We start from the raw sequence: 72,089 nt of genomic DNA, 5'->3' as shown, positions 1-72,089 counted from the left end.
CTAAAAAATCCATCGGAAAAGGTAGTTTTAATGCTGAAAAACCCTTTGATTGATCATCTCGACATCGAGATGTATGACTATGAAAAATAAAAAGATTTTAAGTTTCAGAAATAGTGCATTTTACAACATATTATCTATACCGTCTATTTTCAAGATTTTCATATATTTATAGATCTACTTGATTTTAACCATTTTTAAAATTTAAAATTTTATAAGTAGATATAAAAATAGATTTTAAGATAATCCTAATAACAATTTACATCAAAATTATATACCATGATAGAATTTGGAGGGCCCCGTACCTCTACACCAATGGAGGCGTCCGTATGTCAACTGCACCCTTTTTCAAGATGCATGTTTAATTTCTTTCCTGGAAGCTTTGGAGAACTAAAACCACACATGTATAGTAGTGTTTCAAACAAGGCACTGGGATTTCCCCTTTGGCCGAGGCGAGTTACTTAGGAGAGTCCGAGTAACTCACCCAGCTACAGTCTGATTTTAAAATGAAAGCAAAATACAAAAAGGCTATTTAACAAGATGTGAGGTAGCCATGGCCTGTATAATAGCCAAAAAGCTGCTGAGGAGCTGCACGAATGAGCTAACGAATAATAACATGTATAGAATATCGGAACAGGGCACTCGGACTTGCCCATGGGCCGAGGCCGCGTAACTCTGCCAAGTCCGAGTCCAAAAACGCTGGTTATATTTACTTGGCATACCCATTTCTTAGACAGTGTAGCCGTTTTACACAAGGAGCAGTGATCGAACCACCCTTAGCATTGTTTTTGAACCCCATGAATAAGATATATGTTGGCAACATTGAAAGGGTGACTTGGGTAGACCGAATGGTTGAATGATCGTATCACAGCAGGTACATTATTTTTTAACCTATTAAATATAGGAAAGTGGTTTGACAGGGCTGCAGCCCTATAAAAATAAGTAAAACCTCCCCTCATAACTCATAAAAAATTGCAATTCAAGTTTTGAAAAACACTGAAATTGATCATCTCAGCTTGAACATTATGGTTGTGCAAAAAAATTAAGATTTCAAAATTTAAAAATTTGCATAAATTGCAACAAATCATTTAGACCATCCATTTTACTGTCAATGTTGGAAATTAATTTTAGAGCCATCATGAAAATTTCCAACACCGAAAGTGATTTGAGGTGACGCTTTATTTTGTTTTCATAAACCCTATTCTTTATAGAAATCTCGTCCTTAAAGATATATGTGTGTTTTATCTTTTTTTGATAGGGCGTCTTGGTTAGATGGTGTGCGCCTTTACACAAGGTCGAGGGATCGATTCACCATAGGCATATTACTTTTAGGGTGTTCGAACCTCTGGTGAAACTCGCCACCCGACAAGGGCGAGGGCAAGTAACTTGCCCGAGTCATTTAACACTCGTTTCAACACTCGGTCTGGCCCAATAACTTGAGTCACCAGCCTAAAACTGGTTTCAAGACTCGGTCGGGCCTAATGACTCCAGTCACCAGCCCACAATCTGGATGGGTTAACCAGATCACAATAGATCCATTCTCAAACCACTAAAGAAATAAAAAATTGAACATGTAGAAATTGGGAAGAAGGAATCCCCCATATACATATACATGCAGATAGAAAAAGGTACTACAGCAAATTTATTCGATTAAAATGTAAGAAACCTCAATAAGACTGCGGCCCAAAAGCAAATACAAATATGAGATTCCCGGTTCCAATCAATAAAGTACAAGCACTTTCCAACTGCACCCTTGTTTTTGTTGTACACGCCTATGTGCATGAATGAATTTCATGATGAGCACTGATTTTTCATATTTCCTCGCATGACTCAGGTGGATGATAAACCTGAATCATGGGTAAAAAAATAGTGTGGAAAAAATATGTCTACATTAACAGCCAAACGAATACACGTTTACAAGTAAAAGAATTCATGTTTTTAGTGATTATAGAGAATATTGAAAATATTGGTGTAGGGTGAAACGGGAGCTGGAATTTATAGTAATAAAGGAATGAAAGAAATAAATAGAACAAGGACATTCTTGTATACAATCACAGTATGTGCTATCTCATTACTATAATTTTCTCCCTTACTATAGAATAACAGCGTGCAAAAGGATAACCCGGGCAATACATGTCATAAATCAGATCGGTAAGTGCATGTAGAATATGACCCTTGCAAATGTAATATTAGAAGATTTGTTCCTATATAAACACACATGATTTGACTAAACCGTGTGTAGTAGTTGTAACGTCTATCTTTTATAACTTCTTTCTCTCCACAAATCCCACAAATATTGGTATATTGCACAATCTCATAAATTGGAGGATGTTGCTCTTGTAACTTATAAAAATTACGTAAAGCAATAGAAGAAATCACGTCTTCTTCTCTTTATATTTTTCTGTAACATGGTATCGCTCTTTCTCTTTCTAAAAGTCTCACATATGCCATCTCTCTCAGACCATTGGGCAGTGGCTCTCTCTCTCAAACAAAACTACTCTGCAGCAGCCAATCACATATTTGCTATTGTACCTGTTGCAAAAATTCCGTAATGCTACTGTTATCATCAAAGGTGTTGCTGCCCGTAACGCTACTGTTATCATCAAAGGTGTTGCTACCACTGTGACCCGCTATGCCATGTTTCTCTTACTAAAACTGTTGCACCACTAAGGCTTCCAAAGCTGCTGCGTGCTCTCATTGGAAACGTGATGTTCAAACTTCTCTCATGGCATCCGACGACTCTAGCAACAATGATTGCCTAAGATTCCATTCTAATGCAGCCAATGTCCACCATGTCAATAATAATTCAGACTATCTGCTACCCTTTGCCAAGTCTTCTGCCACTGCTCAACTTTCAATCGAGCGTACCAACATCTTCTCAATGTGATTACATCAGGTTCATCTGCTTCAATGGCCAACTTAGCAAGTAACATTCACAGTTTTTCAATTTCCACCTCACCTACAAGTTTCTTAGTTTCCACCTCACCTACATCATTGATACCGATGCTAGCCATCACACGTCTTATTCTATCTCGCTAATTGATAATGTCATCAATGCTTCTTCTTTGCAACATGTTATCTTATCTAATGGTCCAATTGTCCCTATAACCCACACAGTTAATATGTTGTGTATTCCTTCCTTTAAGCAAAATTTGTTATCCGTCAGTCAGTTAACCTAATCTTTAAATTTCTCAGTAACTTTTTTTTCCAACTTTTGCCTTTTTCAGGACCTAACAACGCGGAGGACGATTGGAGTAGGTAGAGAGTAGCACAGACTCTATTTCCTTGACACCAGGCTCAAAGATACAAAGTCAAATTGTTCTCATTCGCCACCCTCTTCTCATTCAGCATCCCTTGATTTGTTTTCTAAGACTTTTCCTTTTATTTTTTGTTTAAATAATTGCATTTGTATTGTCTTTCCCATGGCAAAACAAACAAGACTACCGTTTAATTTTAACTCTATTTATACCTCATATGATTTTAGTATGATACAATGTGATATTTGGGGTGGATACCAGACTCCATCCCTCTCTGATGCTCACTATTTTCTCACTATTGTTGAAGATTTTAGTCAATGCACCTGGGTATTCTTGATGAAATTCAAATCTAAAGCTAAACAATGCCTTTAAAAAAAATTTGCTATGGTACTTACATAGTTTCATTGTCAGATTAAGACTATTGGAACTGACAATGGAACTGAATTTTTTTCTCATGAAATGCAAAAGTTTTTTAAATCCAAGGGTGTTATTCATCAACATAGTTGTGTCTCTATACCCCAATAGAATAGATAGCTAAACGTAAACACCAGCACTTTCTTGAGGTGGCTCGTACCTAATGATTTCAAGCTAATCTCCCTCTCCTGTTCTTGGGGGATTGTGTTCTTACCACAACATTTTTAATCAATAGAATGCTAACACCCTTATTCTCTGGCAAAAGACCATATGAAGTTTTTCTTAATACCAAATCTGATTGTAATCAATTGTGTATCTTTGAATGTTTGTGCTATGCTCATAATCCCTACTATTGAACACAACTTTGACACCCAGTTCCATCCAGGCATTTTCATTGGATATCCTTTTGATCAAAAGGGATATCGAGTGTTTGACTTAATTTGAAAAATGATTTTTGTTAGTCGGGATGCCATATTTTATGAGACTATGTTTTCGTATCACAACAAGCAACTCCATTCATCTTCCAATACCCATGTGTTCCCATTACCAGTGTTTGAAATTAACAACATCCCATCCTCTCCCATCATCTCCCTACCTAGCCAAAGGAGTGATCATTCATCTATAGCTGTTACTATCCCACCAACTCTTATGCAACCACCAACCTCTTCACCACCACCTCCTTCACCTCCACCACCACCTCCACAATCTCTTCGTAGATCCTCTAAACCTACCCATCTACCACCACATCTATAACAATATCATTGTTCCACAGCTGCTGCTCTAACAACTATACAACAACATCCTTCTATTTTATCAGGTATTGTTCTTCTACTCACTAGTTTTTTATCTTATGATCAATTGTCTCCATCTCACCGTGCTTATGTTATAGCTTTATCTTCAACCATTACACCTACATCTTTTAAAAATATTGTGAAATCACTGAATGGAGAGATACAATGGCCACTGCGATACGGGCACTCGAAGAAAATAATACTTGAACTATAACCAAGCTGCCTCCTGACAAGAAACCCATTGGCTGCAAATGGGTTTATAAGATTAAGTACCGCCCTGATGGCTCTATTGAACGTTACAAAGCAAGGTTATACTCAGACTGAAGGTCTGGATTATCATGAAACATTCACACATGTGTCTAAATTAGTCACCATGAGATTAGCTATACCTGCCATCCAACACTGCTCTTGACACCAGTTGGACGTGAACAATGCCTTCCTTCATGGGGATTTGGAGGAAGAAGTTTATATGCAAATTCCTCTTGGATTTGTTAAACAGGGGGAGGACAGAGTCTGTAAGTTGCAAAAGTCCTTATATGGACTCAAACAAGCATTAAGAAACTGGTTCTCCAAGCTATTTCAGGTATGAGTTTTCGTCAGTCCAAAGTTGGCTACTCTTTGTTTAGCAAACGATATGGTGGCAAATGTATTCATGTTCTCATATATGTTGATGATATACTTATTATTGGGAACAATCTCACTGCAATTGCCATTCTCAAAGGCTTTCTCCAATCTCGATTTCATATCAATGACTTAGGTCTACTCAAATATTTTCTTGGTATAGAAGTGGCCAAGTCCAGTAAAGCCTTTTCCTATACCAACATAAGTATACATTAGAAATACTCCAAGACATGGGCATGCTTAAAGCAAGGCCTTCAGAGTTTCCCATGGAACAAAACCTAAAGGTAAATTCTACTAATGGCAACCTTCTTAAAGACCCTTCTACTTATAGGCAGCTCATTGGCAGACTGATATATTTGACTATTACTCTCTTGAACATTTTTTTCAGTATCCATATTCTTAGTCAGTTTATGCAACCCTCGAAAACCTCATCTTGATGTAGCCTTACGATTACTTCGGTATCTCAAGTCTACCCCAGGACATGGCATTCTATTATCCTCCTTCGGTAACCTTCAGACCGGATATTGTGATTCTGATAGTGCTAGTTGCCTGATGACTCAACGATCTACCAATGGTTATTATACTATGCTCTGTGATAGCCCAATTTCTTGGAAAACCAAGAAACGAAAGACAGTTTCTATGTCTTCTGCTGAAGCAAAATGTCTCTCTATGGTACTTCTAAGTTGTGAGTTAACTTGGCTAAAATATCTGCGGAACGATCTTGGTATTCCTCACTCACGGCCCATTACGATTTTTGCGATCACAAGGCTGCTCCATTGTCGCTACTCTAGTTTTTCATGAAAGAACAAAGCATATCGAACTTGGTTGTCATCTTGTTTGTGAAAAGGTCACCTCTTGACTACTTCGGACTTCCTATCTTCACACTTTCAATCAATTGGCAAATATTTTTACGAAAGCCCTCGGGCGAGAATGATTAAACTATCTTACTGGTAAGTTGGGCATCATCTCCATTCATGCTCCAACTTGAGGGGGAATATTAGAAGATTTGTTCACATCTAAACACACACGGTTTGACTAAACCGTGAGTAGTAGTTGTAATGCCTATCTTTTGTAACTTCTTAACATCTTTCTCTCTACAAATCCCACAAATAGGGATGATGTTGTTGTAACTTATAAAAACTGTGTAAAGCAATAGAAGAATGCATGTCTTCTTTTCTTTTTATTTTTTTAACATGTAATCTTCCTCCATCCATTTTTGTTGATATTTGGATAATTAGGGGTCCTCCTCTTCAAGTGGTGATGGCAACTCCGACATATTTTCAGTAATCACGTAAGCCACCTTAAGGGTCTATTTGACAAAGCAGAGTTTAAATATACAAAGTTTTAAATTTTTGGATAATTGCATTGCCAACTTTTCATATATCTTAATTAAATACTAACTTTATATATATATATATATATATATATATATATATATATATATAGATTTGCACATGTTTGACTTCTACTTGTATTTTAGATTATTTTTTTTCCCACCATTTCCTTTAGCCATAATGGTGGAGCTTAGCCTACGATTGATCTTGTCAAACATGATCCACTAACTTCTACAATTAGAATTACATTCGATTCTCTAATATTCAGAAACATCATGATATTAGTGTGTTATGAAACAGACCCTCAGTGTGGTCGACAAAAACAACTTTTTGAAATTTGTCCCATCGAACCTATCTTGCAAAGTCTTGATTCATAACTTTTAAGGAACTCTTACTTTCTTTCATTGTTTCACTCAAACTACAGTCTTGAATTGTTGGAAAATTGGTATAGGGTGAAACAGGTGCTGGAATTTGTAGTAATAAAGGAACGAAAGAAATAAATAGAAGAAGGATTTTCCTATTTATAGCGACGCCATATGCTCTCTCAAGACTGTAATTTATCCCCTTACTGTAGAAAACATCGTAAAAAAAACTAACTCGGGTAAATCAATCCTCGGGATGTTTGTAAACAAAAGATCGATGATGATACATGCATAATTTTGCATTGTATAGCATGTCTATTTAGCACCAGAGTTGTCTAAGTTTAAAGAGAGAAAGTGGTTCATTTTTTTGTGATTTCAGAGAGATAAAAACAATAAGAAAATATTGAGTGAGAAGGAGAATTTGAAATGGTAAAAGGTAGTTCAAAAAGATGAGTGAAAATCCCTTTTAAAGAGTGAATAGTGATTGCTAATGTGAGTTTTTACATGACAAGTGAATGTTGGATTTCCAATAGCCATCATCCAATAGTGTTATTAACCACTGGATCAATGAATTGTTGAAAAATTGGTGCAGGGTCAAACGGGTGCTAGAATTTGTAGTAATAAAGGAATGAAAGAAATAAATAGACGGAATTTCATGTTTATATTATGTTATGCGCTCTGTCACTACTGTCATTTAAACCCCTCACTATAGAATAACAGTGTGCAAAAAGGTAACTCAGACAAGTTAGTCTTCAGGATATCTATAAACAGAAGGTTGATAATGATACACGCCTAATTTTGTACAATATAAGCAAGTCTACGTAGCATTGAAGTTGCCTGAATTTAGAGAGAGAAAGTGGCTTGTTTTTTGTATTTTCATAACAAAATATTGAGAGAGAATTTGAAATAGTAAAAAGGTGAAAGAGTGAATAGTAGTTGTGAATATGCATGTTCACAAGACAAGTGCTTGTTGGGTTTCCAACTATCATCATACAACATTTATTAACTGTTGGATCATTGAACAGTCATGAGGCCTCTCAAAATCAATGTCTAGGATACTAGATGTTAGAGCTCACACCGCTTCATGCACATGTGCAAGTATGAGTCGTATTGCATAAAATTGGATCGAGCCCGAGCCCAACCCATACATGTACAATGGGTGCCTTGCGTCAATGCAAGCGTGCGAAGTGCAAATTGCACCATCAAGCACCCTCACCCTCGCCCTCGCCCTCGCCCTCACGAACGCATGCATGTGAGTGTGCACGTCGCACTCTTTGCGTGCTTCGCATAAGTGTCCACACTCTCTCCTTTGTTCCATGGCTACTCTTTTCACACTCCACTCTTCAATATGAGACTAAGACCCATAATGTTTTCTCTCTATTTATTTAAAACTTAGGAAAACAAAATATATAAGTATATTATTTTGAAAGAACTTATAATATTTTACTTATATTAAAATACTAACATTTCCTCTCCTATTTCAAAATAATATAAAAAATAATAGACAACCATATAATATTTGTGTGCCATGAAGGTATCTTTTCATTTGAACCCTCACTTAGAGTATATACTACAAAGTCTATCAAAGTTCCATGGTAGCTTATAGCATTGAACCACGGTAGTATAACTCACAACTATACAAGGTGTTAAGAACAAAGAAAATACCAGACAAAGAACATGTGGTACCTATTTATAAAAATAAATGAGACATATAGAATTGTGCAAACTATTGAGTGATCAAACTTATGAGCCACACTATGGAGCTCTGGGAGAAAGTGATTGAGCAACGACTAAGGTGTGAAATGAGTGTATCAAAAAACCAATTCGGTTTTATGCTAAAAAGTTCAACAACAAAGGTTATTTTCCTATTTAAACAACTGATTGAGAAGTTTAGGGAGAAGGGAAAAGACCTCTATATGGCCTTTATTGATCTAGAGAAAGCTTATGATAGAGTACATCAATATTTGATTTGGTCGGTGTTGGAAAAGAAAAGAGTCTCCCAACACTATATCGACTTGGTGAGAGATATGCACGATGCAACTGACATTTATGTGATTGCCGTATACCAATGAAGCTAAAGGACAAGTTCTATATAGCAGATGTGAGACCAACTTTGTTCTATAGAGAGGAATGTTGGGCTATCAAAAATGATATACCTATAGAATGAGTACAGTGGAGATGAGGATGTTCAGATGGATGAGGGGAAAGAAAAGAAGGGATAAAATTCGAAATAAATACATTCTGAAAAATTTAAGTATGGCATCAATAGGAGATAAGATGAGAGAGACTAGACTTAGGTGGCTGGCCATACATGGCACAAACCCAGTACACCACCGGTTAGGAAGTGCGAGTCAATTTAAGTGGAAGGTTAAAAAAAGACAAGGGCTAGGCCCAAAATAACATGGTTGAAAAGAGTGAGAAAAAATATGGGGACTTATGGCCTTACTAATGGTATGGTATTTAATAGAGTAAAATAACAGCCTAAGATTCGCATAGCTAATCCCAATTTATTTAGAAAAAGCTTTGACAATAGTGATGATTGTTTTCTTCTTTCTTAATATTAGATATTGATCTTGGGCTGGTTTGCTTCATTGAAAATCTCTCCAAAGAGGGAGTTTTGTAAAAGATCGGCTTTGTACCTTGCAAGGTACAAAGAAGCTTTCTTATAAAATGGCACTTGGCTTTACTGCTTGCAAAATATGCAGCAGAGTTCTAATAAAATGGCACTATTTTGCAAAATGTTGTGAATAGTTTAGATGTCATGGTGACTGCTTTTTCATAAATCAAACATGAGATGGCTACCCACGAGCCAAACAAGTCTGATATGCAACTCAAGTATCCATTGAAATATGTTGTGTTAAGTTTAAAAACCTATTTTCACAAGGGCACCTTTTGTCTTTGTGCATGCACTTAAACACTAGGAGGGCTCAATCAGACTGCAAACTGGTCAGGGTTAACCCCACATTACGCTTGACCCAAGAACAACTCTGCAAGAAATCGGGTCAGTTTTTTCTTGACCTGAAAGGACCATCTGGCCAAGATTTCATGGCCTAGTGACAACCAGAGTCAACTTGGCGGGATGACCCTACGTGCTCACCCAACCTAATGGGAATCCCTCCATATCAGTCGGTCCCAAAGTTTTAGATCCGGTTGATGAATAGGCTTGTTTATTTGTGCAAATAGACCCTATCTATGCTCCTTGGAGTGTGTTTTTTATTTTCTCAATTTTTATTTTCTCAATACCCCCTTCATTATAATGAAATAATAACAGGGGTGGCAACAAGTTGTGGCAGGTCGGGGTTTCCATAGGGACCTAGAGATCCGAGTGACTTGGACCAAGTGCCAAGTCGAGTCCAAGTCATTTTGACATGGACCTAGGTCTTTATATGTTATTTAGTATATATTTTACATATTTTCTATACTTTACTGGAACCAATATAATAGGGATCCATGCTAGACCCAAACCTTTGACCCCTCCCCCCGGGTCTAGAACCTAGACCTGGACCCAACCCAAACCCAGGACTAGACCTGGTTGAAGTCAAACCAACGGGTCGGCAAGTGACCTATTGCCACCCCTAAATAAAAATGAAAAAAATGGATGAACCGTGACTAATGTTTCACCTAGCTATTTGGTGGTGCCTTTTAAGATCTTTCAAACCAACTACCATGCAAGATTACCTGGTGCACGTTTAGTTAGCTCAATGAATGACAGCCGTCTCATCCCATGTCAAATCCTCACCGCGTCAGCACACTCATGTCAGTCCAGGCCATTGATGCAATGGGGTTCCCTACAGCCCCATTTCATAGACAAAGGCCACAGATTCGGAGATCATTCTCTTTGTATTTTTTTTATATTTGTTTTTGGCAAGAGTACTTATTTTATTTGTAAGGGAAAAGAAACAATATATCGGTAAAAATAAATCAGACGAAATTACTAAAAAATCCAAATTTATCCTTTTTTATTGCCAAACCACTTGCAATCTCATTTGCCTTCCTATACAGATGGTAGAAAGAAACCACCACTAAAGATAAAGAATCCATCACGTGCAACCAAATGGATCTAAGACGCAAGGAGGTTTTGAAACATCAGAACACCAGTTAATAATAATAAGGGTGAAAGTTAAATGCCTGCAGCTTTATGTTCAAAAAAAAAAATATTACCTTTGTGAAAAAACAGTCATACAATTATCCACAACCGTCAGATGTGAAATCTGGAGGCAGGATGTGTCCTATTGATAGCTCTTAAAGCCCGAGAAAACTTTTAATCAAGATCCATTCGGAAACCTGGCACACCCGCAGCTGTTTGATTTATTTGAAGGTGGCTGATGACGTTTTGGTTTATTTGAAGGTGGCTGATGACGATTTTGTACAAGGGGTAAATGAGGTTATGGTATGCAATCTCTATTTTAAATGTCATAAAGCATTGTGCACGTTATTATATTTTGGGAAGGAAAAAGGTTATATAAGGTTGCAACCTTAAAATGTACAATTACAAGTGCACCTCAAAATTCTATCGAAAAATGTTATTTTAATGTTGATAAACCCTCTAATTCATCATCTCAACATCAAGATCCATGAATATATATATATATATATATATATATATATATATATATATATATATATATATATATATATATATATATATATATATATATATTAAAGTCTCATAAATAGTGCATCATGCAATACATCATCTAGATCGTCCATTTTCAATATTTTCATATGTTTGTCGATCTACTTGATTTTAATCATTTTTGGAGTTTAAAATTATATAATTAGATATAAAAATAGATTTTTAGGTAATCCTAAAAACAAATTACATCAAAATTACATGTTAAGAAACAATTTGGAGGTGCACCTTAATTGAATTGTTTAAGGTTGCAACCTTACAGAAACCACACCCTGACCCACCTAGATGTGAATCATATGTACTCCCTGCTCTCAACCTTTCAATCTGACTAGGGTTGGCTCTTGAGTTTCAAACTTTGATCCTATGGCTTTAAGTATTTTATTGTTAATTTTTATTCTATAAATCATTTTATAACGAAATTTGTACCATACATATATCTAACAATGATGCACATGATTCAAAAAAAAATCATAGCATTAAATTACGAAAATAACCCCGAAACATGGAGGGGCTTTTTTATCATTTGTTTTTATTGAAAATATTTCTTTTATTTTTGCTTGGTGTGGCCCAATAACTTAAGGGGACGCCCCAAATTTCATACAAAAATACTTTGTGGAAAAATAATACTAAAAGTAAAATAATATTTTGGTGTGATATCATGACATAAGAGGTCCTAAATATTTATTCATATCGGATGGCTGAGAAATGGAGTCACACATACTTGGAAGAGCTTTCTATGTTCCCCCTACAACATAGAAGTGCTATGATCTCCCTACTATCCAGCCGTCCATTTTTTATCAAGAGAGCCACTCACTGTTTGATCTTAGATCCGACGTCTCAAAGTATTTTATTTTTATTTTTTTTAATACAATTGTTTTTAATATGAAATTTGGTACGTGCCATCTTCTCATTGGGGCGCACCTATAGAAAATATTAACAATAATTTTTCGATAAAATATAATGACCAAAATATCCCTTGAAACTTTTAGGGGTATTTTGGTTATTTTATTTTATTGAAAATATTTTTTTATATATATTTTTCGTTAGTGCGAATTGAATATAAGAATAGACGTCCAAAATTTGGTATCAAAACAGTTTATAGAAAAAAAATTAAAAATAAAACAGTGTAGAGACGTGACATTGTGATTGGTGCAATCTTAGCCCTCCATTTAAAAATAGACGGTTGGATAAGGGGAACATAGAACTCTTATATTGTAGGGGGAATATAGAAAGCTTTCCCCATATACTTTACATAAATGTAGGGTCACATACAAAACTTTCCCTTATATTTTTGCTTATGAATAAGCTGACTATTGTCCATCAAACGCAAACTACTAAGCATAAATAATTTTTTGCATGTAAAATTCTCCTGTAGAGTGAGAACCAACATTGAAATTACAGTAATGAACATTGACAATTCCCTTATAAATACATAAAAGGGGATACTCATGAAAAAAAAATGCTAATACAAACTTATTTAGCCAAAACCCAAACGCTAATACAAACTCAATTCATCATCTTTCCTTTTTTTGACAAGGTTGGTTGCACAGGAATGGTGCTTGCGACGTGGTGCTATGAAAACACAGCCTCTACTATCTTGACCCAAGCCCGATTCTTAATTCATCATTAATTTACCAGTGCAAGCCCGATTCCTAATTCATCAATAATTTACCAGTGCGTCAAGGATGGGCACTCAGGCAATCTGTTGGGGTACCTTTGGAGATCTTGGCAGTAGTCATAAACCATATAATTTTCTCTCACAAACTTCAAAGACTCCCTAAATTGCTTGTTGGGCTTTGGTGGGATGAGAGAGTCAAGGGCATGAGAGCATCTCTTCTTTTGGCATCCACGAAGCTTGAAGTTAGTGTAAGTGGCATAGAAGGGCTCATAAGTATAATTTGCTTTGTATTTGCCCCCATCTGTGGCCCAATCTGAAGCATCCCATATGGTGGCATACACGGACATGGGCTTGGATGGGTACTTGGGCCCAAGAGCCCGAACCCTTGGAAAACGCCGTATTGGGATGTCATCCACCAAAAACCTTCATGTTCACAAAATGCTTAGAGAGAGAGAGAGTTACTTTACTTCGTACATGTTGGAGATATGGGGGCTAGAGAACACATTGCTAATGGAAAGATAAATTCACTTTACTTTACTAGATATATGTTGGACATGAGGGGAGAGGGAATCACCACATTTATATGGAAAAAGTTTTATATAAGGTTGCCACCTTATAATGTAGAATCAAGGTACACTTCTAAAATCCTTGGAGAAAAATTTTTTTGGTGTTGGAAAAACTTGTAGTTGATCATCTCGGCATTGAGATGTATGAGTATAAATAAAAAAACAAGATTTCAAGTCTCAAAAACTATACATCTTGCAATACATTATCTAGATCGTTCATTTTCAAGATTTTTATGCATTTATAGATCTACTTGATTTGAATTATTTTTGGAGTTTATAAAAATTAAGTGATGCAAACAGATTCCCACACTATATATTCTAAGAAGTTTTGACATGAAAATCGCATTTTATGATAAAGCATGGAAGCGTCTTATTTTGATTGATTAAGGTTGCAACCTTATACAAACCACATGCTACTCATCTATTACCGAAAAGTTTATATAATGTTGTAACTTTATTTTATTGAAGATGTGGCCAAGGCTACGAAATAGACGCACAAAGTGTGAGGAGCTAGGGCTGGCAACACCCCGGGCCTAGGCTGGCCCAGCCCCAGCCCTATTCCCCTAAGGGCCAGCCCTTGCCTGAATCGCGTTGAGGAGGCTCTGGCCCTATTAAGCTCAGACGGGGTCAAGACCAGGTTAGTAAAATTAAAAGAAAAAAAACAAAGAAAATAAAGGCCGGGCTGAACCGAAGCAGGACAGCCGCGTTTTGGCCCAGGCCCGCCTGAAGCCCTGGTGGCCCGGCCATTGGGCCACATTTTGTAGCCCAGCCCCAAATTTTCAGGGCCAGGATGGGGCCATTGCCACCCTTATGTGGAGCCCACCATGAAAGGTGAGGCCAAGTAGTGCACCATCTCGCTCGACTTCATGATTGACCTCGGCACTGCGGCTCAGAGGAGTTCGCGTTATGGCAACCACCACCGTTGCCAAAAACAAAGCAACACTCCATGAACAACCCAAATACAGAAGAGTATGGACGGTGTGCACCAGGCGGCGTGCCTCGCCACAGGCCCAACGTGAAGCTCGAGGTGACATTTCCTGCCCCAGGATCATCTCGTCTCCATCTCCTTCCCATGAAGCAACAACTTATACAAAACCTTTGGAGATCAGGGAGTATGATACCATCACCATTATACACCACCGTGGCCCCTGGGCCACTGAGGGTACCCTCATAGGCGACATATATTCATTTTGGGGGTTCCTTTTTATTATGCATTTATTTATTGTTTGGTGTACGATCTTTCCATTGATCATGTATGCACCCCTGAGTAATCAAAGCCGTACATGCAATGAGTGCCACTTGATTTCATGTTTTCCTTTCTTCTTTTAATCTGATGCGTTAATGGTTGGAGTGGAGGGTAGGATGCTATATCGACTCTATCCCTCTTATGTTAGTTTAATGGTTGGATCTCACATGTGATGGCTAAAGATAACTCTATCCCTTTGATATGGACACGGCTTTTATGCGCCCAGCCCGCATAATGTAGAAATATGGGTTTGGAAATAAATATATTTTTAAATATGATTTAATCTTAATTTTTAGAAATAAGTAATCTTTAACATGGAGATCGTGAACATGAAATAAAAAAAAATTTGAAAACTACAAATAATAATTATATTAAGAAAAAATTTGGACCGTTATTTACACTTGTTGTTAGATGGACCACCGATTTGCATCCATCTTTAATATGGATGCTTTATACCCCTGGACTGCATATTGTAGAAATATGGTTTAGCCCTCATGCAACATTTTCCCCCTTATATTGTATAAGAGGAATACATTCTATTATATATTTTGTTACGGATAATTATAGGTTTCTTTTAGGGAAGTTTACATATAAATGCTTTTTTATTTTTATATTTAAACTAATCTCATGAATTTTATATTTTACTATCAAGTCCTATTTCTAAAAATATAAAGTTCTAAGTCAAATTTGGTATATACATACTTTTTATCATTATACATTTATAAAAAATATTAAAAATGATTTAAATTACCAAATTACCCCTAAATAGTACATAGTTAATTTGACATTTTATTTATTTTAAATCATTTTTATTAGTGTATGATGGTAAAAATTGTGAACATACAAATATGAACATAATCTGACACATGTAAAAAGAAAAAATTAAAATACTATTTCTGTTCTTAAAAAAAGAGATTTGATGATAAAATATATAATATATAGGACTATTTTAGACTACCAAAAATAAAAATTGATGTATAAGTAAATTTCCCCATCTATGATAATAGAGATGAGGGTTTTTGCATGTGCGCATGTATGCAGGTGAAGAGAGAGAGAGAGTAATAAATTTACAGTATCTGATGAGGGCTCCACAATATGCTGTAATTATGGAAGGTAGCAGTTGGGTCGAACCAAAGGTGGAAATGCTGCTCCCTTCCCTGCATCCCGGTCCCATCTCCGGTGCCGTTGCCATACACATTGGTCTGGAGCTTGATGGGCTCACCAGTGATTGTGCCCAAGAACTCCATGTCCACCTCATCATGCCACCCTTCGTACACCTGGTTATTCGACAACTGCAAAAGCAACTCATAAATTCTCTCTCTATCTTTGATAGAAATGATATTTTATTTGCTTCTCTCTCGGGAGCATAGTTTATTTCTATTACTTCAATTAGAAGATAGGCTTGGGAAGATTTTATCAATTTAAAATTTTGAGAACCCACTTAAGAATTACTAGATCATTACTTTCAAAAAAAAAAATTAAAATTCAAGTTTTCTAACACTTAGATCCCACCATCTAAACATAGGATGGTTTCTATTCAATCTCGGGACATTATTGTTTTCGAGTGCATAAAACGTACAATAAGAAAATCATTTTTTAAGGGGATTGTATACTATGAGATAATTTATCTTTTTTATAATGAGGTTACAATTATTCTTACCTATTAGATGTTAAAATATATGTCTTTAGGTGTGTCATAAAATTTGAAAAAAAATAAAAAAATAAAAAAATAAATTGAACTTTCATACTAGTCAATGACAGTTTATAATCATTCAAGTTGAACTTTCATTAGAGTCAATAATACTTTATAATCATTCAATTTGAAATTTAATGGACAAATGTGATTGTGATATTTTTATACAGAAAATAAATGATCTATTTGTAATAAATAAATAAATAAACTATTAAAGTCAACCAATGGGTTGAAAAGGTTGCACTCCCAAAATTTGGTGTCCTAATATTAATTCCTAGTGGGCCGGGGTTTTACTGGGGGGAAGTAAATGGACATTCCACTCCTATGGGAGTAGAATATCTTTCCCAAAAAAGGCCAAAAAAATCCTAAGTGACTCTTGCACCCAAGGGAGCAAAGTGTTGTAGTGGAAGAGCACATACACATGCTCTAACAAATGGTTTTACAAAGAAAAAGTAAAAATAAAACCCATGATCCGAATCGTCCATAAACAATCTAGAGTTAGAACTTAGAAGGGAACAATCTGAACATGAGCCAAAGTCCTCTCTCCGCAACACTATCCATCCATGGATTGGATGGTGATAAGACACAATAGGACCATAGAACTTCTATAGCGTATGAGACAATAGTACATCTCACCTAAAAACAAGAATATATAACTCACGTAGAAAGAAGTTATGATCCCGGCCGTGTATCCACTCTGAAGTTTGATGGCAGCGTTGAAGAAGCCGTACATGTAACTCTTCTTTGATTTGAACCCGCTTCCTACATGTGGAAAAATGGATATTAAACATATGCAACAATGCTTCTTTGCGGGTGTGGTTTCTATAAACCTCCATGCTTTATCATACCATGTAATTTTGGTGTAAGTAGTTCTTAAGATTATCTGAAAATCTATTTTCATTTTTAATTATAAAATTTTGACTCTAAAAATGGTTAAAATCAAATAGATCTATAAACATATGAAAATCTTGAAAATGGATGGTCTAGATAATGGGTTGCAAGATGAACTGCTTATGGGACTCAAAATCTTTCTTTTTTTTTCATATTCATACATCTCGATATTGAGATGATCAATTAAAGGATTTTTCAATTTTAAAACAATCTTTTTTTTTTAGGTGCATCTTTAATTTTAGTTGCAACCTTATATAAATTGTTTCCTAATGTGAAAGATCAGAAAAAACAAAAAAAAAATTCCAAATTTCATGTTCATGTTAGTAAGAAAACATGGTTTTACATTGCACATACGAAAAAAAAAAAAGGGAAAGCTTCCCAACCACATCAGCTTCCCATCCACATAATGTGGATGTTGGAAGTGTGGCACCCTTCAAATAGTTCAAGTTGAACAAAAAGGCGACGTCCAATAGCCACAAAATAAATCTGTTTTTTATTTTAATTTTATTTAAAATTTATACTTATCTAAAACTTGCGGTTAGATTCATTATTATATGACATATTAAACTATTCTTTATTATTTTATTTTATTATGTGCTTTGTAAGAATGCATCTATATCCCAAATTAAGAAAAATAAAAAAATTTGGATTAAAAAAAAAAAAAAATCAATTTGTGGTTGTTGAAAGAAGTTAATGTGAACCGTTAAAGAGTGATTGTGCACCGTTAAAGAGTGATTGTGCACCCTTCAAAAATCTACGTAATGTGGGCGCGCTATACCACCCCCATCAAAAATCTACGTAATGTGGGCGCTATACCACCCCCAAAAAATACAGGAGTGGGCTAGAAATGTGCTGAGAAGTAAGTGGAAGTCCCACTGCATGCTGAAAAAATATTTACTCAAATGAAATTCATGATGATGCATCAGGAGTAGGTAAAATCTTTAGGAAAATCATGAAAGGCATGGTGGTATTGTGGGACATAGAGAAGAAATAAATAGAAGAATATTTGAAGGGATAGTAAGTGGGCATCAGTATGTAAAGAGTTTTGGGGATTTGTGAGGGTGAATTTGATGTTCAAAATAAAGGGGATGATTGATGTAGGATTACATCATATTAAATTTTAATAGAAGCTCTCTTTCGAATTAATGGAAGAGAAAATATTGCAGGGTTGGTGAGAAACCATGAAGGGGCAATATTATTGCCCGTTTGGTATTGGACAGCTAATGAAGCGGAATTGAGATCATTGTAAAGAAATTGCTAAATGGATTTTCGGAGTAAGATAATCGTTGAAGTAGACTCTTTGAAGGCAATAAAGTGTTGTAAAGGGCAAATAAAAGTCCCATTAATAGTTTATTGTCTGAGGTTCAAGATATTTGTTATGCTAGGGATCTGAAAATTAAAGAAAAACAAAGCAAAAAAAATTAAAAAATAAGGGCCGGGCTAGACCTTTCTTGCCTTTGACCAAGCTCGGCCCTCGGGCCACATTTTGTGGCCCAAGCCCTAGTTTTTTAGAGTCGACCAACCGGTCTGGTCCGGGCCACCCGGCCCATTGCCTCTATCACATAGCGCACATGTCCATAAGAGTTAGGACCAGGCCATGAAATTGAGGGTGATGGAGAGAGTGGACTAAAATTGAATTAATAAGGTGGCCCAACTTTCCCTCTATCCACCATCCAATGGATTGAATGGACGATGATATTCATCAGGGCGGATCATATAGTTTGATCACATGGATATACCACACGTTCTCGTTTTGTTTTGTTTACTCCTTGGGATTTTTAATGGGGTCTGGCCTTGATTCGGGTATATAACCCATGCAATCTATCTTCTCAAATTTTAAAAACCTAGATTGGTGGGCAAAGTGGTGGAGCTGGGGGGATCACATTGTGAGTTTGGTCCACAGCAAAAACACCGTACCAAAGGATTTGCTCATTCTGATTGGGAATACTAACGAGCCACGGCTGTGCGCCTGTGGGCCAGGGTCAGTTTCAGGCCCAAAGTTATGACCCGTATACCAGAACCGGGGCAAGCCTACCATACTATCAGGCTTGGCCCAAGCTAGCACTGACCTGACCCGAGCCTAACCAGAATTTTGAAGTATATGCCACATACACTTAAATATTTATATGGGGCCCAGCCTGGCCGCCTGGTTGTTTTGGTCCAAGTTGTAGGCTAGGCCATGAACTTTAACTTTTGACCCATAATGGACCCAGGTCTACCCTACATTGTCTTGAGCTCTAGCTAGGCCAAAGAGCCTGAACCCGCCTCGACCCATTGACAACCTAGTTTTCCCTTCCTGTTTTTTTCAAATAATTTAGGGGTTAGTTTTTGAAAGGTATTAATAAGGTGGTATCCGTGATAATAATTTAAGAGTTAGTTTTTGAAAGGTATTAGTAGGGTGGTGTCAATGAAAATGGAACCACAAAGTGTTACCATCGCAACCCTAACCCATTTCCCGGTACATACAAACCTAAACATGAATACAAACAAGGTACCTCGTCAAACATAAATGTCCACCAACCGTGGTCTCTTTCGGTGTCTAAAAGATGCCTTTGTTCATGGTTTCATAAGTCATTTACAATAGAAATAACGATTCAATTGGCCTCCTTTCATCTTCTTAATCCCCAAAGCAACAAAAGTGACATAATTACTCTTTCTTATTGCCTCTTTATTTTTATGAAAGCCCTTTTTCGTGCCTCTCAATATTAGTAACTTGGAAGATATAATTCCCATTAATTTCCTGTGGGAATGGTTCTAGCCTTTTTGTTCTCTTCCTCCTAGATGAGTAAGCTAAGTAATTAGAACCCTCAGCCTCCCTCTTGGAAACAAGGTGCCACATATTTGAGCCCAAATCCCGAGAAACATAGTCTGGCTATTACTTCAATCATAAAAGGGAATGAACATATTAAAATATGGGCAAGCTTTCTGTACTTTTTTTACTCTATAAAATTTATATACTTCACCCTTTCTAACCATCCATCCTGAATGGACGGTTGAGATAGCCTCAATCATAATGTCATACCTTTATATTATTTTATTTTTAATTTCTTTCTACAAAATATTTTGACACCAAATTTTAGACATACACTTCACTCTTAAACTCGCACCTATAAAAAATCTAAAAAAATTATTCCCAATAAAATAAAATAACCAAAATGCCCCTAAAATTTTCATGGGTATTTTGGTCGTTGTATTTTATAAAAAATATTAAGTGCACCCCTTTGAGATGATGGTATGTACCAAATTTCATAATCATATAATTTATAGAAAAAATTAAAATGAAATACTCTAAGGTGTCGGATCTAGATCAAACGGTCAGTGACTCACTTGATCTAAATTGGACGGCTGAATGGCGGGGAAGGTATATATCTTCCATACAGTAAGGGTTGTATATAAACCTTTCCCTTAAAACATAGAGAGAAAGAAAGATCGATGGGTTTATATATAGATAGACATATAGATAGATATATAAAGAGAGAGGGAGAGAGGAACAGACCAGAATATCGATCGATTCGAAGAGTAACGGAAGAGTTATCTTTGGATACATTTTGGTGCTGTGAACCCCAAAGATTGGCATAATGCCTAGTGAACTTGGAGGTTCTAACGTGCTCAGAGGGGAAAATTCCGGGGAGAGGTGGTGAAATATTTGCTTGTACTTGGCTAGGTTCAACCATGCCAAGGTGAGTTAGATGGCCAGAGCCCAAAGGAGTGGGGAAAAGAGAGAAGAGGGATAAAGAGAGGAAATACAGAGTGAAAGAAGCCATGGGTAGGTGTTGGAAGAACCAAGATGTTTAAGGGGTTTATATAGGAGAGGCAAACAAGAAAAACTGCCCCATATCATTGTGGGGACATTGCCATAGTGAACCCAAGGTGTCTTGTTTTGGGCTCCTTGTATTTCTTTTTGCAATATTGATACTTTTTGCTGATGAATGCAACCCTATGTGCTTTTGTTCTTATCATCATTACTTGCTATCCCAAAACACAGCCAAACTTTGCAGCATGATGAATGAGAAGAAATGTTTGTTGTGTTAGCGAAGTTTAGGGAATTCAACATAGTTGGAAGGTTAATTACAATATCTTTGATATTAGTGTAAAATTTGAGCTCCTTTTGATGTTAAATGAATGGGATTTTCACCAAGATTTTCCAATCTCATGTAAATCGGAATCGGACACCAAATTGCATTGGGACCAATTCCAAGTTGACTAATCAAAGTACGGAATTCTTGTGTCTGATCGTAGTACGTTATTGTAATAAGGATGGAATAGAAAATAAAAAACTGAGGGAATCAGACAATTCAAAGGTTTCTCTAACTAGAAAAGCTTGCCCACTAATTCTATACTGATACTGTTGATTCTAGGTCAGCTCGGCCACTTTTAAAACCCTAGTGTCCTAGAATTATGAGAGAGTCTTCCTCCCTAGTTAAACCTAAAGGGGACTAAAAATTGAGAATTCCATCTTGTAGTCCAAATAAAAAAAGAATAGATGTTCTTTAACCAGTGATTCTAGACTCGGCCGAGGAGACTCGGACTCGGCCAAGTTACTTGGCCTCATCCAATAGGCGAGGCTGAGTACTACGTATTGATGTTTTATATATATTCTGTACCTGCAACTTTATTCATACAACATCTAAGTGACTTGTTGGCTATTATCTACTTCCCTACAGCCTCACATCTTCGGTTCGAATCCTCCCATAGGTCATCTTAAAAACTCAATGGTTCAATCAGTCTCACGTCTTCGGTTTGAATCCTCCTAGACATGTGTTTCACAATGGCTCAATGGTTCAATCAGCCTCCCATTCGTGATCTTAAAAACTCAATGGTTCAATCAGTCTCACGTCTTCAGTTTGAATCCTCCTAGACATGTGTTTCACAATGGCTCAATGGTTCAATCAGCCTCACGTCTTCGGTTTGAATCCTCCCAGACATGATCTTAAAGGCTCAATGGTTCAATCAGCCTCACATCTTCAGTTCGAATCCGTAGAAACAGGATCTTAAAAAGGTTCACGTCTTCAGTTTGTTCGGTTTGAATCCTCCCAGACATGATCTTTAAAGGCTCAATGGTTCAATCAGCCTCACATCTTCCGTTCGAATCCGCACAAACATGATCTTAAAGGTTCACGTCTTCAGTTTGAATCCTCCCGAACATGATCTGAAAGGTTCAATGGTTCAATCAGCAGCCTCTCATCTTCGGTTTGAATCCTCCCAAACATGATCTGAAAGGTTCAATGGTTCAATCAGCAGCCTCTCATCTTCGGTTCTAATCCTCCCATACATGATCTTACTCAATGGTTTGATTAAACAATTAAAGAGGATTCCTCTTTTTATTAAAAATAAGTACCATTATGATTCAATTAAACAATTAAGACGGGTTCCTTGTTTTTATTAAAAAAAATTACTCATTCAAATACAAACTCAATTTTATTAAAAAAACTACATAATCATTAAAAAAAATACTCACTCATTTAAAATACGAACTCATTTTTATTAATAAACTACAAACTCACAAAGTGACGTACAACGGGCAGGATTTGATGCCTCAACCTCCTGTTGAGGCCCATAGTTGACAAATACACTACTTGGATATATATGTATCCAATTATATATAAACCCTATTAATTAAACAATTAAAGGGAGTTTTTTTTATTAAAAGATTAGCACCACCATTATGATTTAATTAAACAATTAAGAGGGTTTCCTCACAAAGTGAAAGGCAATGGACAAGATTTGATGCCTCAACCTCTTGTTGAGGCCCACAGTAGTTTACAAGTACACTACTTAGGTACTCATGATAAGTATTGGTATCTTATTATATATAAATCTTATCTAGTTTTGTTATTTTTCTTCTTTTTTTTTTTTTAAGCATGAACTCGGCTGAATAACTCGTCTGGGACAAGGTCTCAATACCTTGGTTGAGTCTTTTTTCTCAGCACTCTTTAAGTTTGTCAAGTTAAAAAAATAAATATAAGGCATATTGTCAAATTCACTCTAAATAATTGGATGAGAGAGCATGGCAGACAAGAGAATCGTGGCAGGGTGATGATTGAGTGAAGTGCAAGGAACAACCACAATGAGGGAGGTAGGCAACCTCTTCAAGCAGTAATAACTCTCCAACAACCAAACACCTGCAATCTTAGGATAGAGGTACCTTATGATTGTATTGAAAGAGTGAAGGTATATATATATATAGATAAAATCATGCACTCACTCTTTTCTTTTTGCCAAATTCCTTCAGCCATACGTATCTAATGGAGCTCTTTGAGATTGTTTGGCCTCTTAAATAAATGGATGATGTTTCTATAAGGCCTAGGGTTTATGAAACAAAATAAAGCCTCACATCACTCGTTTTGAAAGTACTATGAGTGACGGAAATTTCTATGATGGCTCTAAAATCAATTTCCAACACCGACAATAAAATTTGAAACTCAAAAAAAGTACAGATCTTGCGGATATGTGAACACTTATTTTTAAACCAAAATAAAAGGTGTAGGTAATTTGTTACAATATACACTATTTTTAGAGTTTGAAATTATTATTTTTTTCACAACCATAATATTCAAGTCCAGATGAACGATGTAAAGGTTTTCCAATACTTGACTTGCAATTTTTGATAAGTTATGAGGTTAGGATTTACTTTTTTTTCTTTTTTTTGATAGGGCTACAGCCCTAGCAAACCATTTTACTAGATTTAAAATGATTACAACCCTAGAGTAAAATTCAAATGGATTCTTGCTCTATGAGAGGTACTCAAAAATCAATCGATTCTTGCTTTATGGGAGGTATTCATTGTTTTTTTGTAAAGATTTTGGAATGGGCCGACGTCAAGAAAGCGATGCTTTCCACAGCGAGCAGTTGCATCAGTTATATTTTGTTTTGATCTCCTGGATAGAGAGAGAGAGAGAGAGAGAGAGAGATTTTGACGTGGGCCATGTAAACATTCGGAAACGGCTCCATATCGAAACGGCCACAACTTGAGTCCTTTGGCTTGAGTCCTCATGTGTTGCTCCGCCGTGGTTCATGTAGGGCTGGCAATGGCCAGGTGGCCCAGTCAGTGGCCGGGTGGTCCCGCCTGGCTGGCCCAACCCTTAAAAGCTATGGTGCATGTAGGGTTGCCAATGGCCCAAGAGGCGGGGCCTATTTGGGCCACTGAGCGGGCCCAACCCTTAAAACCAAGAGCTAGGACACAAGATTTGGCTTTGAGGGTCAAGCCAGGCCAGGTTGGGCTGGGACACTGCCAAGAGTCATAATGAGACCGCCTAGTCTCCTTTTTCCTTTTTGTTTCCACTTATTTTGTTGTTCATATTTGCTAGGCATGGTCTGGCCTAGCCCAAATCAGGTTAGGGCCAGAGGCTAGACACCTAGCCAAGGTCTGGGGTTGGGCCTAAGCTAGGGCCCCTCAAACACTGGGCAATGCTAGCGCAGAGCCTTTACTGACCTTTGCCGGCCTAGACCCAACCCATTGCTAGCCCTAGGTCCGTGGGCTTGGGTTTTACTCCATGGATGCGTGAAAAAGAGAGAAAATTTTATCAAAATTCTGAACTACTCAAGAACTATTTAGGGAAAATTATAAAAAAAAACCTCAAGACCACACTTTCTATGCAACTTACCCCCAACTTAACTTTTTCTCTCATTTTCTTCCCCAAAACAAACCTTCTATGCAAATACCCCCTAAGAGAAAAAGTTCATTTTTTTAGACGGAAATACTCTTCCCGTACACAAAAATCATTTTGGCCATATTTGACGTTGACTTTTGGACTCCAGTAGCACATTGCCGGAACATGCCATCACATTGTCTGAGCGCACAAGTGTCGGACCACCCTCAGACAACAACTGGACCGAAACTGAGTAATGTAGGACCGCCCTTTACATAGTGTCGGAGCCCTGTAATCCAATAACATCTACTGCCGGACCGTCATTTACAACTGCTGGACCGCCCTTTGCAACTGTTGGACCGCACTTTACAACTGCCGGACCGCCCTTTGCAACTGTCGAACCGCACTTTACATAGTGTCGGAGCCCTGGAATCCAATAACATCTACTGCCAGACCGTCATTTACAACTGTTGGACAGCCCTTTGCAACTGTTGGACCGCACTTTACAACTACCGGACCGCCCTTTGAAACTGTTGGACCGCACTTTACATAGTGTTAGAGCCCTACTGCCGGATCGCACTTTACACAGTGCTAGAGCCCTACTGTCAAACCGCACTTTACACAATGTCGGAACCCTACTGCCGGACCGCATTTACACAATGCTCAGTACCAGAGCCCCTATTTACATAGTGTCAGAGCCCTACTGTCGGATTGCACTTTATACAGGGCTAGAGCCCTACTGTCGAATCGCACTTTACACAGTATCGGAGCCCTACTGCCGGACCGCACTTACACAGTGCTCAGTACCGAAGCCCCTATTTTGGTGGGATAAAGGAGAGAGAAGCCTGGTTAAGAAAACATTAAAAGAGGGTAGTTTAGGCATTTTTTATTTTTTATTTGGTTTGGGACATATTTGCATAGAAAGTATATTTTGGAAAGAAAAGTGAGAAAAAAAATTAGATTGGAAGTAAGTTGAATAAAAAGAGTAGTCTTGGGGGCTTTTTAACATTTCAGTAATGTCATAATTTAATTTCAAAAAATACTACCAAAAGTCTTCAGAATTCATAGGAAGGGCCGGTCCAATTTCGCCCTCGCCTTCCAATTTAAGTGGGTTTTAAAGGTCCACTTGTTCGGCAAGGACATGTAAGCTTTGTCATTTTACATTTCCTAGTGGTGAAACAAGTGAATACAACAACAAAAAAAAAAAAGTGCAAGAAATAAAGAAAATGCATGAGGCGCAACACAACGACATAGATAATCGTTGGTTTATCACAAATAGGTCATCACCATGGTATCGGCAAGTAGAAATATATTGTCCCAATAAAATATTATAATTTTTTGTAATAAAAGATATATTTGGTAAAATACTTGATCTTTCATTCTAGACCTACTCTCCCACCCGAATAATAGAGCCAATCCTCATCATCTCTCACCACTATACCATTACTAAAAGAAAGCATTGAGAGCAACCATGAATTTTTTTTGTTCACACTAGAAGCATAAAGCGAACCAACCCCAAACACATGCTCCCACCCCTCTTTCTTGGAGGTCATGTTTCATTCTACAAGAGGTCTTCAGTCTCTCTTGGAGGCTCTACCTCTCTCTCTCTCTCTCTAGAGATCAACCATTCCCATAACCATCACAGACTGACCTCAAAAAGGGATGAATATTGTCTCTTTGATCTATAGAGATCAGTGAAACTCCTTTATTGCTTTTCAAGAAACTCATTTTTCTTTTTTATCTAAAGACCATAACGCCTTCGGTAGGCATTGGTGATTTTGGTTACCGTCAAACCAAACAATCATTTAGGGTCATCAGGAATCCTTCGCTTGCGGAATCAAGAACCTGAATACCGGTATCCTACCTAAAATCATGTTCACAGTTGGCTAAATATTCTAAATCATCATTCGCGTCGTTTAATGAAATTTTCTAAATTAAATATGGATTTTTTAAATTTCCTAAGGAGAAAAAATGAAACCGAAATAATATATCCTCACAGTTACTCCCCCCGATAAATTTAGAGAGAATCTCAAATTTTGGTATCCAAACAGCCCGAGGGAGTAAGTGTATAATTTGATCTAGCGAGGTACATGTGCTCAAGAAAGAAAATCACTAATACAAGTTAGAGAGAATTTATTTGGATGCTAATTTTTGGGTCATCATTCAGCAATATTGGTCATTAATTTTGTTGTATTAGATTTTTACCTTTGAGATTTGGGAAAAGATTCTATTCGTGGTATATGTATCGTGTAGGGTAGTTACTCATCTCCACTGTCTGAGGATTAGTTTAGATGGTGGATGCTGATTACCCATTACCATACTCCTACCAAGTGTAGTACAGACCCTTTAGATTCTTTTTAAGGTTTGTTTGGATACCCTGAATTAAGATAAATTGATGACTTTCTTGGTCTCTCTTTGTATAGAAGAAACAATATGATAATTTCTTAAATTTTTGGATAATTTTAATTATGGATATTTTGTTGTTTAAAGAAGTATTTCACTATCAGTAAAAAAAATAACTCCATGATAATTCAAATATATAAGTTATCCTTTCATATTTAAGATTAGGGTGTGGTTTGCACAGAGCCTAAGATCTAAACAATCAAATTAGAGCCTACCTTTAAACAGTGTCGAGAAGTGTGGTTTCAACACTAGAAATCTTTGTGATAGCCTTAAAATATATTTTCATCTTTATTTATAAAGTTTAAAGCTTCAAAAATAGTGTACATCGACAAATCTATGAAAACTTGAAAATGTTGAAAATTGACGGTCCAAAAATACATTACCAAATGCACTATTTTCAAAACTTGAAATCCATTTTTTTCTCATGTCCATGTATATTGATGTGGAGATGATCAATTTGAGGATATTTAGACATCAAAACAATCTTTTCTAATGAAATTTTTGAGGTAGGCTCTAATTTGATTGTTTAGAGCCTCGGCTCTATATAAACTTTTCCCTTAAGATTATGAGTTTTTTTGGATCTTCAGGAACTTAAGTAAAATAATGATTATGCTACTTTCGTATTTCCTGGTTTTTATTTCGAATTTTTATTCCTAAAAATATTTATTTAAAATTAAAATATGGATTTTGATTATGAAATATGCATTATTTTCACTATAATCCACATATCTCGGTCACATATAAATATAAAATTTTATAATATTTTATTCACATGCATGTGTGCTTGTGAACTAGCTATGGTTTAAATTTGGTTTAGGCATTTTCTTTTCTTGTCCCTTAGGCTTCGGTTTAGTGGCAGGACATAATCAGATTTTTAATATTTAAGTTTTTCCTATTTGAAGTTTTTTTTTTTTATCTTTTATTTGTTGCTGCACTATAATTGTTTATTATTGCGTACTACGACAAACAAGAAACTGTATAATTTGTCTCTTTCTAATTGGGAGAAAAAGGCATACAGTGAGATTTAAAAGCCTTAATCAAATCGACATATATAGATTATGTTTTGAATAATTTATTTTAAATTGGCATAAATAGACTTTGTAATAATCATGTACCACTGGATTTGTATGAGCTGCAAATAGTAGATTGACTTAATTATGTATGGGCGAAAGCATACTTCCAAATGTTGAATAAAGGAAACATATTTAATTAAAGAATTAGATAATGATACTACTATAGTGGAATGTTCAAAAGGGTATTAAACAACAGGTAGGGCCCCAGATTTTTTCATATAAATACTATATGACTACATTATGGAGAACTTAGGTGTGGCTCCAATAGGCGATAGAATGAGAGAAAGTAAACTTAGGTGGGCTAGCCATGTACAGTGCAGATGCAATACAACATTCTCAAGAGGTGCGAGTTGATTCAAGTAGAAGGCCCAAAAAAGGATAGGCGTAAACCCAAAGGGATATGGTTCGAAGTAGTGAGAAAATATACAAGTACTTATGGCCTCACTGAGAGTATGACCCGTGACAGAACAGAATGCAAACTAGGATTCGTATACCGACCCCAAATAATTGGGAAAAAGCTCTGATAATAATGATGATGATGATGATAATATAAATACTATATGGGTTAAAAAATATTTTAGTCCCACGGAGTATAATGTCTATTTCTCCCTCATATAAACCTCACCTATAATTAATTTAGGCCCCCAAATTTTGGGTATGTAGCCTCTTCAATCTAGAGATTGAATAAAAACCATCCAATTTTTAGATGGCCTAAATTTCATTATTTTCGTTTGGGAGTAATCATCTAGGGATTCCTAGGTGATTCCCAAAATTTCATATTGATAAAATCCTCCCAAATAGATCTTTTGACCAAGCGAGTAGAAGTAAACTATGTACGCGCTCCATAATCATACAAAATCAGCATTGTTGTAGAATGACAGTTATGTAATAACTATATTATTATATAATTTATAATAAGCTAACATAACTTATAACCATTGTTGAAATTCATATAAAATTTATTCTAAGAATATCATTGTGTTTGTAATGTTAATCATACTATAACAATATTTATATAATTATAATATTAATAAGATATAATTATAATATTAATAAGAATATAATTTCTTTTATTAATAATATTTAAGAAGAAATTTAAGCATGCTATAACTACTACTATGGATACTACTACTACGAGGGCAAGAAATAAAATAAAACCAAAATCACACCATAACGACACACAATTTACGTGGTTCACCTGTAGGGCTACGTCCACAACCTCAACAAGTAAAAATCTATAGTCTCAATTAATATTGCAATTTTGAATTACAAGATATAATTTTCTTGAAACATCAGTAAAAAAAACTTCAGCGATCTTTCTTTCAAAATACGTTCTCCCAACCGAACAACATCCTCGCTTCTTTCCTACCGAAACACTGCTATCAAAAAGTTAATATGGAGAGCAATCAAGAGACCTTTTTTATCTAAAAATGGGAGTTTAATCAATCAAAAACTACGTGGGTAGACTGCCTCTCTCAAAGACGCCATATCTCTCTCTCTCTCTCTCTCTCTCTCTCTCGGAGACCCTTCTTCTTGGATATTCCTTCCTATGCCCCTAAGGGATGACTCTTAAAGTATTACGTCTTCCTTGACCTTTTTTTATAGAAATCGCACAAGCTTTTTTCTTGCTCCCTAAAAAAACCATTTTATTTATGTTTACCATAATACCCTCAATCTTTTCAAAAAAATATATACGTGTGGTAATTTTGACTATCACCAAACTTAAAAATCTCTACCTTGATAACAAAATCATCATATTCGTCTTGTCAGCCTTCATTGAGTACTTGCCTCCATTATGGAATTTTCGCAGACATTTTGCCTCTCAAACCATGCATCCATCTAACTTCGCCTTCATCTTTTTCTTAACTGAATATTCATACCTTAGCCCCATACATACCTTGTGCTCTGACACCAAGAGTAGGGTCATATAGAACTCCTCACTTATGGCCCATACATACCTTGTACTCTGACACCAATAGTAGGGTCATATAGAACTCCTCACTTGTGGCCCATACATACCTTGTACTCTGACACCAATAGTAGGGTCATATAGAACTCCTCACTTGTGGAACTAGGAATCCCAAACACTAAGATCGCATCAAAGATTGTGTACATAATTGGCCAGACGTGAAAAGATGAAACAACTATATATTAAATGCAAGAAATAAAGCAAAACCGAAATCACATTACAACTACACACAATTTATGTGGTTCCCCTCATACTATGTCTCCACAACCCTCAGCAAGTAGAAGTCCTCAATCTCAATGAATATCACAGTTTTAGGTTACCAATAATGTACCTCTATAAACATCAACAAAGAAAACATCATCAATCTTCCCTTCTAAACCCGTTCTCCTAACGAAAAACATTGTTGATCAACATCTTCTTTCCTACCAACACTGCTCCTAAAAAGATGATTTTGAAAGCAACCAAGAATCTCTCTCTCTAGAAGTAGAAGTTTAACCAACCTAAAACTACATAGGAATACTTTTCTCTAAGAAACTGTCTCTCTTTCTCTCTTGGAGACTCATCTCCTTCTTGGAGATCCCTTCCCATGACCCCAAACAGATGACTCTTAAAAGGGATAAGAGTTCTATATGACCCTACTATTGGAACTCTTAAAAGGGATAAGAGTTCTATATGACTCCTCACTTGTACTCTGACACCAATAGTAGGGTCCTATAGAACTCTTAAAAGGAATAAGAGTTCTATATGACCCTTCTAAAAAATTCTTCAATTTATTGCATCCATCGTCCTTCCTTGATGGCATTTTTCTTGTTCATCCAAATTAAAATCACCACTCTTAGATCTTTTCTAGAAACAATTCAACTTTTACGACTCAATTCTCTATCTTTTAGAAGTCCAAGATGAAAAATCTCAGATCTCCGTCTCAAATTCACTGTGCAAACTAAGAAAACCATTGTCTTGAAAATCTTAATTCTGAAAATATGGTTCCACTTAAATTACAATTCATAGGAGATCAATTTATGATCTCTCCTGTAAATTACCAATTGTGCTAGATAGATCTCACCTAAAAACATGGATAAAGTATTTTTTTGCATTTTTTTATTTTAAAACGAATCTAATAAAATTGAAAACTAACTAAAGAGCATGAGAGAGAAAGAGATAAAATATATGAGAAAGAAAGAAGTTCTATCAACTTGGACCCGCAAGCTTAGCACCTAAAGTTGGGGCTTGAATCAAAATAGCAGAACTGTATGTCAACATCCTCCGACTTTAAAGAGACTCGAATTCAGCTTCAATATTTGAAGAATAAATAGCAGAACTGTATGTCAACATTCTTTGACTTTAAAGAGACTCAAATTCAGCTTCAATATTTGAAGAATTAAATATTTAAGCATAAACTTAGGGCCTAATGGATCAAGAAATTGAGAGCTTATGATCAGAGGGATGAATCTAGGGTTTTCTTTGTAAGCTAGAGGTTCTTTAATTGATTTGACGCTTAAGGGCAAGCTAGGATATGTTGGGACAAAGATAGGCTTTAGGAATCCAGTGAAAGGCTCTGAAGCGGCCAAGGCTATCTCTCCCTTAAAAAATGGACCACAAGGGGCATTTAAGGCATGTTTTGATTTTCTAGAGTAATGCGAGTTGAACGTTCCAATAACTCCCACTTTGTGTTTGATTTCACCCTATAGAAGCCACAAGGTGAAAGCGCAGCATTCCACCAGGCTTTTTCTTAACGTGAAAAGGCCCCATTTTGTGGAAGCTGCCCCTTCTATAAGTGCATTTTTTGGTTAGATTCTCTATTAGACGATTTATTTTTTCCTTAAGTACCCCTTTTGATTCCTCACCCTTAGTGTTTGAGCAGTTGCCAGTCGTCTCAACTCCTTTAACGATTTGCATAGTCTATATCATGGCTTTCTTGCTCATCTCAAGAGCCTTTGATGTAGACGCGAGATACGATGGTAGTGGTCATTGTTGCCTTGAATGTTGTAGATACGATGGTAGTGGCCATTATTGCCTCGGATGTTGTAGAATCCTGACCTGCTCCTTTATTTGACCCACTCCCTTATTTGACCCATGTTTCAACAGTGCTTGATGCGCTCCCTCCCCTATCCTCGAAAGGAGCCTTATATAGTTGGCTCTGGTTAGGATATCATGGAAATTGGTTATGTTGCTAGCGTAAGTTGAACCGCAATCTTGCTATCCATATTTTCGAGGCAAACACCAACTATCTTAATCTTTGGAATTAGAGAACTCATCTTGATGATCAAGTTCCTCTAACACGTGACGAACACTAAAACTGACTCATAATGCGTCTTTTAGGTAGACATGAGCTCGATATGCTGTACACCTTGTTCAATGTCATAGAAGCGCATGAAGAACTTCTCCTGCATGTGCTTCCAGGAAGTAGTCGATCCAAGTGGTAATTTACGAGTGAGAAAGTCATCCCCTTTAGATCCTAACGAATTGCTTGCATATTTCTAGTGGTGTCATTATAGGCAGCTATTAAATAGCTACATGTTCTTGAGGTGAACAAGTTCCATCAAATTTCTCGTAAGTTGGGGTGATGATACCCTGAAGGACATGTGATGTATATAAGATGGATACGGCATTTCAGAAGCCTCAAAAGCATGATGGCTAGGATCTAAAGACTGCAAAGACCTTCCATCACCAACCCATGTATCCACTCCAACATGGATGTGTGACCATGCCCTATCAAGATCGGATTAAGCATGGGTGATCTTGTAGGTGGTTCTGTGATGGGGGTGCACCTAGCATGTTGTCATACCTTAACTAGACAACTGGGAGCTATGGATTGGAGGCAAACGTTTCACCCCTAACAACATTCATAGCAGGTTTCCTTGCTGCTCGAGCTACAACCTGGACACCCTTCTGGGCAAGCAGTGCCTTCATATGGACATCTCTCTTGATAAGCAAGCGATTAAGTTTGTTGACATGTTCATTGAAAGGAAGCTCATTAAACTCATGTGACCATGACATTAGCTACTTCTTGTAAGGAGGGAAGCCGATATAGCACTTGGAAGGCAAGCATACTTGAAGAGGAGGGAAATCTTCATCAGTCAAGAGTCCTCTTAAAATTTGGATCTCGATGAAGTTGATTTATTGTTGCATTGCGTGCTTGGTTTAAATCTAGTACTTGTTACCAGGCACAGTTATGGCAAGAGGAGGCCTAACATCCACCCATGAAGGCTGGCCTTCCACATCTTCTCGGGGAACTATATCCTCTATTAAGGCTAAGGTGGAAGCTACTTCAGCAACCTTCTTAGCCCTAGTATTAGGTGAATGGGTCGCTCGACCTTGCAGTCTTTGCCAATTACAACATTGCAATACACCACGTCTGGTAATTCCTTTTTAATGTCTTGTATCTGCAGTTGGTGAATGGAATTATTGACAAGTTACCTGGAGCCCTGGTTGGGTCTTCCAACATTCTTGAATATGGATTGTGGAGAGGTTAAGCATAGAGCTATGAGTGTCCAAGAGGCCTCACACTCATTATCCCCACTATATCTATCTTTGGAGAATTCTTAAATGATGCCCTTAGAGTGCCTTGGCAAGCTCAATTATGATTGCATTCCTTCTATTCTTGCGGCAGAGAGGGGACTGTGCAACGGTTTCCATAAGTACCAAGTGATACCCACATGTTTACAGGGTTGGATGCCAAACTAGAGTCTTGAATCAACCCTTGTGTCAGCAAGATGTTGATTCAAAGAGTAATCCCCCCTGGAGCGTTCATGCCTTAGAAGTCGTCCATTAGTATTCGACCATGTCATGGGGATAAGCTGCTGGGATAGATCTCTTAGCAGCCCAAGCCAGCCCAAGATTGGTTGAATTGCACAAATAAAGATTTGACCTTTAGCTTTAGCTCCAACCTAGTGAGCTCCCAATATTTCACCATTTCAACATGCTTCAAGTTGTCATTGGCTAGCCTTGTTGCCAAACTTTAGGTCGAAAGGACTTAGCTTCCTTGATTCTGATAAACCAAGAGAATAGAGGCTCTTTTCTTAAGCATCACGTCTCAATGCTTGAAGTGGTTGCGATATCCGAATCCTATTGAAGGTCTACGACAAGTCAAAACCTGTCTGAGACTCCTACATATGGTAGATACCCTTTTTGTGTCTTTTATATTGAGGGACGGAGCTCTTGAGACAATATGCCCCATCAACCTTACATGCCTACTTAGGCCTAAGTATGTTAATGGAGAACCAATCCTCAGTGTACTTTGATGCATTTAGCTTTTAGTTTTGCTCAAATGAAGCCGTTAATACATATCCCTGAAGCCCATTACCGATTGTGGGGTGTATAGAGTTCGGCCATCATCGAGCACAACAACGTGAGCAGGTCATCTTCTTGCTCTAGAGACGAACATGGCCTAGGGTGCATGGAAGATGATTTGGTCACTGTTATGTCATTATTTTCTTGTAGCTTTCGACACCTTGGTCATATCTTGCTTTCATAGAAATTATTCGGTTTTCTTGTAGCTTTGGACACCTTGGTCATATCTTGCTTTCATAGAAATGGTATCGAAGGTTGCAGCAGGAATAATGGAGGCACCGCTAAGGCGATAAAAACCTTAATAGCCCCAACCAAGAGAGAGGACACAACAAAGATTTTAGTATCTGTAGCCGCCATATGTTGAACCACAATAAATCCAGATGAATAGGCAAAGAATCGACATAGAGATGTGGACAACAATGAGAAAAACCTCTCAAGGGGGGAATATCCTGGATGATGTAATTAGGAAGAGAGGTAGACTGCTCCCCAGTAGAGTTGCTAGAAAATTGTCTGCTCAAAATGTGATCCAAAGATAAAAGCAGATAGGGCAGATGACCCCCTTGACACACACACATATGGATGGAAAGAAAATTCAATGGGACAAATCCTTACACATTTCAGGTCATTCCACCACGGGGTTTAGGACATATGGCCAAAAGAGTACCCAGAGGTCATCCTGCCTGGGGCTAGGTTGGGGCCTTTGGATAATGACCAACTCTATTGTTCATATGCACTATCATATCCTAAATAGTCCTCAATCACTCTTATAGTCCTTTTGAAATTGGCACCAAATAATGTTAGTTACCCTAAAATTTGGAACATAAGGTTTTTAAAGATCAGCTCACCAAGTTTCCACTCCATCAGACACTGTTTTCCGAGGCCCACTTTGTCCCACCTTTTAGGGCACCACCATACGAATAATGCCCTGTCAATGAGCTCTGACTTCGAAATGTCATATCTCAAGCATCTTACATCGAAATGCCCTAATATTTGGAGGGTGTCTTGATGCCATCTAATATTAAACTTTGGCTCATTTTGGCCTTTTAGGCTGGTCGGGGTTGGGCTTATCTCCCTTTGGCTTATCTCCCTTCTGTGTGACTATTCAGTGTCATGATCCCAAGATCATGATTTTTTTTCCTGAGAGGTGCCATTTGACATATTATGAGGATCCTTAAGATTTTATCCCGATTTTAGATCATTTCGATTGTCTCAGGATTTTATCCCAATTTTAGATCATTTCGATTGTCTCAGGCAGGTTCTAGAAGTTCAAACTTCTAGGATATTGTCCACTTATTTGATCAGTCGACATTGTGCTTATGTAGTTGACAGGTTACATCATTTGGAAACCCTATTCCCTACCTTTTTTAACGGTTTGTTGGGTAGTGTGAGCTCCTAATGTCCATCCCTGGGCTTCAGCCCATGTTAGCGGGATACGACAGGCGCAGCATAATCCTCTTTGTACTCCATAATTGAATGGACAAGATGGATTCCATGTAGGAAGTCCTGCTACTAGTATACACCTAAAAGAATTGGCCTGCTACTAGTATACACCTAAAAGAATTGGCCCCTCAAGCATCAGGCTTGAAGATAGTGCTAAAAGAGGGATATTAGATGATGATCTCGGTGCATTAGCACTATCATCTTTTTAGTGAGTACCTTTTGAGGGCTTGTTCTCACTTGTATACTAGGTGTTATCGGCTCCTTGGTTGATTAGCCCCGATAAGTACCCTTAGGGTTTGCTCACATCCTGATGCCTTTTGGTGTGTCAAAGTACCTTCTTGGTTTGCTCCTGTCTTGACCTTGGGTTGTCTCAATCAAGAGATGCATCAGATTTGATGTTGCCTATCTCCCAATGCCTACGAGGGCCTTAATGGAAAGTAACACTTAATTTCCAATAAACAGGTGTCTCATGACTTAATTTCCAATAAACAGGTGTCTCATGAGTTCCTTTTAAGGGTTTGATCCTATTTTCTTCATGCAATTCTAGGCTTGCTCCCATGAATCAATGTATTAGGGCCATGCTGGGTGCCTTTTAAGGGCTTGTTTCAGGGTCACGACTTTGGATGTGCTAGGTAGATTTTAGGGGTTCTATCCTTGGTCACTATGAGGTATCTTGCTCCAGTCCTGGGTAATTTCGTAGCTTGGATCCCGAAAACTGAACTTGATTTGATGATCTTGACGAGGCAATTCCAGTCATTCTAGCATTGAAATGATGGATAGGTCCATCAGGTGCCCATAAAGGCTACCAATCTGGACCGTCTTGATATGATTGAGGAATGGTTTGGAGCATTTGATCCCCTTAAAGATGAAGAGGAGTTTGGAGAACCCAACTTGCCACATTCACATGCTTCGAAGGCCAACTTCGGCCATTTCAGAGGTTATCTAAAGGTCCACATGTATTTTTGATGACAAAGTTGCCGAAAAGAAATTGACGGGAGGCTCTCTCTCTAAAATAGAATGGAGAGAAATGAATGCCAGAAAAACTAGAGAAGTCTCCGAAAATGGACATTGTGACGGTTGAATGACAGAATAATCGTCTAAAAAGGATACACGACTGTAAAACCTGCTGGCAGATGAATCCAATAACTTGATGGAAACCCGCCGGGAAGTGTACGGTGACACTATAAACATAGAGAGGAGTATACAAAGACGGGGTCGCTAGAAAATAAATTAAGACCACAGAATAAAAGTGCAGTCGCTGATAAAAGAAATACGAACATTAAAACTATCAGAAAACTACAACATTGCTGGAAACTCACCGAAAAGTTTACAAACACATCAAAAAAAACAAGAAGTTTTTGAATATGACAAAAGAAAATCGCCAAGAAAGAACTTGACAGAGACATCATAAGTAAAAAACCCATAAATAATTTTTTAGTAAAAAAGGTGAAGGACAAGAGGGTTATGTCCATGCAAGGACACTAGAAGAGGTTTTTTAGGGATGTGTGGCTTTTACCAGTGGAAATCCATCTATCCACCCTTCCTTTTTGTCTTTTTTAGTTATCTTTAAAGTTGGAGTTAACCTGAGGTTCCGGTTACCCAGTTACCCATCTCAAAATTCTGGCCCCATCTATTGTTTACCCAAATGCATGCCTGGATAGGAGGGACAACAGTGTAATAGGTGCAAGCCCGGATGCATAAAAACTAGGTCCTTACTTAAACCCATTTCTTTGAGTTTTCTTGCAAACTCCTTCCAAACCCCAGATTTATTGATTTTAAGCCTTTATTTTACTCATTTATGTTATTTCCTACTGTAATCCTCCACAAAACTACCTTTGTAGTCACGTCGGCAAGTTCAAATCCTTGAGACTGATGAAATGCCGTGTTGTTTCAAGGGGCTCTTCCTCGTCGATGAACAATATGGATTCCATCTCCATCAAACACCAATCATGGGCGTCCCTGAGATCTCTAGCTTAGCTTTTTCTGTGAATCTTGGGATTCCTTTCCTCCAGCCATGTTACGATGTCCACCGGCTTAGTAAGGTTGGTGAACCTTGATCTTCTTATCCACTTGCCATATTACAATTGGCGGCTCCTAGGTTTCTTGTCCACCAGCCATGTTACGGAGGTGACTTTAGAGCACTATGTTCACCGGCCATATTAGGCCGGATGACTTCAACCGACAGTCGTACTGCCATTATGTGAGTTAGCCTTCAGTCTTTGAACTCTTCTAGGGGCCAATTTTTTATGAACTTTTTTCTTTTTTACTCGGCTTTTCCACTTATTTGCTAACTTCTATCTTTGTGCTAAAGTTTCATACCATAGTTTCCCTCGTGAATGTGAGAGCTAGGAAGACGATTACATTAGTACTTCCCTCAAGAGGTAGAAGCCCTTGAGGAGGTTTACCTCCAACCTCCATTTGAACTAGCCCTTGAGTATCTCCATTTGAGCTGGCCCTTGAGTATCACTCTGTGTTTTAAAATGCAGCCGCATCACCTCATAGGCGACCGCATCAGGTGTTATGCGCTGGGCAACGCATCGCAAATGCCCGCATATGCGCTCTGGATAGATGTGGCCACATCTCCTTGCATATGTGGCCGCATCCAGCATAGGACACATAATCCCGCATATGCGGTCCGCCAATATTACAAAAATGAACCCCTCGGGCAGTGGTATTTGAGACTTTTTGACCCCCGAAAAGGGGGGGAAAGGGTTTGGAGGGTATTAAACCCCCCAAACATCAGTTTTCCGCGACATCCATGGCTTTTTTGGATCGAATGAATCAAAAAACAAAAAAAAACAAAATTGGCAGAAATTTGATTTTGTGAAGTTATTCGATTTATGTATTGATTGATGCTTGGTTGTTGATTTGTATCTATTGGGTGCTGATTTGAGGAAGTCAAAAAGAATTGAGAAATGATGATGATTGTATTGACTATTCTTGAGCTTGACTTTTTAACTCTTTAATCTTCATAGACTTTTAGTTTGTAGCATTTTGTAACTTTAAAGTTTGTGGTTGCAAATTTATACTTATGGTTATTGATTGTTAAATGTTTTATGAAGCTAGTTTCAAGTTTTTAGTCTATATCAAGGGATAGTGGATACAGAATCCCTGACAGCCAATACTTTTGGAGTTAATGAATAAACTAAATACCTACTATTGCATACATTACTTCCATATTTTTTTCTATGCATTAACCTATTTTTTAAAATTTTTTAACAAATTATATTTATTGACCGCATTGCAGTGATGCACCACATCTGCCCCCCCCCCCCCCCCTCAATGCATACGGCCACATCCCACATTTTAAAACACTGGTATCACTTGTGTTTCTAAGCCTGTTAGGTTCAGGCCCTTTGGCTTTGATGAGGGTCTTGATGACCGGTGAAGGGAGGAGAAAGGCCTCTTCCTTTATCTTCATACAGTATCTTCATAGAGATGTGGGATCACGCCAAACCTGCTAACTCTGGAAAAAAGGAGCACCACTCTATGTTGGTCAAACAAAGGCTTGAGATTTCAAGGGGAGCTTTAGTACCTCCGATGGTACTATTCCTCTATTGCAAATGTCCAAGAGAGTTTCAAAAATGAGTTGCACGAGAAATCTCTATTGGCAACCTATAAATTCTCTATAAGGGTATATGAATGGTGCTCCAACATGTTCAGAGCCTTTTTAATGATTTGGAGCCATGAGACCAACACTGATGCTATGGATCATAGGAAGTGTGGCATACCTTTGTTAGATATGCAGTTTATCATGGGCCTTTCAATGTTGGGGGAGATGTATGATAAGTGTATTACCCCAAATGCCACCATTTTCAATAATGAACCCATTGATGGGTTAGCATCCCTTGAAAGTCTCCAAGAGCTCTTTCATGAGTATGACAAGTTGGTTCAATTAAGCTGCAGAAAACCTTAGGGACACTTAGCTAGACTATTTCTATGGCACAGACACTCATCCAGACAAGACAGAATATCATGGGATAGGGAGTTACCCAATGCGAAAGGGACTCCCACAGTTCATAGACGAGAATGACTTAAGCCCTGCAAGCTAGCCAAAGATAGGCTGCATCTTGAAGCCTATCTCACCCTATTCCATTCCAAATTCCCTCTGCTTTCCTCAAGAAGTGACATGATCATTCAGGAATGCTTTTAAGTTGCATGTGAAACAACAACTGGCAAGAAGTCCGCCTTGGCAAGCAATGTTAGGCAGCCTCTATCATGGACTAGGTGCCATTTTTAGGGGAAAGTAGGCCAATGTCAAAGGCCCAGATGGCCAGGGGCTTATTGATAAGAACGAGAAGTTTATTACCAGCGAGGTTGAACAGCGGATCTTCAACACAGCATTTCCTGTTCATTAATTATTTGGGTTGACTTTTAGCTTACTTTCTCCAAATATACACACCAAACCATGTCTTGTCTAATGCAAGTTGTGCACAAATGCTAAAGATCATGGGGATCCAGGCTAATTTCATGCCTGCAAATGAGGCTAAGAGCTTTTTCGAAGGACCAACTTTCTTCGAGGGCTGCAAGGTCGTCCCTTTTGGCACATTTATAGATCAGGCTTTTGAAGACATAGTAGGGGCAGTACTGGATGGCTTCCCGACTACTGAGGTGGAGATCATGTACTTGTTGAGAAGCAAGGGTAGCATACTCCCTTACAATTGGGAGTGATAAGCAACTGGAGGCTTATTACCCTCAACGCTTTTCTCGGCAGCAGGGGCTTGACCAAGGCTGCTTGTATCCCCTGCTCTCCAAAAGGCATCCCAATTTGGATGGGTAGTTGCATTAGGACAGATTGGGAAACTTGCCTTACTTATGAGGCCTGCAACAAATTTATGCTCCCTAACTTTTTGCATCAGGGGAAACCTTCATGCAAGTGTTGCTACTAATGAAGTAGGGCCAATCATCGCTACTTGTTTGCCAATCATAATGCTCTCATAGTGAACACCAACAACAGGCTTCACATCAAGTTCGGAAAAAAAACTAAGCCTCCAGTCTTTGGGCCTACCTTTCCATTTAGACTACCCAGTTGATTGGAGGGCCCAAGCGCACATTTAGCCCATTGCTTGGTTTTGCAAAGCCAATATTTTTGGGAAAGGAGGATGGCACTGACTTCTTCTTTGATCAGCTTAATGATGTGCTAGACTGGGAGGTGGCCGCTCGAATTCCTCATGCAGAGGGTAGGCCAGCCTAGAAATCGGCAATTGTTGAAGAGGTAGATGCTAGTAATCAAGAGAGATGCTGGCAATCAAGCAGACAGAGACACTGAATACGAGCTTTGCGGTGATCTGGGCAATATTGCAACAAAGATCGTCCATGAGCCAAATTTGACGAGAACAACCCCTTCATTCAACTCAGTCAATAATAAATTCTGCATAGAAGCTAATTCCTTTGCCAACTCATGCTCCATCAGATGAGGTGGATTGGGGCATCACTTATGATGGGGAGGAAGAAATAGAATAGGGCAAAATGTTATCACATATGAACCATTCCATGGAGGCCACTGAAGAGGTGATTCAAATAAATGTTCTGTAGTTCTTTCCCTAATTTCTAATGACTTTCTTGCTCAATTCTCTATCTTTCTGAAAGTACGCTACAGATTCTGTACGATTTTTTTTTAAAATTAGTATCATATTTAATTTATTGGGGTTATTGTAAATATTGTGTTGAATAATTTAGATATCCCTTTTGTTCATGTTTTCCTTTGTTTCGAATAAGTTCAATTTGTTTCCTCGGTTTTATATTTTTCTTAAAAAGATTAATTTTTAAAAAATATTTATTTAGTACAGAATTTTTACGTTTGCTTTTTGTTTTGGTAATTTCTCAATCCAACGTGGCATGATGGTCAGGACAATGGTGGTCAGGGTGACTAAGTAATCACATCGTTCCTTTTGGTTTTATAATATGTTTTGGCTCATTTAAAAATGATATTGATATTTAATCAATAATATAAATATGAACATTGAGATTTACTGCATTTTTTCACTGTGCAATGACTGTGGCACTTAGGAACTAGAGTCTTGGTATTCACGACAATTCAACAATTCCATCAAAGTATGTAATATAGTTATCAATTTTTTTCTACAATCCAACAAAATTTGATTTTAAAAATTTTTAGAAATTCTTTTGTAAGCTTGGAAAGGCCGAATTAGCCAAACCTGTCTAACTCAGCTGGTTCACAGCGTCGACTGGGATCTAACTGACCGGCACAGCCACATAAGCCGACTTTTAAAGCACTGGTTTCAAATGAAGGTTTCTCATTCACATGAGCTCTACTGCATATCATACACCAAAAGCATTATATCTATGAGCTTTGAAAAGCTCCAAACGATGTCTCCTCATTATAGGATAAACATTCTATAATGCATACTAAGCTGTGTATGAAAGAAAACCTCCATCACCACCTTCAAGAACAACCCAAAGTGCATGTCAAATTAATAGTGCATCACAATAAAGAACTCTAAGAACCTTGAACCATCAATGTCTAAGACTTAATTTTTTTGTTCCTCCATTATTCTTCATATACTTGAAAAACTTCCTTTGATGGATAGTTTAACTCACAAGTTAACATCAATTTGTTCGCATAAGCACAATGATATACTGAATTATTGCTGAATATACAAGATTTCACTACAATAATAACATGGCTTAATTTATAACCATTCTGGTCAGACAAAATTCAAATGAACAAATGAAAGATTACATAAGTTGTATTCAAATGAATCACTCACCAGGCTCTGGATAGGAAAACAAAGAACCACAATTTGAGCTATGAATCCACAGAAAAGCTAACAAGTACTATCCATGAAAGCCACAATCAAATCCTGAACCATTCCTCTATCAGGCATTTTCTCGGCAGCTCCATAAATGGGAGCAAGGCCACCTTCAATTGTTCCTGGTTCTTCTTTAACCTGCAAAAAGGAAACCAACAAAGAGACCTCAAATAGTCAATGAGAGAAAAAGAGAAAAATATGATGAAAGGTCTATCTTCAATGCACCACTCAATATTAATATGACCAGAGAAGATAAAAAAACACAAATGCCTTTGAGAATCTATAAGAGAATATCCACTCACAATTTTCACGGATTCTTTTAAATCTATCAAGAAATCCTCAACAACAGGTGTGTGCTGAAGGGTTACGCAGATATGCACACTGATAAGACAAAAAAGAAGGAAATCCAAGTTTGTACTTTGTCATTGAAAATCCCACTGTGTTTTAAGATATATTAAAATGGTAACAATCCTAACCTGCTTGGCTTTTGCAGGGCATTTAAGTGCCAACCCTTGGATGACATAACATCATTAACTTTGAAAATATCTATCACCTTTGATCCAAATGCTATTACTGTCATATGGGGCTTTCCAATGATGAATAATTCTGAGATTTCCTTTATCCTGACAAAAGACCTAGTCAGTCTCACTGGCGCCAATAATCGTTAAATGTGTGAGATGTGTGTGACTGTGTGAGAGAGAGAGAGATGTTTCCAAATGAGTTTTTCTCACCCATTCTGAATTCTCTTGGATGTTTCCATAAGCACCCTCGTATGTTCCATATACCCTGCATGCAAAATGGGAATGGCAGTGACCCATCAACAATCGAGGAAGAAACAAAAACAAGAATAAAGATAACATTTCCTATCATTATTTCAGAAAAAGCACGACAAAATCAGAAGAATCACCTTCCAATCCTAGAGACATCATAGCTGCCCAAGCTCCAGCAATCAACCCACCAGACCTGCTACCAGCCACAGTAGGAGAAACATAAAGTCCCCCTGACCATTCTGTAACTGTAATAGAAAGACAAGCCATCAATCAGAAAAGTAATAGTGTCTGACCATTCTGTAACTGTAATAGAATGACAAGCCATCAATCAGAAAAGTAACTATAAAAACTGATTATACATCATAATATATACACTGACAGACAAGAAAATGTAGAGATTAGACGGTTATGTAACAAGATGATCACCAATGTATGCATATGCAGGACACGTCAAGTGTGCCAAAATTGCATGCCTGCTCAAAAGATGTTTTAAGAACTTATGGTTTCTAATTCCATGATTTACCTGAGTCCCATGGACTCTGGTACAAGAAATCGTCCCTCAGAAAAACTATATTCTAAGTTTTCCTTTTCTAATATTTTCTACCAATCTTCTTACTTGGATCAAAGAAAATGTGTACACCAAATTTGAGGCCAAATAAAGTCAAAGAAAATGTGTGCACAAAATTTGAGGCCAAATAAATGCACTCAAGGCCTCCAATTGGAGAGAGACAAAACTGTAGCAGTACATCCGTGGGCAAATAAAAATGTTTTCCTTTGCAAATACCCTCTTCTAAATCCTGTTTGGTCGACGAACAAAGAGCAACTTAACAAGGAGAAGTTGAAATCCTTCTAGAGGTGGTAAATCCCAACTAGAATCCTAGTCATAAACTCCTAGATATTTAAAATATTCATGAATCTTCTTGTCTGTACTGCGTGTTTTCATTATGCACTAGATGAAAGGGCTTACACATGACGTGATCCTTTCTCACCTAAGATCTTTACTACTCAAAATGTTACTCTCATTGAGCAGATTCCTTATTTTTACAAATACAAGACTGTGTTGATGGAAAATTTATAACATCACATACTTCTTCTGAAGTCCCTTTTTTGAGTAAAGTTGACTTCTTCTACACTCCCTTTTTACTTCCCTAGTGATTTTACGCCAACATGTAGCTTAGGTCAGGAATACCATTCATCTGCTCCTTTTTAATAATAACTTGTAGTATCTTCATTTTAGAACTGCCCTGGTGCGGAAGGAGAGTTGTGTTAGGTTGGCAATCAACGTAAAACTTTTGCCACATCTCTATCATTAATCATGATCCAATATGGTGGAATAGGATTCATGTTGCCAACCCCAAAAAGTTGGGATAAGGTTCGGATGATAATGAAGATGATTATCTTCATTCTAGATGGTTATGGTGTATCCCAGCCAAACCTTTAATTACTTCGTATACATCGCATAATGTATGTTCCCTTGTGTACAACATGATGCCATAATGCATAGCAGTCAACTATCGAAAAAAATCCCAAGCACCTTCATTTGTGAGTAACTGGATCAAATCTGGAGCCATACTTGGTTAACCTGTTTTAGTAATCCAAGATAGATCTTGCTTTACAGAAGGATGACAGAGATGGTTCAGTCAATCAACAATCAGTACAATCGCCCTTTTCCAGATAGAAAATTTTCATGAAAAATTCCCGAATGGCTTTTTTTTTTTTTTTTTTTTTTGGCTCTTGCAGCATGACGGAATCAAAACTACTTTGTACAGAATCTGTCATATCAAATCATCTTGCTCAACCACCAAATACGTAAAATGACAAGAATCCTTGTTGTTTGTATGAAAATGACTCTAAATCGTAAAGAATCAAAACTTACAACAGGAAAACGAAAAAGTAACAACCCTAAAATATCTGAATCTCCTGGCAAACATAAAAGGAAAGGTAGAATTTGCACAATTAATGTTGTATAAATTGCAAGTATACAAACACCACACACACAATGTGTTTCACGAAGAGTAATATGCACCTTGAGTCACAATAGGACGTTATCATTGCCTTGTCTGCCATCTTTATTACAGCTTGCCTGTTTCTTCATTAAGTGTCCAAAAGTTGAGAGACATCAGTTTCTTGTAGCAAATTCCTGATGATATCTCTTGCTTCCTCATGAGAACATCATATACTATAATATTCTGGTCCTTTTCATCATTTGTTAGTCTTTAAAGACAAATGATGCATGCATGTAATATTTTAGGACTCAGCCCTAATCGTATTGTGGACAAGATTGAAGAGCTCTTGTCCCTCTCTTTTCCTTTTGCAGTATTTAAAGGCACATCCCTCCACATGACACCATCCTCAACTAATCATCAGATATGACCACAATCTCCATGAACCTCACTTTTCCTCATCTAACCATCAATCCATTAAATGATCCTTGTTAGAGGGCAGGCAGGAAGAAAAAACTTCCCTGGTAATAATTATTGATAACAAGGATTTAGTGCAAACATCACAAAAAAAATTTAGTGGCATGATCTCCTTGATTTTTTAGCTTAAACCTTCTCCTATGTTGTACATGCCTGGTACAAAGTCCTTGATTTCCTGAGCCTTCTTTTACGGCACAACAGAAGGAAGGTCCCCATGACCTCAAACAGTATTTTAAAACCAAAAACAATTTTTGGTGGACTTATGGCAATCGCTTCCAGTGACATCTCAAAACACTTGGAAGTGAGATAAGAAAAAAGGCATCCAATGGAAAGGCCTTGTCTCAAGACTGGACACAACTTATGTCACCTCTTCCATGAAAGATCTTTTAGAGCACCTCAACAATATGGCAGGGAGGAAAACTCAACCCAATCCAAAGACATCTTGTATTTCATAACTTCTGAGTAATTATATTCTTCATCTCTCCCAGTCCTAACCTTGAGCTTTCTGCCATCCACGTCAATGTAATAAGACAATCCTTCAATTGCCTCACCCTGTATTCCTCCCATCATGAAATTTCCTTCACTCATCTTGCACTCTTCTTTGCCTCTTTCCCTCACTCGTAGGAGCTTTGCTATCGGGTGCAATTCCCATTCCCAAAATTAATGTTTCCAAAACAATCCCCAGATGTCTTCCCCTTTTTTTTTCTTGTTCTTCCTCCCTCTCCTAGAGATGTGCACTAGACATCTCCAGCAATTAAATTTTCCATCTTCCTCCAACATACCAAAGTTACTGAGTCCATGAAGAAGTATCACCCTTTCTAGATCCAATCTCCAAAGAAGCTCCTCATTCCGTACAAATAGGATCCCCTTGACAATTAAAGTTTCTTGAATAATATGAATATCCGTCGCCCTTGCACATAGAAAGAGATCTGCAAATACTAACTTCATTCTGGAGTAAATTGTGATTGAAATGCATGAGCTCAAAGTGAAAGACAAGGATCCCTGGCAACCAAGATCCAAGTCCAACGGAAAGGTATTCAATGAATCAACATGAGATCTGGCAAAGCCATAGAACCTGCACCAAACATATCATCTCCCACTCCAAAGAGAGAAGCAACTGAGTCTAAGACCACAGGATCCTCAATTGCTCATCAATCCGAAGTACATATAACCACTTGACAAAATAATTAGATAAGACACTCAGTGAATACTATTGGCACATCATCATAGAAACATAATTCACCCCTCATTCCATATGTGAAATGAAAGGCATTAAATGCCCTTTCCAAGCACCGAAGGCATCCCACAAATTATTCTTCTCCAGTGGCCTACAAGGACCATAGACATGATCATAAGCCTCAAAGTTGGAACTCAACCAACATAGCCCACCACATTGCTCCAAGTTCCAATGACATTCATAAGCCCATCCATATGTATATCCTTGGACCCACATAACATAATTTGATAAATATAATATAATATAATATAGTATAATACAATAATATAAGATAGTAAATCCTACCAGTCATATATTATAAATATAGTATACCAAAATAATACAATGCAATACAATATAATTCAATATAAAATATCATCAAATACAGTATAACATAATAATAGAAAAGAATAGAATGTGTGCGCACTATAGATTGCAAGAGACTCATATATGTCAACTAACGCATAAAAAGATTTCTTGACCATCAGAAGCTCCACAATATTTCTATTCTCATTAAATTTAGTTAGTGCATCATTAAAACCATGGGAAACTATTCACTCTGTTGAGATGGAAAGATTTCTCACATGTTTTAGAACTGGAATAAACCAACAGTAAAATCTACAGCTAAGTTGGCCAAATCCAAGGGGAAATCTTACCTATTTAAAATAAATACTAAAAAAAAACAAAGGGCAAAGAAATTCTGAAGGATATGTTTCTAGTCTATCTTGGGAGAGAAGGTGAACCCTGGCCCCTCTCTAGCCATACAGAAGAAGATAACCACACAAAATGATCACTTTTGGATGTCATTGATCTGTGCATCTTCCAGCTTCAGATCATGATATGCTATCTTCCTAGGCCAATGTTTGCATCTTTCAATGAGAGTATTACATCTTATGCGTACTAGAGATAGGACATAAGGTTAATAGACATGTCACTTTTATGAAATGAAGTCCTCACTCTTTCTTTTCCTAGTCAAGCAAGCTGCTTCTACAGATCCTCACAACCATAGCCTCCTGTTCCCATCTCACGCCCCTGTCATCTGATGAATCTTTTGCGGGAGCTCACCTATATTCACTTTGAGGTGAATTGCAGCTCTTGCACAGCCTACACGCCACATATGGCAAGGCGTTGCAAGAAAAAATTGGTCACCCGGATAGTCGGTAGCCAAAATGCAGCATCAGTTAACCGTTGGTCAATCCAAAATCATGTGCCCAACTTCGGGAGCATCCAAGTTAGCATGAGGGTATTCCCCTCATCAAATTTCAGTGAAATTCAGACACCTACGCAGTATACTTTCTTTTATAAGTGGGGCTGTTAATGATTTGCAAACATCCCCGTTTCCCTCATAGACCCATTAAATGGTCTTTTATGGGGATGAAACTTGGAGGGTCTTCAAATGTTTGGAAGAATCTCAACAGAACTTTCTTTATAAAATGGGCAGCATGCAGTGGAAAGGAACAATGCCCTGGTCAAGTTGCGTAAAAAGGAGGTCATAGCAAACAATCTCCGATCAAGATGAGATTTGGTGGGTTCTTAATCTATAGGATTTTAAGCCTACCTTCCAAATTTCAGGTCATTTGGACACTATTTGACCCCTCTTTTGAAGAAGCAAAATCATACATGACTGCTGGTGGACTTGAAAGCTCTCTATTTTAGCAGAGCCCGATAAGCACCTAACTTTCACTGCTCAATTCTCTAACGTACTGAGGCATTTTAAGCTGAACTTTGAGGTGTTAAATCCTCTTCCAGTGCTCTACACATGCCAAAATCCAGATGAATCATTCAAATCTTTGTAATTGAATTAAAGCTCGAATTGAGGGATTTTTCAGTTCTGCTGCACAGTGAGCAAGGTGACTTGACCGAATCTCTAATAATAAAATGTGTTCTTGCATGAGACTTGAGCCAAAGGTTGCCCAACTCAATTTCTCACCTCATCATTAACAAAGTTTGGCACAACTAAGCCCCAACTTGGAGCGATCTGAGTTGCAATAGACCATTGTCAACATAAACAGCCAGACCGCCGGTGGACTCAGAGACGGCTGACTCATTATATTTTGAGGGGTAATTTATTTCATTTTTACCCTAAACATGCTCCCCAGGTCATTCAATAAACCCTAACCAACCCTCTCTAAGGCCCATACATATCCCTTTGCTTAGGCATTGAAGAGGGAAATCATTTGAGTTACTCCTTTGGAGAGCTAAACCTTGACAGCCCTTTTTGCTTGGAAGCAAGCAAACAATACCAAAGCGAGAAACCACCTTTTGAGAGAGAATGTTGAGAAAAACTTAAGAGGAACCTTGTGAGAGTGAGTGTTAAGAAAGTAGTTAGAGCAAAAACATTGTCCTGTCTCTCGTAAACTGATGTCATACGTAATGCGTAGGGACTTCGTATTCTCCCTTGTTAATTGAGGCATATGCAATTCGTCGGGTTACAGCCAATAGATTTTGCTTCTTGTCTTGTTTTCTTATTTTTTATCTGGTATTTTCGGGAATTACCAATCGAAGGCCTTCCTCTGGCTTTGTTTTCTTTAGAAGTCAGATGCAAATTGTAACACACTGCCCACGAGCATCAAGAGCCCTTCCTTAAATATTGGTGAATGTCTACGTAATTTTGTTCCTCCGGTTATTTTCCATATTTGGAGTACTTTCTATAAACATCTTTTCAAAACATGATTTCTCACAAGCACCATGTTCCTCAAACCTTTTAGCATTTTCCTCTTATTGTGTCAGCTTATGTTATAAAAAGTGTTTCCTTTTTCCTTTTTTAAAGTTCCTGGCCAACATAGTTCTGTTGAAAAATTAACTAGGAAAGTATCCAATTTTTCTCATTTGCATGTCTTCAGATGCACACATGTTTTGTACACCTTGATGAAACAGCTAGGGAAAAGTAGGTGCACACTCAATTGTGCTTCCTTGGGTTATTCTCTTACTCCAAAAGGGTACAAGTCTTGTGACCCAAAGAAAAAGAAACACTATGTTTCAAGGCCAGTGTTACCTCGCTACTTGGGATTTTCTTTAGTGTCGCGTGTCAACACAGTTGATACTTTGAAATATGTCAACACTCCCCAACATGCATTTAGAGACTTGCCCGTACGTATCGATGATGTCATTAAATTTTAGTACTGTGTCAACACTTTCTTCTAATGTGTCTTTTTTTTTTATAACTGTTAACATTTGTATTGATAAAGAGAGATAGATACAAGAGAAGAAAAGGCAATCCAAGAGTGCGTAAAACCTAGGACTTCTGGTAAAAAATGGGTCAACAGACCGTAATCAAAATGGGGTTATAAGAATTCCCCTTACAAAGTAAAGTGTAAGTGTACAAAAAAGATACAAAGGGAACGAGGATGAGAAGCAAACAAAAGGCACAGTCCCTTTGAGCTAAGCATAAAGCCCATAACAAGACTAATCTTCAGCGCAGGCCTTGGCTCCGTCCTTAGCTAGTAAATTGGCAAACCCGTTCAACGTCGTTGAGATAGGCGTCCATAAGATTTGCTTATCCCTGCAGAGGTATTCGATTTCATCACAAATGGGTAAGAGGTACCAAGGGGGAGGAGCTATCTTCGAAGCCCAAGAAATAATGTTCTTGACATCACCCTCCACAAAGAAAGACTGTCCCCAAGACTGATCGAAGCTTTGAATGCCTCAAAGGAGAGCCATAGATGCTGCGAACTGCGAATCATGGACCCCAATGTATTCAGAGAAGGAGAAGAGGACGTTTTGAAGATGGTCTCTAAAGACCCTTCCTATCCCCGCATGACCAGGGTTGACTAAAGAGCAGCCGTCAAAATTGAGTTTGATAGTTCCTTGGGGAGGAACCGTCCAAACAGGATTAACTTTGTTTTTCTTTGAGTAATGGAATAAAATCTGCTCCCAATTCCGGCTGAAGGAGTCCCTATGAATGCCTTTGAACCAGGGTTGGTTAGCGTCCCAAAATGTTACCAAGGAGGTAACTTTCAAGAATAACAAAGGAGCAGGGATGGACTCTCCCCGAAAAATACGGCCGTTTCTTTCATTCCAAATGGTCCAAATTGTTGCTTCACAATAGCTTTCCTAAGGATTCTACCTGCTTTCGACCAGTGCGCAGCCAAATTTAACACGAAAAGATCTTTTACTATCGAAGGTAAGACCCAAAGCACCCGAAACTGTTGAAGGAGTAGGCTCCAAATCTCATGGGCCACTTTACAGTGTAGGAAGAGGTGGTTATTGGATTCCTCTTGGTTCAAACACATGGCACACCTATTGGGAATAGGGATACCTTTCCTTTGAAGTTGATCCACTGTGAGTGCCCTGTTTGATCCTGCGATCCAGTTAAAGGTTTGCACCTTTGGGGAGCAATGGTCTTCCAGACTAGTGCGAGGGTCAGGATTGAGGGGGAAAGTGGGGAGTTGGATGAGGCTTTTGTAGAAGGAAGTAACGTTGAAATCCCCAGAGGGGGCAAGGGACCACACCAACTTGTCCCTCCCCTGGATCGGGATGAAGGTGTTGAAGAGCAGTGACGAGAGAGAGAGAAATTGAAGAGATTCGTCCTCAGAAAGGTTCGTTCTAAAAGAGGGGTTCCAACGTCTCCTACCACCTTCAAGTCTGAACTCGTCCTCAACTGTTGCTTCTCTATTCCTCGCAACAGAGAACAATAAGGGATGGGAATCCTTTAAGGGGGCATCACCTAACCATAAATCCGTCCAAAACCTCACTCTAGTTCCCTCTCTAGAGCAGAATCTTAAGTGTTTCCTGAAAGAAGAAAGGGAAACCGTAAGAAACCTCCACACCCCTGAAGCATTGGACCAAGATCTGTGGTCTGGGATCGACGAAGGGGCCGGGACATGGTACTTATTCCGAAGAACTTGCGCCCATAGAGAATCAGATTGGGTGGCCAAACGCCACCACCATTTCCCTAAGAGGGCTATGTTGTGTTTTCTCAAGTTTCTGATTCCCAGCCCCTAAAGAATATTATCCCAGGAAATGAGATGGAACTAGCTTTTATCAGCTTGACCTGACCAGAGAAAGTTCCTCAAAAGCTGATCCAGTCAATTGGCCACCGAGGCTGGAAGGTGGAAAAGAGACATCATAATACCGGTGCATTGGTTAGAGTAGCTTTGATAAGAGTGGTCCTACCTGCTTAGGATAGGTACCGCCCTTTCCAACCAGCCAACCTCCTGTCAACCTTGTCTAAGACGATGGACTAGTTGTTCTTTTTGGGTTTCCCAGTCCTAAGGGAAGGCCCAAGTAAGAAGTGGGTAGATCCTCCACCTTGCATTCCCATCCCGGAATAAGGCCTCTGATAAGGTTAGGGGTGATGGCAACACCCATCATCTTAGATTTCGCCATGTTTACCTTGAAACCTATGGCCCTTTGGAAACACTTCGAGGTATATTCTGAGATTTTCCACCTCTAGGGGGGGAGGCCTCAAGGAAGACCAAGGTGTCGTCTGCATATTGCAGATGCGACACAGTGGGCCCACTTCTAGAGGAGCCAAAACCAGAGAGAAGGTTAGCATGGTAAAGGCGGCCGAGAGATCGGCTGAAAACTTCGACTAAGATCGCAAAAAGGAAGGGGGACAACGGATCCCCTTGCCGCAGGCCTCTAGAGGACTGGAAGTACCCTTTGGGAGACCCATTGATAAGGATAGAGAAAGTTGGGTGTGAAAAACACCCCCGCATCAATTTTCTCCAGCAATCACGAAAGCCCATAGGGTCAAAGTCTCATTTAAAACCGACCAGTTAACGTGGTGTTAAGCCTTCTCCCAGTCGATCTTAAAAATGAAACCAAGTTTTTTACCAAGGTGTCTAAAATGGATACATTCGTTTGCTATCAAAACCTCTTCAAGGATTTGTCTATTTTTGATAAAGGCTGACTGCAAGGGGGATATGACCGAGGGTAGAACCTGTTAGAGCCGAGAGGCTAAAACCTTTCACAGAATTTCATAGGAGGAGTTGAGCAAACTTATAGGACGGAAATCCTTAAGTGCCTCCGCCCTTCAACATTAGGGACCAGAGTGAAGAACGTAGCGTTGATGGATTTGTTAAAAATCCCTCGCTGAAGAACTCAGTGAAGAAATTCAAAAAAACTGACCAAAAGGTCTCCCAAAAGGACTTGAAGGGGGCCACCGAAAAACCGTCGGGACCAGGGGCTTCTTTGTCTTTAGCCAGATCATCCAGAGCTTTGAGAATTTCCTCTTCGAGGTAAGGGCGCTCTAACCACATGGCCTGATCATCAAAGAGAGACAAAAAGTCCAGGTCGACGATGGAAGGTTTAGGGCCGGAGGGACCAGTATAAAGATTCTGGAAGTAAGAGATGATTGCTACTTCAATCTCGATCGGCTGTTCCAGGAGACGGTCGTTAACTTTGATGGACGAGATAGAATTATCCCTCCTACGACAATTAGCAATCCTGTGGAAGAAGAGGGTATTGTGGTCTCCAGTTTTGAGCCAGTTGACCCTAGATCTCTGATACCAATAGATCTCCTCCTTTTTCAGGGTGGAGAGGAAGTCTAGTTTGGACTGGGTTCTGAGGTCAGCTTCAGGAGAAGAGAGGGGGCGGGATTCTTCTAGGCTATCCAAAACTTGTATTTTCTTTAGGAGGTCAGGCATGATAAGGTTATAATTTCCTAGGACAGTCTTACTCCAGGACTTAAGGATGGCCTTGAGTATCTAAAGTTTTGACTGAAGTCTGAAGCCAACTCTTCCGCTGACCTGGGCTAAAAAAGAAGTCCACCAGGAAGGTAGCAACATGGAAAGGGACGTTTCTTCTATCCAAGCCAGCTCGAACCTAAACGGTTTAGGGCCCCTATTAACCGGAATGGTAGACCGAAGAATGGGGCAATGATCAGAAGTCGGTTTAGGCAAGGTTAGGGCATGAGAACCAAGGAAAATTTCTTCCCAGTCCAGAGAAAACAGGAACCTATCCAATTTAGAGAGGACAGGCTGAGAGGAATGGCTTGACCAGGTAAACTTGTTACCTTGAAGGGGGATGTCAAGCAACTCGTTCCTAGTGATGAAGTTCGAAAAGTCAACCATCCCCTGAGATATACGCGAGCTGGAATTACTCTTGAAAGAGCATCGAGTTGTATTAAAATTCCCACCCAAGCACCATATAGGGTGGGGGAGAGGCGCGACATGGTCCAGTTCAGACCAGAGGCGTGGTCTAATCGTGGAAGTGCAGGGCCGTAAACTGCCGTGAATTTCCATTCCAGGCCGTCGGATACCTTGGACAGCAGGATAGAGACAGAGAATTCCCCCACAAACGAGGAAACAAGCGTGTGGTCAGTGGGTTCCCAAATAACCCAGATACCCCGGATGCCCCTTCAGCGGGTAGAGCAACCCACTGGCAAAGGGCATCTACCCCAAATCTGGCGAACTTGGAGTAGGGATGGTTCAGGACACTTGGTTTTAATTAAGGCTAGAATGAGGGGACAGTGTTTGGAAGACAGGTCCTTAATGGCGGTCCTTTTGTTCGGGTGACCCAACCCACTGATATTCCAAGAAATGATCTTCATGGAGATGAAGAAGAGTTGAGGAGAGAGGCGATTCTAATGCGTCTTACATATAGCTTACTATTTCATATCATAAAAGCATTGACGTTTTACCGAGTAGAATGGCATGTTGTTTGCTCTTCTATCTAAGGTTTCATTCCTACTCATTACTTTGGTTTTTGGGGCCCAATTTTCAAAGGATTCAAGCCTTGTATTCCATATGGAGGTTTACAGGAATTAAAATCTTGTAAGCCATGTGGGGATTTCAATGGATTCAAATCTCGTAAGCCACATGGGGTAGAGGTTTTATAATATAAAAAGCCATTGAAATCTTGTAGGCTACGTAGGGTAGAGTTTTAATATTAAAAGCTATTCAATATAGGATTTGAACCTTAAAAAACACTAGGGTATGAAGCACTAGCGCTCCTGTGCTGCCAACATACTTTTGGGATGACAATTGGATACTATATTATATATCTACAAACATGTCGCAAAAGTACTAGGGACTAGGTCTTTTGCCCCATGTACTAGACACTTGGATATGTATTTTTATATATTTATACTCTCTTACTCACCTTTACAGACGTGTCGGAAAAGTAGTAGGGACTAGGTTTTTGCCTCATGTACTAGACACTTGGATACATACTAAATATCGACACCTGTCAATGTTCATGTAACACTGCTCATGGCATGTAACCTTTCTTGAAAAAGTCGGTTATTTTCAAGAGAATCCCAATATTTCAAGAGAATCCCAATATTCAGGTTGAGAGTCAGGGGAAGCATCATAGTTTGGATTTACCTCTACTAGAAGAACTAGAGATAGTGCCATCATCCACACCTTAGTGTAGCAAACATGAGATCACAAAAAGGCCCATATTGACCTCTTCAAGAAGATCAAGGCAACCCATTATTTAAGATGTCGTAGCCACTGATGATCCCTACCCCTCCTCATAAATCCACAAGGACCGAACTTTCCTCACTAGGTGGCTCTTGTTCATTCTGTCTGAGAACCCATAACTTTTGAGGAAGCCATCAAAAAACTCAAATTGAAGAAACAGTAATGGAGAAAGAAACCTAAGCTCTTGAGGAAAATGGTACACAAGACATGGTGGATCTCCACTCTAGAAAGAAGGCCATATGGAGCCGATAGGCTTGAGCTAAAGTTTACACTGAATGGAAGAATTCAATGATACAAGGCCAGAATTGTATCCAAGGTTTCATCGTGACGTATGGAAATGATTATCAAGTAGGCATGGACTAGAGGCTGGTTGGTAGCCTCATTTATTTGACCATCATATGATCTGATGTCCCTTACATAGTTAGCAGCGTCAGCCAGTTTACGCGAACTCCACAATCTTCACATTTAGGGACAGTTACACACATTTTGAGTAACCTCAGAGTTACTCCTGATAAGGGGCTACTATTAAGACATAATTCTTCTATTGATTTATTCAGTTAGACAGATGCCAAATTGGCAGATTGCCCAATTGATTGCCAATCAACTACTAGTTATTGCACCATGGCGGGAGAAATTTTGGTTACTTGGAAAGCGAAGTCTAGTCACACAGTGCAGTGCACAACCATAATATCCAGTCATGGCATCAGTATGTGAGCTTTGATGGCTATGGGACTCTCAAGCAATATGTGAGCGCATATCACATTGCCTATACCTATGCATTTGATAACCAAGCTACAATCCCGATCACCACTAATCCTGCCCTCCATGAGAACACAAAGCACATCAAAGGTGATGGTTACTAGGGCAAAGTGGTAGCCATTATAATACCCACTGCACATAAAAGGACCTAAAATTCAACTAGCCGATACTTTTACCAAGCCAGTGGATCAACAGTCTTCATAGCATTATATGCAAGTTCTGTATGCACGACATACATGCACCAACTGGAAAGGGAATGTAGAGTGTGAATATTTTTGCATATGTAGTCCTAAGGACACGTGTGGGATTTTCTCTTTCTTTAGTATAGTTTTAATTATAGTTACCTAAATCGCCTATGAGGGTAGCGATTCCGTTTCGGAATCTCGATTAGGCATCTCCTCGGGTGAAAGTCGATTCTAAAAGAAAGGAATCACATTTCCATTTTTTGCCGAACGCGATTCCACCTAGTTTAGGAATCTCAATTCCTGGATTGCCGGAATCAAGATTCCATATCGAGGACCTTGTGATTCGTAGCTACACAAGAATGCAATTCTGCTTGTGAGAAATGTTGATTCCAATTTTTTTGGAATTGCGAATCCATATTGTTTGGAATCAAGTTTCTATATCGTAGACATCGTGATTCCTTGCTACACAACAATGCGATTCTACTTATGCTAAACGTTGGTTCAAAGCAGTAAGGAATTGCGAATTCATGTTCTCAGGAAGCAATGTGAGCATTCATGTTATCAGGAAGCAATGTGAGCATAGGGAGAGCAGAAACCCTTTGATGTGTGCTCAATCACGTGAGAGAATTTAAAGTTGTTGCACACGGCAATAAAATCAAAATTTAAAATATGAATAATATGTGAGCAGAGGGAGAGCAGAAACCCTTCAATGTGTGCTCAATCATAAGTGAGCACGACATGTATGAGAGCGTGAGAGAATTTGAAGTTATTGCACACGGCAATAAAATCAAAATTTAAAATATAATAATTAAAATTTTGTATTATCTTATTTACTAATTTCCATCCTTCATTCCATGTTACTTTTTAAGAACTCTTACCAAGAATAAATAATACTAAAAAAATATGTTACTTCAAATTTAATAATGTTTGGTGAATGGCGTGGATAATAAACTACTAATGTAATAATGTTTAATATATGATTGACACAGTCATTTCTTCAAGTTGAATAAGAGGATAAAATGATTTTCTTTAAGTAAAATAAGAAAATAATGATATGAGCGAAGTGCCCTGTGTGGTGTTTTAGGTTAAATTAATCATTAAATATCAAAAAAATTGAATAAAAATTGAATAACTCAATTTTCAAAAGTCAAAAGACTCAAAACTACAATTAACAAAGAGGAATTATCCATTGTATGGGATTGTCCACAAAGATATCATAAAGGTTGACATTAGTACTTGGAGTCTTAGACTGAGTATATACAGACCAAAATTCGACCTTGTAGTAATAGGTAAATTTATATATTTTCTGAATACTTCTCTCATATACCAGAGGGAATTGGTTTGCAATTCTAATATGGGGAGAATCTCGATTCCAATATGAGGAGAATCATGATTCCGGAATGTTGATTCCAAGTTGAAGGGGACAACGATTCCAGAATTTTAGGAATCATGATTCCATATTTTTAGGAATCATGATTCCATATTTTTAGGAATCACGATTCCAGTAACCACCGAAACAAGTGGGGTCATGTGTGATTCCATATAAGTATGAAACGCGATTCCAACATGAAGGGACATCGATTCTTGCAAATAGGAAACATGATTCCTAATTTTTTGAATCGCGATTCCGAAATAGTGAGAATCATTTTTCTCAAATCCGAATCGTACAAACAGCGATTCCTAGATTCCGAAACTTCTGATACACGCGATTCGTTGATTCCGATTCCAGAAACGATTCGGAATCACAGACGTTTCCAACAACTATAGTTTTAATCACACCATTAAGTTCCCAGTTCTCTAACAGCAATTTCCCTCGGCCATAAACATAAACCAAATACAACAAAATGTGAAAGAATTTGACTTACCAGCAACAAATTGGTGCTGTGGATCCAAACAGCAATTCGCCTCAATATAGCCACCAATAGAAACACAACAAACCAGTTAGAAAACACCATACAAATGCAAATGGAACTTTTCCATAAAGATAAAATGAATCAAGTCAAATGCAAGTACGGAAACATGATAGTTAATAGAAATTCAGGAAATAAATTTTCAGTGAAAGAAATGTAACTTGAGCAATGATAGCCAACACTTGTGCCTGTTCAATCGATGACAACCATACTAATCGTCCATAATTATACTATTCCTTTTTCTGATAAATCATCCATAATTATTTTAAATGGCGGTAGAGCTTAACAATAAAAAATGGTAGGCGTGATCGAAACATGACTACATATTTTGAAGTTATGCAAGTACAAAATTCCCTTCCTTATATTCCTTTCCAATAGAAAATTTTGTATCACCATTCAAGTAGACCATCCCTCTACTGATAAAACAGAACAAAGGAAGAGGATCCCTCTGAAATTTAACAACACCCAATCATGTGAAATATAAGGAAACTCCTCGTAGTTTTCTTATGCTGGTAGCTTTCTTCTATGCATTAACTACAAAGAAACTCCTTGTAGATAATGCCTAGAAGAAAACTACCAATATAACTAATATGGTGTAACTGTTGAAAGCAACAATCAAATGACATGTTCTTAGTTTGACAGGAGACTTATTTTTCATCAAAAAACAATTACAAGGTATATACGCCTCAAATATAGTACATGGTCATTGCAAGGCATGCTAACTAGAGAAAGAACATGTGATAAGCTGTTAAATTATTTTATATGGCAATTAAATTTAACATAAAACGTCTTAAAATCTAACAAATGTAAGTATTACAAAATTACCTTTCGAATTTCACGATTCCTATAAAGCACCACACTTGTTCCCTTTGGACCTAACCCATACTTATGCACGTCTACTGATATTGATGTTACTCCTTGAACAGCAAAATCAAAACATGGAAGTGGGTACCTAGCAAAAAAAATATCACAAAAATAGGAAGGCCAGCAATTAACTCAACAATAGATCAAATGCAAGAGAGAATCCTTGCAGTTAAACACTACAGATGGATGTCAAGAGTAAAATTTACAAAGATAGGATTCAAGTAAACGAGCCAATTATTCTATTCCAACTTCAACTTCAGTGTGCAGTTAAAGGTACAAATTACAGCACCATGGTTGTGTAGGTATCCTAACATAGTTTACTGAGGATGATGTATACTTAAACTCGCATCTATTGAATTCCTTTCATACAAGTTCCCTAATAGAGTATATTTGTGTCTAAGGAACTAAACAACAGCTCATGGAGGATCTGAGGAGATGATGGGTGTTTTAGGACATACAAGTTGAGGTAGAACAAAGCATTTAACACTTCAGTAACTTAAAAGTACGACAAGAAAGGTGCCTTTCTCAAAATGGATTCCGGTTACAATGATCGAAGAACCACCTGAAATATAGGTATTGTGTCCTTTGTTTCCTTTTTTTTTGGGGTGTGGTAAGGGGCATTATGTCCTCTATGGCTTATGCTAAAAGCTTCAAACATTTGTGATGCAGTGTGTTGGACAACATATATAAAGGAGGCTAAAAGAGCTGAGTTGCAAAAGTTTCTTTAAATGATAAAATCAGGAGTTGGCAACTGGACATGGGTATTGAGGAATGCGAAGGTCATAAACAATAATATCAGGTCAGGTAGCATCTGGGAATTTAGCAGACAAGGGATATGGCAGGTAGTCAAGACAGGGTACAAGAAGAAGGGTGGGAGTTTGCCATGTGTTCTTATCAACTTGTTGGTGAAAGTTGTCTGGTCAAGGTTGTCTAGGTCTGGAATGTTTCGGGGACTTTCTTGGCTATGAAAAAGAAAGAGAAAAAAATGCAGAGAAGTATTTTATTTTACCAAACAAATGGTATGAAACTTGGTACTGGAGATGGAATTGACCTTTGCACATAAGAGCCATGAAAGACAAAATGGTAACAAGAGACTAAGAAAATATTGTTCATGCAAAATAGAATCCGGTATGTTTTTTCCATTCCCATTTTGAAAAGCTAGATATAGCAGTCATGCAAGCAGTAACATAAAATAAAGCATATTATGGAAATGTACATGGAACACTATTTAAATCAATCCAAGCAACTTACCCTAACTTGCGAGCAAAAGGCAACACAAAACCACCAAGACATAGGTCCACGTGAAAACAAATACCAAAATTCAATGCCAATTCTCCAAGTTCCTGTGTTTGAGTTGTTTTAGTGTTGTTCTAATGATAAGACAAATGGAAGTAGGCTTCATATGAAAGTTTCCAAGATAATAGTACAGGAAAGAAAATAAAACTATAATACTGATCAAAAAAGAAAATCAAACCATAGTACCAATTAATAAGAACTCACATACTTCTATAGGATCAATAATACCATGAGGAAACCCTGGTGCAGATCCAACAATCTGAACAAACAAGAAAAGCAAGTCCAGTTAAGTTCTATGCATGAATGTCACCAGTGATTATAGAAGTATAGAGCATTTATCCTGAACAAATGTCACAAAACTAAGCCATGCAGCAAAAGTAATGTTAGTGCAACCAACACATAAGTATTTTCTTCTTAAAGATGATAATATAACAGGATAGCATTCTAAAGAAAAGATGAAGATATGAGAAGTTAAGTATTAAAAAACCTGATCAAAAGTTTCAAGAAACAATTCCACAGTTTAAAAAAAAAAAGTACAAAACAAAGCCGCATGTCAGCTTCAATAAAATCAAAATCATAAGTAGATTTCTCTAAAAATATAATGCACCTTCAGTAAAACTGGCCCTTTCAATCAGTTTTAGCTCACTTTGATAAAATGAGAATTTAAATGACTTACGATAAATCAGAATTTGGACTTTCCCTTTGTGCTGATTCCCCAGTCTAGAGGGAGTTCCAATGTAAAATCAATCTTTGACATTTTTATGTCTCACTCCCAAATCATCTATGCCCTCAAATGGATTTTCTCAATCAATACTCGTTACAAATTTCAACTTTCTTTAATATTTAATCAGTCAGTGTAGGTCAACGATTAATCATATTGTTCCTCAATCAGCAATATCTACAAACTAAAACATTTTTGTAATCATTTATCCTTAATCTTTTTAACTTTTACCGATCAAAGTACATGTAAACAAAATCTACCATACATGACAAAGAAAATCAGCTTATCAGCACTTTTTCCTGAAGAAGAGAAACAACATAGAGCTACTTGTTCTTATCAAACAGTGCAATTGTAACAAGTTCACCACTTTATCCATGATATTCATTACGTAATCTACCGCAGAGAATTCTCAGCTATTTGAAATTCACAACTTTTTTTTTATTTCTCAAAAAGTGCTCAAAACGTGATATTTCAGTTAATCAAGTTCACGGCAATTAAAACTACACATTATTTATCTTCAGTGAAGTTTCCCTGGTTCCGTTCCAACAAAATCAATTGAGCAAGATGGGCTAATAGACATTATAATAAAAAAGACTTGTTAAAATATTCCAAGAAAATCCTGATTTGTGACACTAGCAATCAAGCACATAGTTCGCTTTCTCATAGGAAAATAATACAAGAAGAAGTCTTATCATATAAAACTCTACTATTAGCACAATAAATCAATAAGGTCACGGCATATAAACAAATATCAAAGAGAGTATGTTTGCATATAGAGTTATAAAAATTACCAGTTCGAGAAGAATACACGCAAGAAAAACCCATACACACCTATAAGACTAATATCAAAAAAAAATAAAACCCATACACACCTATAAGACTAATATCAAAAAAAATTCCATGTATGACCCAGAATGCATTACCATAATTGTGTTCTTGTTAATAGAACGCCTTATCTTCTTGACATCTGCCTGAAATTCTTCATTTACAGGGACCCGCCACAGCTTAATGTTAAAATATTGTGCAGCCTTGTCATATGCTGAATGTGCAGATTCAGGAATCACCCTGCACTCAGAAAAGTAACAATCGAAGATCAAACGATTCTCAAGATGAAAACTATAGTCCAATAGATATGTAAGACTCTGGTCTAAGGGGCATCAGTTTCCAATGGATTGATGGAGATCGAGATAGAATGGGAGCCTCCAGCACAGGACATGAAACAATGGCAATTACCACTGGCTCCGAATAACCTTCAATCACTTCATTTGTTCATAGGATTATAGTGTACTTTCCTTTCTCAATTAAGGTTTTCTCACACATAAATTCAAAAACTTATCTAAACAACATAAAATAAATTTAACTCACATCTCTGGCTTTTTTATTCCCTTTTTTATTTTCATGTAATCACGAGTGGTCTTAACAGCAAGCAATATACTTTCAGTTCCTCCTGAAGTCATGTTACCGCAAACTTGACCTCCAGAAGCCTCCTCTTTGCTGCCAAGTAGAGAAGCTGTCATGGCAACTACTTCTCCTTCAAACTGAGCAATGCTTGGGAAAACATCCAGATGCAATGGATTGGTATGTGAAAACCTGAGAGAAAAATATAACTGTATAAAGTAAATGAATTTCAAATTACCGACTAAATCAGAAGGGAAAACATACAGTAGAACATGGTCAATAAGGCATCCATCGCCAGTTCGAACTGGTACATGGTTGAAAATAGCCGTACCCATATTTATCTCGCATATAAACCCCTCAATGTCAAACCACTTATACTAGTTGTGCCTCTTTCCAGTCCCTAACACTAGAACATGGTGACTAAGGCATCCACTGCCACTTCAAACTGGTGCATGGTTGAAAATAGCCGTACTCATATTCATCTCGCATATAAACCCCTTACTGTCAAGCCCCTAATGCTAGTTGTGCCTCTTTCCAGCCCCTCATCGTCCTCTAAACTAACCAACTATGTACTTCCTTATTAGGGAAGTTTTTCCACTATTTTTTTTGAAGCTTAAAAGTTTTTCCACTATTGCTATTGCAATAATAAGTCCGAAACCAAAAGTAGTGAAATATTTGGAACTCAGGATAGCCAGGAACTAAGTTCCATCATTATTACACAAGCCTCATATGGATTTAAGAACATAAAACTATTTGGAAGCAATCTACTGATAGCATTATATTGCATATAAGAACTTGGATACAGACCCTCAAAGAAAGCTCAGAATAATTCAAGAAAACAACCATGCAATTGAGAAGGCATTATTAAATCTCAAAAAATAAATCATCTGAAGAATCACTGACATATATAAATCTTACATCAGCAAAAATAAGGTCACTCTGCATCACCTCAAGTTTGCAGCCCAGGTATATCGGGCACAGGCACTCAATATGTTCAAGTAACTCCCTGATAACAACACACAATTCAGGCACCTATTATCCATTCTCAAGACTTAACTTCGGAGATGAACCATAGTTCCAATGTGATCATACCTCATCAGAACTGCATCTCATCGCCAGCATCTGTCTTGAGAAAAGGAACTTAATGCACCGGCTGTGATTGTATATCATAAACATGACATTATTAATGGTATTTTCCCAATCTAAAATGGTTTGCAACAAAATATTCTTATACGATGGCGACTTACTGACATTGAATAGGCCTCATTTGTCAAAAGAAAGTGTCCTTCAGATTCGTGCCCACCAATGTAGCTGCACAACAATTAAAAAGAATGCATTTTTATGTTTAGAAAAGTCTTAAAAAACATAGTCCACTGGTTCATCACCATTTAATCAAGTGACGGACAGTGATGAAACAAGAATGGGAGCCACCAGAACCAGATATCAATTAAAAAGAATGCATTTTTATGTTTCGAAGAGTCTTAAAAAACATAGTTCATCGGTTCATCACCATTTAATCAAGTGATGGACAGTGATGAAACAAGAATGGGAGACACCAGAACCAGATATCAATGGCCAGTCTTGTCTCCACCACATACCTAAATGGAGAGTGATGACTCGACAAAGTAGAACCTTTTGAAAGACCAAGGGGATATAGTATAGTTCCCCTCAAGAAAAGTGCACTACTAACATGTGCATCACAAGACAATGATCAAGGAATCTGGATACATCAGCTGAATAGAGAATACATACACTGTACCAGAGCATCTGCCTTGCCAGTTCACATCTTTTTCTTTCTGAGATGTCAACCTCCCTATGACTTCTCTCCCAAGTCCAATATGTGGCAGTTCAGTTTGCCAACTCTCTCGTTTACATTTTATGCCAGACTGTAACTTGTCAACTACCTATCAAAATGCAAAAATGAGGATCAATCACTTGCATGAGATTTGATACTTTAATCAAACATGTGAAATACTATACAAAAGCAATAGTTAACACCATTTGGTAGTATGGAAACTTATGAGCTGATTGATATTAATCATTACAAAAGTGTAAGGAACAAAATAGGTCCAGTGTAGCAACAGCAGAAAGGGTTATAAACAAACTCCTTTTAATTTACTGTGATATCAAGGTTCAAACTAATATTTGTCAAGTACACAATATAACCATGAAAAAGAACAACGTGACAATGATAAATTATGTCAAGCACACAGGACCCCGTTGACCTAACATACCAAGCCACTAATTTCAGTCAAACTTGAACCCAATACACTAAGACAAATAAAAATAGAAATTTATTTCAATCTGCTCTTGAAGCATAGTTCACATTAGAAGTTAAGATCCAACTAAGAAAACTCAATTCGGCAAGACAAGAAATGAGCTCGTGAACTATCCAACAAAGAATACCCAATTCAGCAAGTCAATTAACAAGTTTGCAAACCATCGCATTGGGGTGATATTCCCTAGCAGAATTAGAGATGAGATATTTCTTTCTTTTTCTTGTTCTTTTATAGGTTACCTGGAGTTATTTCCAATAAAATATTTTTTCTTCAAGTTCACTGCACCACTTTGGAACAAGTCACAAATAACTCATTATCAAGTGAAATATCCTTCTTAGGCAGGCGTATGCTTTGTTCCCTAATCTATATGGCATTAAGAGACTCAATCATTCACACAAGGCACAAAGTGGCCCAAACAGGGTAATTTCAAGTAGCATACATAACCCAGGGACTTAATAACTAACCAATGTTTTTCCCTTTTCTTTGATAAGTAGCTAAGCCAATGTGTTTTATTCAACTGAATTAAATAACGGCCAACTAATTGGAACAAAACTGCACGAATGCACCACAAAAAGTCTGTATCCTCAAGCACACATAACACCCGAATAGACATCAAAATCAGGAAATAATGCAACATACAGCTTTGAAAAGAGAAAATAAATAAATAAATAAATAAAAACAATCTCAGAAAGCCAATCTAATATGTTATCAGATAGTAAGCATCCATTCCAATAAAAATAAGGGAAAATATCTCCATATCTTTATTTCTCAATAAACCTAGAGTATCAAAAAATATTTTCGCCATTTTAAACCTGTTTTTAACCTAAACATATATGAAAAAGACATGTTATTTCAAAACCCAATCTCTCTTCATTTATATACCACAAACTTCTCTTTTTATCTGTGTTGCTGCATGTTGTACTCTCTCTCCTTCAGTATTTATCGAAATACCTCTATCTACTCATGTTTATCCAAATACCTTCCTCTTTCCTCCCGGTAACCTCTCACGCATCTCTCTCCTCCTATATTTATCCAAATACCTGTTTATCCCAACATTTCTTTATCTTGTGTTTATCCAAATACCTCTCCTCCCTATAACCTCGTAACACTGAACAACTCTCTTCTTCAAATACCTCTCTTTCTGTCCATTCTCTCCGTATACCTACTCTGTATTTGGGAGGAAAGAGAGTGAGGGCATATAGATGGTAAAGTGAAGAGAGCACGGAGGAGCTAGAGTAAGGGTTTAGATGGAAAAGACAGAGAGAGAAAGGTGCGGGGAAAAGGCATGTTTTTTAAGATTTGTTTGGTCTGAAATAAAAAACGTTTTTTAAGATTTGTTTGGTCTAAAAACAATAAGTTACAAACAAATTTTTAAAATTTGTTTGGCTTAAAAAAAAAAAAAAAGTTAAAACAAATTAAAATCTGCAACCCCAAGATATCTTTTACGACCCTTGGTGTCGAAATTAAACGTAAAAATATGGGTATTTAGATATTTTAATCTCGGAAAAAAAAGTCTAATATGTTTACCGTAATTGAGAAATCGGTTTTCCTGTGCAGTTCTACAGGGCCCATTAAGAAGCTAACACGCCATCGTAATAATCAGCTCTCGATTTCTCAATTAGAAGTTAACAAAGCCATAAATGACTCCGTTTTACTTTCTTCAATCAGTGGAAGTTTCTGGAAGTGGGAGTTAAATGTCCCACTTCCATGTTTGATAATACTGTGTGGAAGCTGTAAAGAGGAAGGGCGACCTTCCATGCAGCTTTGTTTTAGCAGTCTTCCATAATTTGTGGGAGAGTCCCTTTCGCTCCTAAAAACTCCATGCGTCAAACACACCCTAACTAACAGGCCATCGAAAATTGTTTAAAACCCATAAACGCGAACAATTTTCCGAATTCATAAACACTAGTTATGCCAATCAAAAAGCCAAAACATTTCAGCCTAACCTTTTGTTTCTCCCCTTCAATATACTTGTTTACACCAGGAACCAACCTGCACAAAAAGTTGACCATCTAATAAGCACAAACACCAAAACGACGAACTCCTGAAATCAATATCAGAGAAAAATGTACATTTTTAGTTTGGAATATGTTAGGCTTACTTAACAGCTCCCATTATCAGTCCCACGAATGATCGCTTTATCCCATTTTCAAGTAAGAAATGAATGATAAAATGAAGAAGAATTGCAACCAATAGCCCCACTACGGGGGTAAGGACGAGGGTCAAAGGCTCGTATTGTGATAAGAAAGCATTAGCAGAGGCCCTTAAGCCTAGGGCTGTCTCGTCCATTTCCAGTAGTTCACGAGGACACAGGAGGGAGAGAGAGAGAAATGAAGGAGCTACTGCTCTGAAACTTGGAGGTTAGAGAGAGAAGAGAAGAGAAGAGAGAGAGAGTTCCAGACGGAAGGGGGAAAATGTCGCGTGAAGTCTGAAAACTTCGGGAGCAAGAATCAAGGGCACGGAAACAGGTATTCGAGCCTAGAGAGAGAAACAAAACTTAGAGAGAGAAAGAACATAGAGTAGAGAGAGAAGGTGAAGTTTATGGAGAGAGAGAGAGAGAGAGAGATAACGGTTGTGGGACCATGGTTTCCACAACCATGGTTTTTGGTTTCATTTATTTTATTCTCCCCCTCCTCATCAATGCCAGGATTCTATCGACGGGTAATAAAGTGGTGCGGTTTCTGTATGACGGAGGCACTACGATAAAAAGCACGGCTGCATCTCGAAACACCGCACCCCTTATGCATAAAGAATTTCAGAATATATTTTCAATCTTAATTATAGTATTTAAAGTTTTTAAAATAATATAAATCTATAAAAGACACGTTTCATTGTAGAAATACAGGCTGGCTAATAAATATATTTTTTAAATATAATATGATATTAATTTTTAAAGAATATATAATATTTAACATGGAAATCTTGAATATGAAAAAATAAAATAATTTAAAATTTAAAATAATAATTATATTAAAAAAACATTCAACCGTTTGTTATAATTGTTTTTAGATTGACCACTTATTTTCATCTATTTTTAAGATGGATGCTTTATACCTTTGGACTGTATATTGTAGAAATGTGGTACAACCTGTATGAAACAATCTTTCCATATGTAAGTACTTGGAAGTGCGAGTCCAAGATAATATATTACAAGATATACATTATATAAGGGTTTTAAGTCATTTTATTAATTTTATTTTTTTAAAAAAATATAATTGTTGAAATTAAAATGATCAATACGAATACCACAACAATTTATACTAATTGGTTTTGAAGGTAGCTCGCTTTACCAAAAACAATGGCCTTAATTAATTTTTCAATAATAAAAGCAAGGTGCTATCAACAATGTATTATGGCATGCTAAGAAAATACCATAGGGAGCTTGCGTGCGGCAGGAATACCAATGAAATATGCCAAAAGATTACAAGGTCAGGACATATAAGTTCCCATGAGTAAAATACTATTTTAGGAGTATATTTAAGACTTAAAATTTTGGGATTAAATCAATAAACTTACATGCATTATGTACAGGGTACGGTTTGTATAGAACTTACATGCATTATGTAAAGGGTACGGTTTGTATAGAGCCTAAGCTCTGAGCAATCAAATTAGAGCCTACCTTCAAATAGTAACGAAAAATGTGGTTCAATCTTGGAACTCTCAATGATAGCGTCAAAATATATTTTCATCCTTATTTATAGAGTTCAAAGCTTCAAAAATAGTGTAGGTCGACAGATCTATAAAAACTTGAAAATCTTGAAAATTGACAGTCCAAAAATACGTTATAAAATACACTATTTGTAAAACTTGAAATCCATTTTTTTCTCATGTCTATGCATCTTGATGTCGAGATGATCAATTTGATGATATTTGGGCATCAAAACAACTTCTTCAAAGGAAATTTTTTATGTAGGCTCAAATTTGATTGTTTAGAGCCTCGGCTCTATATAAACTTTTCCCTTATGTAAAGAGTGTCGTTTCTATAAGGTTGTAACCTTAAACAATCCAATTAAGGCGCGCCTCCAAAAAAATTTGTAATATGTAATTTTGGTGTAAAAATTTTTTTAGGATCATCTCAAAATCTATTTTTATATCTAATTATAAAATTTTAAACTTAAAAATTGTCAAAATCAAGTAGATCTATAAATATATGAAAATCCTGAAAATTGACGGTCTAGATAATGTGTTGCAAGATGCACTATTTGTGGGACTCAAAATCTTTTTTTTTTCTTTTTCAAATTCATATATCTCGATGTTAAGATGATCAATTAGAGGGTTTTTCAACATTAAAACAACATTCTTCGATGGATTTTTGAGATGCATATGTAATTCTACATTTTAAAGTTGCAACCTTATATAAACTTTTTCCTTATGTAAATGCCCCATAAAAAAAAAATTTATAAGATTGAATAGAGCATCTAACTTTTGAACTAGAAGGATGAAGTTTCTATAAGGCTTAGGCTTTATGAAAACAAAGTACAGCCTTACCGCAAATTATTGTTTGGAAAGCACTTTTGGCAACAAAATATCTCTACGATGAATCTAAACTTTTCAACATTGACAATAATTTTTGAAACTTAAAACATAGTACATATCTTATAGATCTATGAACACTTATTTTTAGGGTAAAATGAACGGTCTAGATAATGTATTATAGATATACATTATTCCTAGAGCTTAAAATCGTAATTTTTTTCACGACCATAATTTTCAATCCGAGATTATCCATGTAAAGGTTTTCCGATGCTTGAATTGTAATTTTCGATGAGCTATGAGTAGAGGCTTTAATTATTTGGATAGGGTTGCAGCTTATAAAATCATTTTCCTTTTCAGAAAGACATTCTAGTTTTATTTATTTTTTAATTACTCACATGCTTTTAGGAGGATCTATAAAATTTTATCTAGAAAAATAGTGGATCTTCAAAATTACAAATCATATAATAGTTTTGGGGAAATATAGAATGAGACCATTTACCTCTGGTACAAGGTGGTCACATTAATCTTGACCATTGGATGTGAAATTGGGTGGCTGCAGTTATTCTATTGACCAAACTCAAACTTCAAAAGAAATTTTCTCAAACTTGGTGAGACATCCAAGCTATCAAATTTTACCTACGATAGTTGTAAATAATTGTGACCACCTTGTATCAAAGGTAAATGTTTTCAAGGTATATAATCCCAATACTTTCAAGTGAGTTTTATCCCAATACTTTCAAGCGATTTTTTATCAGCCTTAAGTATACAGTATATCAGCGTAAGTATACAATATGCTCTCCAGTAATACATTATAAGCATCTATAAGGTATATTCTAAGTGCTTTTGCGAAAGAAAGTGTGTCCTTTGGGAGAAACACTAGGTTGGAAGTGCCATAAAAGACCGGGTCCCAGGATTGAATACAGACTCATACAAAAATAAAAAGGGAAAAAATAATACACTGCGAAACTTTTAAAAAAATGAAGTGCCTTGGAATGAGCTCATACTGTTCAATTCAGATATAGGTGTATAGAAATTCAAAATTCATTCTATAATGAATCTAAAAATTTGAGATCCTAAATGAATGAATGTTTGGCTGACTGATCAAATGTACATTTTGATCCCTTGGAGCACGGTATACGTTCTTATGTTCAAATATACACGCTCCCTAAAAAATAAAATAAAACTAGCAAATCAAATTTATTGAAGGCAGTGCTTCCTAAAATTTAATTAGCTAATGATGTATGCAGAATGCTCCAGCTATTAAATATAATTTAAAATAAACTTGAATAAACTTTATTTATCAACTGTAGTTTCTAGTACCATTTATTATATGTAGATGATTGTAAATACTATGCTCTTTGAATAATTTGTTATTCTTCTATCTCCTATTACATATCAACGTGCATCACACATAAATTCACTAGTGACTATGCAATTATATTAAAAATAACAAAGTTATAGTTATTATAAGTTAGTGGTAATTATTTTTCTTCTATATAGAGAGCATTAAGGAGTCGTATGCTAAATAGAACGAGAAATAATAGTCTTGAATGTGACCTTTGGAGATCTAGAGAGAGGTAGAGATGTGTGTGTAGGTAAATAGTGAGTAAGATAGATTGGTTTCCCCTTGAGTATTTTAAAGAGAGAGATAATGTCATCTGAGAGAGAGATTAGGAAAGAATTTGACAAGAGAGAATTTAAACAGAATTTGAGAGGGAGCATATATATCTCTTTTAAGAGATGGGTACAAAATTAACATTAAAAAAAAGATTAAGAGATGGGTACCAAAGGTGAAAGGAAAGAGAGAGGAGATTGTCAGATATACACTTCTAGTAAGTATATAGAAATACATAAGTAAGAGTGGTCCTCCCTCTCTCTCCAAAACATTAAATAATCTTTTTAATTACATAATAAAAAATAACAAAATATACGACACCTTTTTAAAAGATAAATGCCCTTAAGCGTGGAAAATCATGTAAAAAATGGGACCAAGCTTCTATCGGCTATGTCCAAAGCACTCATGTGAGTTTTGAAGCTTTAAGTTGAAGGTGGGTTAAATATCCCTAAAAGTGCATCCAATTCTCTCTCTCTCACCACACACACATACATATACATTTATATAGTTCATGCTTTTTTCCGTTTGTGAACTTGGTAAAAATGTATTGTGAATCAGTTCCGGGATTAAGTATTTTATATAGAGATTTTAGAGCAATAACTACCTATTTATACAGCTTAGGTACAATGTCTATCTCGTTAGTAGTTTTTTCCCCTTTGATAATATTTTTATTTTAACATATATTACGAAATTTGAAGTCTTTTAACACTCTCTCTCTCTCACTCCCTACCCCTCTCTCTCTCTACCCCACCCACACAATAAAGTTTTTTTCGTTTTTCTCTCATGTTCATTGCGTTCACTATCTGTCAGCAGTTAAACGCACATTAGCAAAATGGAAAAGTCTTCTTATC

General features: G+C 37.3%; 2 protein-coding genes across 29 annotated transcripts; both read right to left on the bottom strand.

The window, feature by feature from the left end:
• Window positions 1-12,744: 12,744 nt before the first annotated feature.
• On the bottom strand, window positions 12,745-21,192 carry LOC18438078 (putative xyloglucan endotransglucosylase/hydrolase protein 32). The gene is made up of 4 exons (XM_006848270.4): window positions 20,920-21,192; window positions 17,194-17,294; window positions 15,911-16,131; window positions 12,745-13,450 (listed from the first exon to the last, which is right to left on the bottom strand). Exons 1-4 carry the CDS (start codon window positions 21,185-21,187, stop codon window positions 13,078-13,080), a joined length of 963 nt encoding a protein of 320 aa, XP_006848333.3. The 5' UTR covers window positions 21,188-21,192; the 3' UTR covers window positions 12,745-13,077.
• A 21,569-nt stretch (window positions 21,193-42,761) lies between these two features.
• Window positions 42,762-67,894, bottom strand: DPL1 (dihydrosphingosine phosphate lyase). 28 transcript variants are annotated; one of them, XR_016057747.1, is made up of 15 exons: window positions 67,249-67,894; window positions 67,094-67,139; window positions 64,621-64,772; window positions 64,120-64,179; window positions 62,836-63,060; window positions 62,394-62,535; window positions 60,954-61,008; window positions 60,705-60,796; window positions 59,415-59,541; window positions 58,545-58,584; window positions 43,868-43,975; window positions 43,692-43,746; window positions 43,437-43,583; window positions 43,263-43,341; window positions 42,762-43,098 (listed from the first exon to the last, which is right to left on the bottom strand). XR_016057747.1 is itself a non-coding variant. In XM_011626578.3 (15 exons), the coding sequence occupies exons 1-15, from the start codon at window positions 67,434-67,436 to the stop codon at window positions 42,976-42,978; spliced, it is 1,635 nt and encodes a 544-aa protein (XP_011624880.1). In that variant the 5' UTR covers window positions 67,437-67,894; the 3' UTR covers window positions 42,762-42,975. The 28 variants fall into 28 exon arrangements, 11 of the variants coding, with proteins under 11 accessions (XP_011624880.1, XP_011624881.1, XP_088725846.1 ...); XR_016057752.1 differs by having other exon boundaries at window positions 43,437-43,576; XR_016057746.1 differs by having other exon boundaries at window positions 58,545-58,560.
• Between the last annotated feature and the right edge of the window lie 4,195 nt (window positions 67,895-72,089).

The sequence above is a fragment of the Amborella trichopoda genome, chromosome 6 (assembly GCF_054954075.1).
Source record: "Amborella trichopoda isolate Santa Cruz 75 chromosome 6, AtrichopodaSantaCruz75HAP2 v2.0, whole genome shotgun sequence".
NCBI lineage: Eukaryota > Viridiplantae > Streptophyta > Magnoliopsida > Amborellales > Amborellaceae > Amborella > Amborella trichopoda.
This window is presented reverse-complemented; position numbering and strand designations above follow the sequence as displayed.

Coding starts and splice junctions, on each gene's coding strand:
- LOC18438078 (XM_006848270.4), bottom strand. CDS start 21,187: ATGGCTTCTTTCACTCTGTATTTCCTCTCTTTATCCCTCTTCTCTCTT. Junction 17,295..20,919: donor TCGAATCGATCGATATTCTG/GTCTGTTCCTCT, acceptor TTCCACATGTAG/GAAGCGGGTTCAAATCAAAG. Junction 13,451..15,910: donor TGGAGCCCTCATCAGATACT/GTAAATTTATTA, acceptor GTGAACATGAAG/GTTTTTGGTGGATGACATCC.
- DPL1 (XM_011626578.3), bottom strand. CDS start 67,436: ATGGACGAGACAGCCCTAGGCTTAAGGGCCTCTGCTAATGCTTTCTTA. Junction 63,061..64,119: donor ACAAATGAGGCCTATTCAAT/GTCAGTAAGTCG, acceptor TTTTTCTCTCAG/GTTTTCACATACCAATCCAT. Junction 43,099..43,262: donor TAAAAGAATCCGTGAAAATT/GTGAGTGGATAT, acceptor TCCTTTTTGCAG/GTTAAAGAAGAACCAGGAAC.